The sequence below is a fragment of the Sminthopsis crassicaudata genome, chromosome 2 (genome assembly GCF_048593235.1).
Source record: "Sminthopsis crassicaudata isolate SCR6 chromosome 2, ASM4859323v1, whole genome shotgun sequence".
Taxonomy (NCBI): Eukaryota; Metazoa; Chordata; class Mammalia; order Dasyuromorphia; family Dasyuridae; genus Sminthopsis; species Sminthopsis crassicaudata.
In genome coordinates this window covers 433,922,121-433,994,209 of record NC_133618.1, presented here as the reverse complement: position 1 = coordinate 433,994,209, position 72,089 = coordinate 433,922,121, and positions in this window count along the sequence as shown.

Here is a 72,089-nt window from a genome sequence, read left to right as displayed (position 1 = left end):
CTGGGTAAGCACCAAGGGATACCTGGTATCCTGAGATTAGCCAGAAAGAATGATGAGCTTCTCAGACTCTGTGGACCCTTCCTTTCTCCCCTGGCACTGGCCCATGTCCCTGAATGGCTAAACTACTGAAGGGGTGTGGAAAGGGAGAAAGAGGGACCACAGAAAAAGAAGCATCTTCTCCCTTCACCCAGGCTTAAAGGAAGGAGAGGAAGGGATCAGCAGAAGAGGCCTCAGACATTCTGGCATGAGGACTGGTGCCAGGGCAGCTCTTCCTAATTCAAGGATATGAAGTGCTGGAAGCAGGGATGGGTGGGGAGGAGGTAAGGGCCATCTAGAGTTCTCCTTTGGATACCAATTAATTTCTTTCATCCCAGGACTTCTCTCCCTTCCCAAGTATAGAAGAAAAACTCACATTTCTATTGCACTTTAAAAGAATAAACCTTTTTTAAAAAAAATATCATCTTAAAACTCGCATTTCTATTGCACTTTAAGAGAATAAACCTTTTTTTATATATCTTCTTCATTTCCTAATATATCCTTCTCCACTCCCCCCACCCCCAGAGAGCTATCCTTTATAATAAAGCACAAAAAAGAAAGGGGGGGGAATGGTTTAGCAAAACTAGCCCACACATCAATCAAGTCTGCCAGCATAGGCAGGGCTCTTAATCCATTGTCCCTTACCTCTGCAAAGAAGGGGGGTGTGCATTCTCATATGTTGGGGACATGCTCAGTCATTATCATTACACAGTGTTTACTTTCACTTTTTCTGACCTTGCTCTTTCTGTTTGCATTGTGTGTTCACAGAATATATTGTTTACTTCACTTTAGGTCAATTTTTGATGTCTTCTTGACATTTTAAGGTTTATAAAATACTTCTCAATAACCTTGAGATAGGCAGTATCACTATCTCCAGTCTCCAGAGAAGGGACTAAAATACAAATAAAATCATCATATAAGGCACTGTCCCCTTGTAGTAGTTATACTACTATTAATAATATAGTCATAATTATAATAATAGTAATAACATGTACTGATATGTGAGGCATCCAAATTATATCCCAGGTGTGGGGACTCTGGTAGTGCAGATCACTGTCTTTACCTCCTTCACCTTCCTCACTCTAGCTGCAGCCCTTCCATCTCTTAGGAGATGCTGTCACAAGTTGCTGTGGTCAACAGACTCCATCTTTTGGGATGAGCTTCTCTGCTCCTCAGCTGGGCTGATCTTTGGATCACAGGCTAGAGTTGTGTGGAAACTCTTCCAACCTGGCTTGTACTCTGCTGGCAGGAAGCCCAGGGTCATCTCTATGCTACAAGGAGGCATTGGAAGAGGACTTTTAATAGAGGATTATGAATTATGAATTATAAATAATAATAAATGAAAAGCTTTCAAAATATAGAAAGCAGAAGAGATGAAACTCATGTGGGAGCATGATGAAGCACATACCATCCCCAACATCCTGTCTGCTATTGGACTTGTCCCAGAGATGCTTGCAGTGAGCCTACAGAAGATGGATGAGCTTACATCTTGATACTTTTATTCAATTACAGAAAGCAGTTGTTTTATCCATCTGTGTGATAGTTCCCTAAACATTAAATGTAAAAAAAAATAATAGTAGAACAGTAACTTGACCTTAACTCATTTCTAGCTGAGCGCTATAGAGACTGTGTGATAAAAGCCCATGGTTTTGAGTGAGAGGACGTGAGTTCAAATCCCAGCTCTGATATATATTATATGCATGACTTTAAAAGAGACAGGTTAGTCTCTCTAGGTCTCAGCTTCCCCACCTGTTGTCTTCCAGCTCTAAATCTGTGATCCCATGAATTATTAGATAATAACGACAATAATAAGATTATTGCCATCAGAGAATGAAGAACATTTTTTAATCACAATAACTCAACTCAAGGAGTTGTGATCTTCCTATGTGAGTCAATCACAGATCCTTAAAATATTAATAATAGCCAACTTTTCTATAAAGCTTTATCCTTTGCAAAACCCTTTCCACATAAGTTAGATGGAATCATTTTGTCCTTTTTTGGTTGCCATTTGGTCATTTTCAGTCATATCTGACTCCTCATGATCCCATTTGGGGTTTTCTGGGCAGAGATGCTGCAGTGGTTGGTCATTTTCTTCTCTAGCTCATTTTACAGATGAGAAAACTGAGGCAAATAAGGTTAAGTGACTCAGCCAGAGTCACAAACAACTAGTAAGTATCAGAGGCTAGATTTGAACCCAGGAAGATAAATCTTCCCAATTCCAGACCCAATATTCTATCCATTATGTTACATATGTCTATTTTACAGATGTAATTTCTTCAGGATGACCTGGCTTTGAATCTGGTTCCAGATATTACCTAGGTTACCAGGAAGACGTTACTTAGCCTTTTTCAGCCTCAATTTCCTGATCTGCAAAATGGGATTAATAATAGTATATTCTGCAAACACTGAAGAACTATAAAAACGAGTTATTTATGGTCCAGACTCCCTTGTTCAAGGCTGCCCTTCCTGTTCACTTTAACCATATTTCACTTGGATAAAAATGTTGGATGGGAGGAAAAATACCACACAGCATGATTTGTCTGGGCTTCATTCCCTCTCCCCTCCCTCCTTCTCCCCTCCCTCCTGCTGGGATGGCCCTGGACCTACCGGCTGGCATCCTTTAGATTTATGTGAGATGCAGCTTGGCAAGAACAGTTTCATTTTTTGTCTTTGTATGTACAGCATCCAGCACTGTGCCTGGAAAATAGTAGGCACTTAATAAATGCTTGTTAATTGATTGACACCATGAAAAGGACATCGGTGTTTGGGTCAGAAGACTTTGGTTGAAATTCTGGATCCACTATTTATAGGATTTAGATGCAGAAGGGAACTTTGAAGCCATCTAGTTCAATGCCTTATTTTACAGATAAGAAAATGCAAAACTGGAGTGATGACTCGCTTACTAAAATCTCTAGCATTCTGGGAAGTTCCTTGAACTTTATGGGTTTGGGTTTCCATCACACATTTGTAAAATGGGGACAATAATACTTTAACTATCTCATAAGTGGGACTTCGGACACCTAAGTTCAAGTACCTATGGGACACTTCACAAATCCCTCCAGCTCCCAGAGCCTCAATTTTTTATTTGTAAAATGGGGCTTGAGACCCCCTGTAGTAGTCCCTAATCATTGGTCTCCCTGCCTCAAGTTCCTCCCCATCAAACTCATCCTCCAATCCGCCAGTTTGCCAAATTGATGTTCTTAAAGCTTGACTCTCACCATGTTACTCCCTTACTCGTGTCTTCCAATTGCTTCTAGGACAAAATACAAGCTCTTGTGTCTGGCATTTAAAGCCTTCTCAATCTGGTCCCAGCCTGCTTTTCAAGGCTTACCACATGTTATTCCCCTTCACCCACTCTATTGTTCAGCCAATTTGGCTTTCTTGATGTTTCCCATTTACAACATTCCATTTCCCATCTCCATGCTTGGGGTTGTGGGGCTGTCCCCCACACTGGTAATGTCCTGCCTTCTCACCCCTACCTATTCTATTCTCTAGCTTCCTTTAAAACTCAGTTCACTCCCTTCTGATTCCCAGCATCTGATGCTAGTATCCCTCATTCAAGTTACTTTATGTTTACTATGTATGTATGTATGTATATGTAGTCAGTATGTATATTTGTAAACTACAAATGAAATATATTTGTATATTGATAGAGCTAGATGAACTAGCAAATAAAGCAAGGGACTTGGAGTCAGAAAAGACCTGAGTTTGAATTCTACCTCAGACTTTTATGGATTATGTGATCCTGAGCAAGTCAATTCATTTCTCTCTATCTCAGTTTCCTCATCTGTCAAATGGGAAGGACAATAATACCTACCATGGAGTCACGAAGAGCCAGACATGACTGACCAAGTGAACAAAAACTAAATTTACAGAGCTGTTGTAAGGATAAAATATGCAAATCTTAAAGTGCTATGTAAATCCTAGTTATGATGATGATGATGGTCTTGTTTTGAATATCCATCACAAGAATCTAAGTTTTTGAGAGCCGATATTGTTCCCTTTTATGTCTTTTTATTTGCAGTGCCTACCTGAGTTCCTGCCACCTAGTAGGCACTTAATACATATTTGCTGGTTTTAATACATATTTTAAAAATGAATGAAGCTAATTGCCTAATTGAGGCAACCAATAAGAACTTGCAGCTAGCTCATACTTATAAGATATAACATCATAGAACACAGGACAAGGTCCCATCAGCCACCAATCTTTTCATTTATAGGTGAGGCATCTGAAATCAGTGCATAATGATCTGCCCAAGAACACAGATAAAGCTGATCCTTTGCCTCCCACCTGCTGTCTCCCTCCCCCCACCTGACCCCACCCCCACCACTCTCTTCCCTAGCTCTATGAATTTAACTTCCAACCACTCAAGGAAGCCTCATCTCCTGTTGTCATGTCATTCCATGAACTGGGGTTTTATGGAAAGAAGTAGGTGCCCACTCCACCCTCCCAGCTTTAAGGGGTTGGCAGTAAATGCACGGAGCAGATGACTCTGGGGGATTGCCTACATGGTCAACCAAGCCTCCCTGGGGTTTTGTAGAGTAGGAATGGGGCTGGCATGGCAACCATTTCTCCAAAAATCCATTCTGAGGGAAGGACAACAGAATCATAGCCCATTAGAGGGAGAATTAATTCAGAGATTATTTAATCTAATTCCCTCATTTTTTTAGAAGAATAAAGAAATTAAGTCATGAAAGTGACTTGCCCATTCTCATGCAACTAATAAATGGAAAAGTCAAGAGTCAACTCTTAAATTTCAAATCTAATTCTATGAAGCTGCCTTTGAAAAAAAGAAAATCTCAATTTGAAGGAATCTTAGATATTATCCAAGAAAGACAATAAGAATCAGGAGAATTCTGGGTTGCAATCTTGCCTCCAATTAGCTATGTGATAATGGGAAAGTTACTTATGCTAGTGAGGATCAGTTTCTTTACTTGTAAAATGGGGATCATATAAACTAATATTTGTAAAATACTTTGTCATTCTTGAAATGCTCTATATATGTCAGCTATTATTATTTAGTCCAACTTGATAATGTAAGTTTCTTGAGAGAAGGGAATATTTCATTTCTGCCTTTGTGTTTCTGGAACACCATAGGTGCTTAATTTATGTTTGTTGAGTTGAGTCACTGAATTCCCACAGAAGGAATGGTTTTCTAGGTTACCCATATGATAGAGAGATGAAGACCAGGCATACCAGGCTAAGAGACCTCTCTGAAAGCCCTTTATGTGTCCATGATAAGTAAAAAGCAAAGAAGTCACTGGTCCACTTAAAGGGTTTGTTTTTATTCCCAGGAGAAAGGTGAGGTTAGCTTGTGGAACAATCCGTTTAGTAATGGGGCCTGTGATTTCATTGGCATAGAGAAATCTCATGCTAAGAAACTCTTTTTCCCCAGGGCAGACTGGCCCTTTTCCTATTATATATAGTCTCAGAGTTGTCTAGAGCATTGATTAATGAAGCAATTTCTCCAGAATCACACAGCCAGTTTATGTCAGAGATAGGACTTGAATCCAGAACCTCCTGGCCTCAAGGCCAGCTCACTCTTCATTATACTACACTACCTCTCTTAGTTCTCAGGATTGTGGTGAGGAAAATCTCCTGAGAACCTAAAGCACCACAGTAGTGTGAGTTATTTTCATTTGAGTCAGCTATTAGAATTGTCTAAAAGTGGGATGGGTTTCCTTGTAGGGTGATGAGCTCTCTGTCACTAGAGGAATTGGAGGAATGGGTGCTGAATGTGGATTTTTGGGAATCCTAAATGAAGTTTCTGAAGCTAAGTTAGGGGGTTTTGTCTAGGAGATAGAGAAATTTCCTGAGGGTTCTCTGGATCATGCAAAGAGGAATAATATTATTCTATGTTTAAATTTGGGCTGGTAGGTCTACAAACATTACATAGTTCTAATCAGACTCAATTTAACCATAGTGAGAACAAATTTAATGATGGTTATTTGGTGCAGTGCATTCTAGACCCTTTAAATTAACTTCATACTTTGTGCTCTTAGAAACTTTGTAGACTTTTTTTTAGCTCAAAACTGTGTGTCATTTATTCTTCTCTTGACAATATATTGAGTATGTAAAACATTGTTTGCACTAATACAGTTTATATAATTGCTGACTATCCCCATTGAAAACATAAAGTAATTCCAAAAAAGTCAGAGATATAGAGGAAATTCCTCTCATGTAGAAAAGTTAAATTAAATGTTCTCTGATGTCCTCTCCAACTCAGATTAAGGAGTTTGGGTTTTTATTTTTGGCACGCGCCTAGCCATGTGGTTATGTGTCTATGTCATGATGGGGATTGTGTCTATATGTTTATGTGCAGGCATATATGTATGATGGATTAGCTGAGAAACCAGTGAGGTGGGGAAGGAGCGAAGACTTTCTTTGGTCCACAGAAAGGGCCTGGTGGCCACAGAAAGGATGCAGTCCTGTAGGATCAGAGTTGCTCCCATTGGCCTGTCGGTTCCCATTAGAAACTTCATCCATCTTTGCAGCTCTGTGAGCTGTGTTTATCTGTCTGTCTGTCTCTGTCTCATTCCATCTTTGGATATGTCTGTCTTTTAGCCTCCTGATCAATTCTTATCTCTCTCACCCTAGGATTTTAGAATTTCTGAGGAATGAAAGAAAAATGTTGGTCTGATTCTTCGTCCCTCGAGACATGACCAAGCTCCTGGCATGAGATATCCCACATCAGGAGTTCCTGGTGCCCTCCGCCTTCTTTAGAGACCTGTTCCCAGGAAGGACCTCTGATGCCAACTAGAAATATCATCAATAATTACTCACATGTGTATATCACTGGTACAAAACACCCTTCCATCTGTTATCTCATTTGATTCTCAAAACAGCCCAGTGAGAGAGGTAGGGGAAGAGATAATTAGCCCTATTTCATAGAGGTGAAATGACACATGGCTGGTAGGCAGCAGGCAGCTGGTTGGTGCAGTGGACAGAGCATAGGGCCTAGAACCAGGAAGATTTTATTTCCATTACGACCTCACACACTTACTAACAGTGTGACTCCGAGGCAAGTTACTTTCCTCAGTTTCTTCATATATAAAATGAGCTAGAGAAGGAAATAACTGACCACTCCAAAATTTTTGCCAAGAAAATACCAAATGAAGAGTAGAATATCTGAAAAACAACCACAGTAGTTAGCAAGGATGGAACTTAAACTCAAGTTTTGACTCATTATCCATTGCTTTTTCCCCTATATTGTGCTGGAAATGTCTTCCATGTTCTTACCTCCTCTCTCACTCCAGAAGCTGAGCCCTAAATTGCTAGAAGAGAAACCCTTAAGTGTAAAGTCCTATAATTGGGTTCAAAAAAATCAATTGTAGAAGTAAAGCATGTGTGACTACATGACCTCCATGTGGATATGGATATGTGAGATGGTCTTAGTTTAGACCATTAGTGCAAGCCAATATGAGTCATAAGATAACCTGGTGGCTCAAAGAGTCATGTGATCTTAGGTAGGGATGAGAAAGGGAAAGTTTCCCTGAACACCCTCCTCCCCAAGTCTTTCCATACAACATTCCTTCCTTTAAGAAGGACATAGCAAGAGGCAAGCCACCCAAAGGACAACCAGGGGGATTGGAGACCCTTCCACATGAGGATCTAGAAGAAGAGAGAACTTGTTTTTGGGGGGGGGGAGATCATGGTGAAGGGAGATTACATTTGAATATCTTAGCCCCAAAGGGCTAGGGCAGTACTCGAAGTCATAATAGAAGTTGCCTAGAAGATTTTGGCTTAATGTAAAGAGAAACTTTCTGACAATCAGAGTTGTTCCAAGGAGAAATTGTGTGCCTCAAGATGTCACAGGAGCAAGAAGTCTAGATTTAGAGCTGGAAGGGATGTTGGAAATCATCCAGTCCAATTTCCTCATTTTGTAGATTAGAAACCTTGGATACAGAGAGGTTGAGCACGTTGTCCAAGCACACAGCAAGTAAGAGGCAAATCTGGGTTTCAATTCCAGGCTTCTGAATTTAAATCCAATGCTCATTGGACTGTACCATACTGCCAGAATCTGGATTTGAACCCAGGTTTTTTGGTTCTAAATCAGTGCTGTTCCTAAAGAGGTCTAACAGTTGAAGTTTTTTAAGCAAGGGTTGGAAAAATACATCAGGAGTACTATGAAATAGGATTCCTACTCAGGTATGGGCTGGACTTCACGATTCCTGAGGTACCTGCCAGCTCTGAGATGGAGTCATTTTGTGGCTCAGGGCGTGAAGTTAGCAGCCAACTTTGATTTCTGAGAGCCACCTCCCAAGCAAGCAAGAGTTCTGGGTGATCCACAGGGAGCCCTGGGGGCGGTTTCAGGGGAAACGCTTGAGCTGGGTGAGGTGGGAGGGATGGGTGGGCAATGTCAAAAAGGCCAAAAGTAGGTGCCCAAGTGAGGGTGAGGCTCTCCTTCCAAGATGCATCCTCAGAGATCCAAGGATGCGGAGGCCAGAGGGAGGGAGGAGGAGAAGGAGAGCACAGCCCACAGAAGTCAGAGAGAAAAGGAGGGGCTGCTTGGGCTGCTGAAAAGATGTCTGTGGACAGCAGCAGCAGCCGAGGAAGGGAGAGGACGGGGAGGGCTGGGGAGGATGCGGGCGAGGCTTGGCAGCCGCTCTCCCAGCTGCTTTGGGTTTGAAGCTGAGCCACTTTTCTGGCTCCTGCACAGTGCGAACAGGTGGCAGCAAGATTGGCGCAGCCAGGAAAATCCATCTTGTGCAGGCCAGTGTGCAGCCGAGTGAGCGAGGAATCGAGGGAGGGAGCCAGACCTAGGGAGGGAGGAGAGGATGGACAGAAGGTGAGGAGTGCCAGCAGCTCCCTGTCTCCACCTCCTTCGGTGTGCTGGGTTCACTGCTTCTCCTGCTTTGTCCATCTCATCCTCCTTGGGACTCTCAGGGCTTCCTCCCCAGCCACATGAATGTCTCTAGACATCATTGCACCAAGGCTTTTGGGAACTCGTGGAGGCTCATGGATGTTGGAGGAAGGCCAGGATTATCCCGCCTCCATAGTGCCCTGCCTTTCAGTCTATGCTAGCCCTGTCTTGATGGCTGCCTCTGAGAGCCAGGATTGTGGGCCCAGCCAGCTAAGGCAGACTCCATGCCCAGTAGGGCCCTGGGTGACACTGAATCTTCTGGGAGTGATTCCATACCTCTGCAAAGGAATTAAGGGACGCTTGGCTTTCTGATGAAACTCTGTTCTGCATCCTTTGGGAAAATCTCCCTTTGTAAATCCTCTTCTCTCTGGATCTCAGATTCCTGATGTGCACAATAAGGGAATGGGACTAGATGGCCATTAAGGTTCTTTCCAGCTCTAAAACCTTTAATCTTATGTTGGCGCTCTCTCTCTCTCTCTCTCTCTCTCTCTCTCTCTCTCTCTCTCTCTCTCTCTCTCTCTCTCTCTCTCCTATCTAGGGATATGCTCTGGGCCTGCTCACATATAATGAAAAAGCAGCTAATTGCTATGAAGCCCTGCCTGATGGTAGGGGCACCCCAGCATTTGACTCGAACAAAGGAGAGGCCATGTATGAACATGGACGAAAGCTCTGTCCATGAGTGAGAGATTAGGAGAAATCTCATTTACCACAATCATGAGTGAGATGCTCAGCAATGCCCAAAGAAATCTGATAGGTGCCAGGGAGAAGAGAAGGGTTAAAAAGACTTGCTAGGAGCAGACTGGTGTAGTGGCAAGAGTTTGGGATTTGGAATCAAAGAATCTGGCTTTAAATATTGAGTCTGCTGTGTGACTTTGAGCAAAAAACTTTGACTCTCTGAGCCTCAGTTTCTCATCTTTAAAATGAAGGGCTTGGGATAAATGATTTTAAAGATCCCTTCTAGCTCTGGCAAAGACCTCCTGGCATAAAGGGGAGAGAATTAGACTTGGAATCAGGAAAGCCAGTATTTTAATTTTTAATTTAATCAGGTATTTACCTGCTGGGTCACCCTGGGCAAATCAAATCTCTGAGCCTCAGTTTTCTCATCTGTAAAATGGGGATAATATTAGTACCATTCTAATTAGATTGTTGTTTGGATGGAAGAGATGATGTATAAAAAGCACTTTGCAAATCTTAAAAGTGCTTTATAAATGTGAGTCATTATTCTCCAGGCAAGGGCTCTTTTAAATCTGGCATTTTAAATGTTCCCAGATCCTTTCTAGCTTTAAATATTGTTATCTTTCATCTCTTTTAAGAATATTCACACACTTGGGAATCCACATCTCTTGGACACAAACAAGTCAAGAATCTCATTCTTTGGCCACAAGCCAAAGAATAGCATATAGCTGCTTTCTTATATGTGCATCAACGTGAATGGACATAGTGAAAGAATCAGCAATGGGCATATATATTGACAGGCACATAAGCAACCAGACCCCAATTCTCCAAATCACATTGAATAAGTTGTGTTCCCTTCCTGAAGATGGACGGCCCTTTACAAACTCCATATGCTCAGTTTTCTTTTATTATTTTAATTTCTAAATACTTGGGAAGGTTTCCAGCCTTGGCTTCTGCTGCTATTCTGGTGCCAGCAAACACACAGCTCTCTTCCTCTCCTCCTCCCACTGTCACTCCTATCCAAACCATAAAGAGCCCTTCCAGCTATAAGAGGAGGCCAAGGCCAGGGAGAAAAGCCCAGGAAAAGAGGCTGTTTGCCCTGTGCCCTGCCTGGCAGGCTCAGGATTGATGGCCAAGCACACATTTGGAGGCAGTGTGATGTAATGGAAAGATGTCAGAACACTTGGGTCCTGATCTTAGCTCTACCCTGGCTATTAATGGTATGACCTTCGAGTTATTTTCTGTCTCTGAACCTCAGTTTCCCCATATATTAAATGAGAATATTGAACTAGAGGACTCCAAGGACACTTTTGACTCTAATAGCTCATGCAGTGTTTGGTAACAGCCTTGGACATGGAGGTGGAAGATCTGGGCTGGAATCTTGGCTGTGGCACTAGCTGGGTGACTTTGTACCTCCCCAACTTTCTAAGTTTCATTTTTTCATCTATAAAAGGGGGATAATAATACTAATACTATCAACTGCACAGGGTTGTTGGGAAGAGAATGTTCTTTAAATATTAATGTGCCATAGAAATGGAAATTGCTATTTTGTTGTGATTCTGTGCAGGAATAGTTCCATTTTGGGTCTTTATCTTCAGCACCTGGGACAGTGCCTGCCACATAGCCCTATCAGAGGTCTGTGTAGATTAAGAGCTTTTAAGAACTTTACTGGTCAACAATTGTAACCAAGTCATTTTACAGACAAAGCTATCAAGCCTCAGAGGGGATAAGTTAAGTTAAAGTCACATATAGCTGTTAACTGTTAAGCATCTACTCAGGATTTGAACCCAGGTCTTCCTGATTCCTAAGACTAGTTGTTGTTTAAGAAATGCATGCCAACGTATACATATATTGTATTTAATTTATACTTTAACATATTTAACATGTATTGGTCAACCTGCCATCTGGGTCGGGGGGAAGGAGGGGAAAAATTAGAACAAAAGGTTTTGCAATTGTCAATGCTGTAAAATTACCCATGCATATATCTGGTAAATAAAAACTATATTAAAAAAAAAAAAAAACGAAATGCATGTCAATCAATCAATAGTTTGATATGTGGGGAAAGGGCAAAAACAGAATGGGAGACATGGTATTTCTTAAACTGTCCAGCCTTCCCCAGAGGTCTACAGTTTTTGGAATACACAGGAGCCACCTGACAGTGGCTGCTGGAGATCTAACCCAGACCTGCAGAATGGATCTTTTCTTGTGAGAGGATGATACAAGGAGACTAAAAGGCAGTTGCTGTTCTCTGACCTCTCTGACTGAGAATCTGTTGCATTGTTTGACCTCTCTCCTCTTCCCTCTGCTTCTAATTTATTTTATTCCCAGTCTGCAATATACAATAAACAATTTCTGTAGAATCACAGTATGTTGGAGCTAGAATGAGCAATCTGAATCCAGATCCTTCTTTATTTTGCAAAAGAGACCCTGAGAAAGGAAGAAGCTTGCTCAAGGTAACACAGATAGAATGAGAATTCAAATCCAGCAGTTCAGATATTAAATCCAGCACTCATATGATTATGGAAAATGTGATGAGGAAGATAAATTGGATGAAGGAAAGCTAGATGAGCTAGAGAAGGAAAAGGAATTGTCAAAGATATCTGGAGAGTTTGGGGGAGACTTAGAGAATTGTTGGAATAGTAAAAAAAATGCCACATGTTAACACTTAGGGAAGAAAAATTTAGAGTTATTAGGAGGATAAGGGGAAGGAAGTTGACTGTGCTTCTCAATGTCTTAAGGAGCAGAGAAGGTTCTAATGAGAAGAGGAGGAAAGCATCTCTGCAGTTGAAGACTATCATAGGCAAATCACCTCCATTAGCTCTTGGGGGTGGGGGAGATGGAGAAATGGCCACAAGAGCTACTAACAAGAATAAATAAGAATTGAAGATCTTGCTTCCAGGAGTGATGGAAAATGGAACTAATTTTTCCATGACTTACATAAAGTAAATGATGCTTTTCTTTCTGCTGCAGCCCAGAGTTGTTAACCTATTCTCAAAGGTCAGGCTGATTTCCCTCCTAGAAGAGAAGGTAAAAATATAAAGATTCTCCCTCCATCTTTCAGTTTATCAGAGGGAATTAATACAATCCAACAAATATCAAATATCTACTATGTACAAAACACTCTACTGCAAAGTGCTAGAGACACAAAGATAAAACAATTCAACAACAAACCAATAATTTCTGTCCTCACGGACCTTACATTCTACTTATATTTGTAGAGAATGGATGACTGGAAGGAATTAGGAAAGATATTTTTGTATGAAGTGGTATGTGAAAGAGAATAAGCATTTATTAAGCACTTGCTATGTGCCAGGCACTGTGATAAGCACTTTATAAATGTTATCTCATTAGATCATGACGTAGAGCCCTGAAAAACATCAAGGATTCTAAGAGGTGATGTTAAAGAAGAAGGGCATTCCAAGTATGTAAGCCAGCCTATTTGAAAGTACAAGGCAAGAATTCAGTGGAATGCTGAATTTAGGGACTAGTAAAAAGGTCATTTTGGCTAAAGCACAGTGTATGTGCAAAGGGGAATAATTGTAAATGAGCCTGGAAAGGTTGGCTTGAGCTAGATTGTAAAGGGCTCTAAATGCAAAACTGAGGCATTAGTATTTTCTCCCAGAGGCAATAGGGAGCCACTGGAAGTTCCTTAGCAAGGAATTGACTCCGTCAGATTTTTGCCTTAGGAAAACTTTTTTTTGGCAGCTCTATGGAAGATGTATTGGAAAATGGGGAGACTGAATTGCAGGAGTCTAATTAGGAGTCTGCTGAAATAGTCCAGGTGAGAAGTGATGATAGCTAGAATGTGACGCAGGTGGAGAAAAGGGGACAGATGTGAGACAGAATTGTGAAAGGAGAAGACACAAGACTTGATATTGAATTATTCTTTTTAAAATGGAAGAAAGGATTTAAAATAAAAACAAGGAAAAGGAAGCTCAGATGAAGCAGTGGAGAATCCTGATCTATAGTAAGAGGTTAAAGGCTTGGACAATATAAAAGATAAATGCACTTCAAATGTTATCTTACTTGATACAACAAGAAGAGGGAAAGAGGAAGAATCTGCTTGTCCTTTAACAAATAATAACATGTCTCCACAGGTGAGGGAAAGAAGTAAGGATCAGAAGAAAATAGATAAATAATTGTAGTTGGTGAATCCCTCCCTATTGAGGCTACCATTTGTGTCACCCATGAGAACCCAGGTATAATCTACTGGAAAGAGTCAGAGGACAGCAGTTCAAGTATGTATCATCTTGGATAAGTCACTTCCTCTTGATCTTTAAGATCCATTCTAGCTCCAAATCTCTGATCCTAAGTATATTGTAGACCGCTTGGATAGAAGGAAATAGAGGAGGAATTCAGAAAATGGATTACAATCTTGGTGCAAAGAAATCAGACAGTAGAGAAGGGGAACTTCAGTTATCTGGACATCTTTTAGACCTCTCTGCCAAAAAAAATGGAGCAACAAATAATACATTGACTTGCCTTAATGATCAATTCAGCTGTAAGAAGATGGAAGAACCAATTAATTGATCAACAAGCATTTATTAAGTACCTATTATATCTCAGACACTATTTTAGGCATTTGGGGATATAAAGACAAAAAAAACAATCCCTGGTTCAAGGAATTTATGTTCTATATGGGGAAAAAACATGTACCTATAAATATATGTAAAATAAGTACAGAGAAAATAAATTCAAAGTCATTTGGGAGGTCCTAGCAACTGGGGGATCGGAAAAGACCTCATGTGGGAAGTGATATTTGAGCTGAGTTGAGATAGGAAACTGGAGATTGTAGGAGGCAATGGTAAAGGAGGGAAGTAAGGAGCTATGGCAAGAGAAGGAGATCTCTTTGCCAAGCATGTGAAGCAGCCAGTGAAAAGTCATGGAGGTGGGAAGCAGACTATCCTGAAAACAGATAGACCACTTTGGCTAGATTGTATAATGCATAAAGTAATGTATATAATAGTTAGAAAGACAGATTGGAACCAGGTTGTGACGAATATTAAATGGTACACAGGAAATTTGTATTTTATCTTTTAAGGCAATAGGGAGCCACTGAAGTTTCTTCAGCAGGGGACCGACATGAACAGATCTGGATTTCTGGTATATCTTGTTAGTGACTTTGTGAAGAATGAACTGGGGAGGACCTGGATATAGAGAGAAGAGTTAAGAAGCTATTATAATAAAACGGGGAAGAGATCAAAAGGAGATAATGATTCATCTACATAAAGCTATTTTTAGCAGCAGATCTTTTTGTGGTGGCAAAGAATTTGAAACTGAGGGGGTGCCCACTAACTGGGGGGTGGCTGAATAAATGATGGGATAGTGACATAAAGTAATACTCTTGTGCCATATGAAATGATGAAAGAGGCAGTTTCAGGAAAAAAACTGGAAAGACTTGTATGAACTGATGCAGAATCAAGTGAGCATACAGGATAATGATTTATCCAACTTTGTAACAACAGCAACAACATTGTAAAGACAAATGACGTTTGATGCAATGACTAACTATGATTCTAAAGGACCATTGAAGAAAAATGAGATCTCCTGATAGCAAGGTGAAGGACTAAATGTCAGAATGAGGCAATGTTTTGGGATGTAGGCATTTATGGGAATTTATTTTGCTTGAATATGCATATTTATTACAAGATGTTTCTTTTTCAGTAGCAGGAGGGGGAGAAAATAAATGCTTGTTCATTGAAAAAAATTAAATTCAATAATACAATTAAAAAATTTGTACAGCTGAGAAATAATAGGGGTCTGAAGATGAGTGTCATGTGAGTAGAGAGAAGGGGACAGATTCCAGAGCTGTTGCAAGAGCGGAAGCAGCAAGACTTGTCAACAAATTGGATATGGAGTAGGGAGAGTAAAGAATTGTGTCTGACTTCTAAACTTCAAACCTTAGTGACTGGAAAAATGGTAGTACTCCAAAAGAAATAGAGAAATTAGGAGGATGGTTGGATTTATAGAGAAAGATAATGAGCTCTTCATATAGTAATCGTAAGGACAGGAACGGTGAGGATTTACTCAGTGTCCACCTCCAGGTAGGTGGGTGGAGAACTGAGACATTGATGACCTTTCTACACCACCTGGACTCTGTGTGGCAGGTGTTCCCAACGGTTTTGCTGACATCTGCCCAACAACTATCTGCTCCAACCACAATGGGACTCTACACCTGCTGGCAGTTGGAGGCTTTTGGCCAGGGTGGTGTTGGAATAGGGGTGGGGATTAGAGAACTTCAGGTCCTAATTTGGCTAGACAGGCCTGTTCCCAGCAGATCCAAGATTTCAAGTATTAGAAGGAGAATTTGAAATCCTATTTTTTTCTTATTTTGAGTCCAACATTCTATCCATCTCTGTGTTATGAAAAGGAGAGTCCAGAAGATATTGAAGGACCTTGGGATCATGTCACATGTTTAAGAAACAAGGGTTTAAGAGGCAGAGCTGGGAGTGGGAATTTCAGATTGGAGAAGGAAAGACTCAAAGAAGGACATGAGATCTATTTTCAAGTATTTGTTCTACTTGTTCTACTTGGCTATAGATGAATGAACTAAGAGCAATAGATAAAAGTTGCAGAAGGAAAATTAGACCTGATGCAAGGAAAAAAACTTGCTGAATATTAGAGAAATAATTGAAGAATGAGGTGGGCCCCCTCCTAGAGTCTGGTTTCTTCCTTACTAATCATTTTCAAGTCAGGATTGGACGACCATTTTGAATATGAGTTGAACTAGATCACCTCGGAGGGATCATCCAATTGAGAGACTGTGATTTTTCTGAATTTTTTATTCTGAACTTAGGAAATGAAAAAAAAAAGATTTCTATAACAAAGTAGAATAGAAAAAAAGAGGATTGTATGTGAAACTGCAAATCTGTTATGTACAACTTGCTTTTCTTTTTAAAGTCCTCCCCTCCCCCAAGTACTGTCACCAATTGCAAAACTTGAAGTGAGATTATAAGATCTTCATTAACACCTATGTTGGGGACGGGGAAGGGGAATTTAGCCATTCTTTATGGCTCTGACAATAAAAAAAAAAGGAACAAATATTTAGATGAAAGATACAAAAAGTTTTTTTTAAGGATTACATAATTTACATGTAAAGCAGTACTAGTAACTCCTTCCCTTCCCCCGCTCTGGATTTTTGTTACATTTGCTTTTCTTTTTAAATATATAATGAAGTTATCATGCAACTTTCCCCCCTCCTTTCCTTCCCCTGTCCTAGAGATGATATCCATTAGATACAAATATTTGTGTGTGTATATATATATATATATATATGTATACACACATATAATATATGTAAAATGAGCTTCTGTGATTTTGTGACAATCCTGAAGATTAATGCAATTGGAATATTATTCAGGCAAATGTATGAAAGGTGGATTGGAAGTGATATGTATTAGAAACAAATACAATAGACATAATGTGTTGTATTAGTACATTGTGAGTTTGGGTTTGACATCAGTAAAAGTCTGAATGCATATCCTTGAACAGTTACACAAATATGTGAGGTTTACTTATACAAGCCTCATCCATAAAATGGGATAATAATTCTCGCATTTTCCCTATAGAAAAATTTGTCCTTTCTCTTGTTAGAAAACTGATACTAGAATTCAGGAGAAAGATATAAGCTAGATAGGTAATGATGCACCTAGGTGGCACAGTAGATAGGATACGGAGTCAAGAAGACCTAAATTCAAATGCAGCTCTACATACTTAATAGTTATGAGACCCTGGGAAAATCACCCAATGTCTGTCTATTTCATTTCCTTCATCTGTAAAACAGGGACCATGATAAAACCTACTTTCTGGAATCATTGTGAGATAAAATGAGACATTTGTAAAGCATTTCATAAATCTTAAATACTACATAAATGCTAGCTATTGTTATTATATAACCTTGGGAGTCATTTACATAGAGATGATCAGTGGATTTATAGGAGCTTATGAAACCAGTGGGAGACAGTGGAGAGAGAGAGAAGAAAAGATGGTCTAGGGCAGAGCCCCCATTGGGAAAAACTCATAGTTAGGGGCTGAGACATGGATGATCCAGCAAAGAAGACTGAAGAATAGAAGACAGACAAAAAGGTAGAGAATCCATAAAGAGAAGTGCCTTAAAAGTCGTAAGAGGAGAATATTTTCCTTCCAAGGTAATTGGGATTGAGTTGTCCAGTGGCACACATTTATTATATGTTAACTTCTGAGGCCAGATTTTAACTCAGGTCCTCCTGACTTCAGGGATAGTACTCTATCCCCTGTGCTTTTCTGTAGAAGAATATTCTGAACGATGGGGTGGTCAACAGTATCGAAGGCAGCAGAGTATTCAAAGATGAGAACTTACAACTTATATGACTTTGGACAAGTCCTTTCTGGAACTCAGTTTCCTCCTCTGTAAAAATGAAACATTTGTATTAGATGGTTTGTGAAGTTCTTTCCAACTCTCAGTTTATGATCATATGATCATTGATCATGATCATGAGGCATTTTCTAGATGAAGAAACTGAAGTTCAAAGAAATGAAGGGACTTGCTAAAAGCCACATAGTCAATTCCACAGCCAGAATTCAAATACAAGTCCTGTGACTCCAATTTTAACACTTTTCCCTGTGCCATGCTTCATAAGAATGATTGTTTAACTAATACAACAGAACTTCTCTACTCAAATAAGCGTGGTTCCTTCCACCCCCTTCCCCAAGATCATTACCCTAAAATAGCTCCCATAAGAGTAGAGAGCAGGAACAAAAATTACACTCATTTAAGCTTCCCAGTAGTTCGAATTCTGGATAAAAAGGAGTTTCCCCAACTCAACTCAAAAGTTCCCTTGGGTACTACTAGTAAAGAATGGGGTTGCCTTGGGAATTTTGGAGATGATCTGTGTGTGGGGCTGAATGATTGTAATTGTTAGTTGATGGGGACTGTCAGTGCATACTTGTTAGCATTTCCTCCTTCTTCTTGGAGAGGTTTAGATGAGTCTCTTCCTTCACTGTGCCTTGATTTCCTTCTCTGCAAAATGAGAGCCATGAATACTTTCCCCCTTTTAATCAAAGGGCTGGAAGATTACTAGGGCAGAGGAGGGCAGATACTGTTCAAAAGACATCACAAAATTGAGATTATTTTTGCCTGCTTTTTTTGTTATGAGGGAGGATTCAATCATCATGTAGATGTTTATTACAGGATGGGAAGATTATATCCAGAAATAATGTCAGAGAAAGAATCAATAAAACTTTTTTGTGAGGTGATGGGGTTGGACTAAATGATTTCTCAGGGTCTTCCCACCCATATATACTATGAGCTCTCCTTAGATAGGCTAAGAAATTAAGGACTTGCTGAGCATTGTAGATGGTATTCCACGAGCCTACCATATTGCCAGGAAGATTTTTGATTGGTTAAGAACATGCTTGGTGTTGGAATGAGAGGTATAGTGGTACAATAGAAAGAGCACTGGTTTGGGAGTCAGAGAACCTGGGTTCAAATCAAGCCTCAAATATTTATTAGCTATGCAGTTCTGGCCAAGTCACTTAATCCTATTTGATTCAGTTTCCTCATATGGAAAAGGAAATAGAAAAACAATCCATCATCTTTGTTATGAAAACCCCAAATAGGATCACAAAGAGTTGGACCCAATTGAACAACATAGCAGTTTGACTTACAAAATCCTTCAGAATGGCCTGAGAAGAATATTTTTATTTTATAGAGGAGGAAACAAAAGCTAAAAGAAGTAAGGGAGTCACATAACCCTGAAAGCCATGTCTACTGACTCCAAATTCAGAATTCCTTCTATTGCACCAGAATAACTTAGGAAGTTTAAGGCTCCCTAGTCTAGAATTAGGCATAGGATATTTATTTACATTCCTAATGATCTTCCCTTGGTGTATTGTATCTGAATTTGTAGCCTCTTTTCCCTCTTTAATAAACCTTAGAAATTCAATTTTATGGTATAGAGTTTGTGGAGGCAGAGGATATGAGAGAAAGAAGGACATGGGTATTCAAAGATGCAGACAAAGAAAAGGACTAAAGGTTCAGGCCCCTGACCTAGGAAGGTAAGCCCCAAAAGACCCAGAAGGTTCACGCCTTGAGTTGGAGTTGAGGGAAGTTAGAATAAGGAAAAAAACCCCAAACTTCTGGTAATGAAGACCTGCTCCTCTGAGCCTATATAGCTGGGAAGCTGACTAGGGTCACTGAAACCCAAAGTCAAGGCTGGTTTTCTCTACGATATTACTGCATGCTGGTAGTACATCACCATCTGTGTTTGGCCTATGGATGGGGGTGCATCTGGAGTTCTCAGGGCTCCACTTGGTGACTGATTATTGGATCTTAGAATTTCAGAGTTAGAAGGGAGCTCAAAAGGCATCCAGTCTATGGGAGTCATAGGGACAAAGAGGTTACAGCTGAAAGTAAATTTAAGGATCATACTACTTCATTTTACAGATGGGAAAACTGAGGTCCAGAGAAGGGGCCTAATCTTTCTAAAGTTACATAGATAATAAACAGCAAGGGTAGCATTCAAGCCCAGGTCTTCTCAATTCAAATCAATGATCTCTTTACTCTAACACCCTCACTTGAGCAATAATCACCTTTGTGACATCTCTCTCAAAAAAGGTTAATTCAGTCTCCACTTGAAGACCTATAAATGACAGAAAATCAGGGATATGCAGGAATATTTGCACCTCAGAAACTAGCAAACCATACACATCACAGCTTCATTTTTGTTTGTTGCTCCCTAGTCTCAAGAAAGTAATGGAAAACAATGTTATTGGTGCAAATGAAACTTAAAAGTGTACTCTGGAGGGGTGGGCAGCTAGATGTGCAGTGGATAGTGCACTGGTCTTGCAGTCAGTAGGATCTGAGTTCAAATCTAGTCTCAGACACTTAACATTTACTAGCTGTGTGATCCTGAGCAAGTCACTTAACCCCAATTGCCTCGCCAAATAAAGTATATTGTGTGTGTTTTTTTGTGGAGAGATGGTCATTCAACATTTATCCTATACATACCTGGTTGCTGTGTGGTAAAGAATGCACTAAATTTTTGAATCAAGGAGACTCACAACAGATTTAAACAAGGTGTTAGCCATAATTTGCTTTAGACTCATTCATACAAGACCACAGAATTCTAGAATCATGGAATATTAGTACTAGAAGGGACTTTGGAACAAATGTCCAAAATGGATGGTTCCTGAGAGCACAGAGTATCAGATCAGAAGAAACTTGAGAACATAGAACAAAAATAGTTAGAGATTGGAGAGATCTTGGAGGCAATTTGGTGTAGTGGATAGAGTGCTGGGTAGGATATGAAGTCAAGAATCTCACGTCTGGCACTTATTGTGTGATCCTGGAAAAGTTAAATATAATCTCTCTCAGTTCCAGTTTTCTCATCTGTAAAATGGGAATAATATTAGCTGCTAATATTAACTGTATTTTATAAAATTTATAAAATATACATTATATAGAGAGAAATAGAGAGACAGAGACCAGCAGAAAGACAGAAAAATGAGAGAGAAACAGAAAAATAGATACACAAACACTGAGAGAGACAGAGATAGAGAAAGCCCACTATCTACAAGATAGATAGGAAATAATTAAAATAGGGAAAGCACTGGGATTGAGGGGGATTGAGGAAGGCTTCTGGTAGAAGTTGGGATTTTAGTTAAGACTTAAAAAAAAAGTCAGGGAGACCATTAGTCAGAGCAGAGGAGGGAGAATGTTCCAAGTATGAGGGACAACCAATGAGAATGTCTAGAGCTAAGAAATAGAGTGTCTTGTCTATCAAACAGCCAAGAGACTAGTGTCTCTGGTGTCAGTCAGCCAGGTATAAAATTAGAAGCAGGACCTAGAATACAGATCCTCCAGCTCTTTTTCCTACACCAACACAAAGTGAAATCTTAGAAAGAAAATTATGACTTGAACAACTCAGCCTTTACCTTTTCAGCCTGATCTTCTCCTCTAACTCCACAGACAAGGAATCCTTTCAGGCCCATTGGCCAAGGAGAAGAGAGAAAGTAGTTATCCAGGTGGGATCTCTCTCCTGGCCCCCCTTCCAGTCTATTGTGCAGCCGACACCATTGAATGTTGTTCCAAAAGCCATAAAACAGTTGAGAAAAAATGATGGCAGGACAAGGAAATGAGCCACCAAGGAAATTAAGTCTCACCCAGGGAGCTGCGAGTGCTTTCTGCTGACAGAGAGGGCTGTCTGCCTCGTAAAACTAAACACTTAAACTCTACCATTTACAATAATTACTGCTCCCTTTAATGCTGCCTCCCCCCTGCTATCACCCATGTAACCTTCTTGACAACAGCAGCCCTCTTGGGGCAACCCTATCCCCAGGAGTGGAGAGAAATACTCCATGTAAGAAAAATCCTCGAAAGGGATAAGAGGAGCACCATGGCTTCCCAAGGGTGCATCCCAAAATAACTTGGCTTAGATTTTGCCTATATGACTATGGGTCCAGGTTGTTTTTTCCTACAGGCTGTAAGCATCTTGAAGGTAAGAGCTGTTTCATTTTTGTCTTTGAACAAAATCATTTTTACTATCCCCAGTGCCTAGCATGGCCTATCCCAAAATTCAGTCAATCAGTCAATGGTACCTATGTGATGCAATGGATAAAATATTGGGTTTAGAACCAGAAGACTCAAGTTTAAATCCTGTCTCAGACACTTGATACCCATGGGACCCTGGCAAGTCAGTTTCCTCATCTGTAAAATGGGAATAATAATAATAATAGTAATAATAGCACCTATCTCACAGCATTGTAGTGAGCATCACATGAGACAATACATGTAAAGAATTTTATATAGCCCCAAGAGGGCTGCTGTTGTCAAATATAAGTAGTGACTATCATTATTAAATGCTTACTGACTGGTTAAGGAGAGAAGGTTTATAGAGTCACAGAATGTCAAAATTAAGAGGAAACTTAGAACATGCTGAACAAGAAGGGACTTTAGATCCTTAGAACACAGAACATGAAATGTGAGAGGTTGAAGGGATCTTAGAAACTAGAACATAAAATATAAGAATTGAAATGTGCCCTAAAGATCTTGTCTCCCATCTTCACTTTCCTCCCCATTTGCACCATCTTATAGATGGGGAAACTGAATTCCATAGAGCTGGAGGACAATAACCAGGAGAACAAGTGCTCCTTTGTTTCTTCTCAAACATTACTAACCTCCTATAAAGGGACAGACCATCCAGAGGGAAAGTCCCACTGTAATGAGAGGTTACTGAGTTACCAAAAAAAATCAGTTCATCCTAATATGGTGATATTATAGGGACAGATTTATTAGGGAAGTTTACTCACAAGACCTTCTCAGGAAAAAACAGGACAAAATGATGGATCCACACAACATACTTAGGCCAGGTCACATAATAAGAAAGAAAACAAAGAAGGCTTAGTGGCCCATGGTCATGTTACACTGTAAATTTTCCCATGGGAGCTGTTATTATTATTTGCAATAACTGGAATGCCATAGGTCATATTCTCAGGCTCTTGTTCCCTAGCACTTCCACTTCCTTAGCACTGACCTTCCTAAGTAAACTTCAGTGTTCAGATACCTTGAGATTCCAGCAATGTATCCTGAAGCAGTTTAGTGATGGTTGACTGACAGAAGCTGGGTGAGCTGAGTCTCTTGAGTCTCAGTCATCCTATAACAATTAAACATCAGAAATGTAGTGCAGGGTCCCAGAATGAGTAAAAGAGAAAAAGAGAGAGGACACATACACACACATACAGAAAGAGACAGAGAGAGACAGACAGGGATAGAGACAGAGGGACAGAAACAGAGTCACACACACAAAGATAAAGAGAGATAGAGACAAAGGGGGAGAAAGGAGGGAGGAAAACAAAGGAGAGACAGAGAAAGACAGAGAGAGACAGAAGGAGAGAGAGAGAGACAGACAGAAGGAGAGAGAGAGAGAGAGAGAGAGAGAGAGAGAGAGAGAGAGAGAGAGAGAGAGAGAGAGAGAGAGAGAGAGAGAGAGAAAGAGAGAGATACAGAGAGAAACAGAGAGACAGAGTCAGAGAAAGACAGAGAGGGAGAAATTTTAGAAAATACATGGATCTATACAGCTCTCATAGTCTAATGGAGGATTAATAATAATTTAAAAAATAATAGTATCTAGCATTTATATTGTATTTCAAGGTTTGCAATTTCTCATTTGGTAAAAAAACTATATATACATATATGTGTGTGTATGTATGTGTATATATATATATATATACATATATATATATGAAACTATGATATTTAATATTACATGAAAAGTGGGTAAGAGAGACCAAAAGCTTGATCTGGAAGCGTCAGTAAAGGCTCCTGGAGGGGGTGGCATTTGGCTCAGGTAGGGTTCAGGTTGGTGCCTAGTATATCAGTACTGGACCAAGGACAAAGAGGAAATTTTATTCATTCTCTTGCTTCTTTCTTTGGAGATAGAGCATATGACAGAGGAATTTTCTCCTTCTCCTAGATTCAAGGATGTAAAGTAAAAAAGGAAGGAGGTAACTATAATCCTTTTCCCACCAGATTATCCCGTCTCATGAGAAACTAGTTTCACTCTGACTACTGATTTTGAGGGTGAGGTGAATGACTCATAGGGCAGAAAGGAGGAGGGAGAGATGAGAATTGTGTTTTAGGCCTCAGGCACTGTTGGGCTGGGCAAAGGAGACATTCTAGAGTAAGTAGTTAAGTACACAGGTGCTAGTAAGCAGAGTGGTGCTGGCAGTACTTAATACACAAGTTTTCTTCAATTCAACCCAACAAATTTTTATTGACTTCTTTCAGGCCTGTTAACAGGAGCCGAGTGATATAGGTTTTTTTCCCTGTAGACGCCTCCTTCTCCATTGAAAGTGTTCCTCTAAAGGAAAAAAAAAAGCCTCCACTGAAGTACTTATTCTTTTGCTTGTCTATCTTCCCTTCTCCTCCCCTTTCTATTCTCCTATTCCTTCTTTCCCTCCTGCTTCTTCTCTCTCCCCTCCTTCTTCATCTTGTTTCTTTCTCTTTCTTTTCCTTCTCCTTTTCTTCTTCTTTTACAGCTGTCTTCTCTCTGTGTCTCTCTCTCTCATCTTCTCTCTCCCCCTTTGTCTGCCCCCCTTTGTCTCTCTGTCTCTTTATCTCTCTGTGTCTGTCTCTCTGTGTTTCTGTCTCTCTTTTATTTTTACTTGGTTTTCATCTAAGCAGAAATTCTCGACTAGCTCCTAAAGCTGATTCACCTCGATGATATAAATATTTTTCCTCTTCAACAAGATAATAGTTTTCATTGTAAGTACAATCAGAAACACCTTGGGCTCATAGTTTTTAAATAAACCAAAGTCTTTTAATACTCCAGGTCCAAATAGAATCATTGAAAATACATTTCAAAATAATTGAAGAGGGAGGGCCCAAGTTGTATTCTAGAAGCTGGAGTGATCCATTGTGGCTGGAGTGTAGATGGGAAGATGGTGATAATGAAACAAGATAGGAAAAATATTGTGGTGTTACATTATGGAGCACCTTAAATGTCAGGCAAGAAACTTTGACCTTTACTCACTAGGTAGTAGGAAACCACGGATAGTATTTGTTTAAACAATAGAATAATGGTATGATGAGATCTTTGCATAAAGTCTAGACCATAGTAAGTGTTTCATTACTATTCAGTAACAGTAATGTTACAAAATTGTTACAAAAACGTTATAAAATTTGGATAATTTTGGCCGTTGACTGTACCTCAGTTGGGGGCTGGGGAATAGGAGAAAAAGGAAAGATCTATAAGGAGAGCATTGCAATAGTCTGGGTGAATGGTAATAGGAGCCTGTCTTAGGATGGTGGCCATTAGGATAGGAGGAGGGCATGGGAAGAAGGTAGAACCATTAGGATCCAGTACCTGATCAGAAAAGAAAGACAAAGATGTTTCAGAGAAGATAACAGAGTAAATATTTCCTTCAAAGCTTCCAGGACCCTCTTTCTGGTATAAATGAACTTTCTCCCTAGTTCTCTGACTGTATCTCACCTACCACCTTAAAACTTTTCCTATTCCAGGCCTCAGACCTGGCTTCAAGGCATCAGCCAGCATCAGCTGAAGCCCCCTATTAGTCAAATCAGTCAAACCCCCATCTCTTTCTTACCATTCTCAACTCCATCCCTCCTCCTATTGGCTAGCCTTAGAATGGTTCCTACAATTGGGAAGACAAGACCGTTGATCTGAGCGGCCGAAGGGTAGCAGCTGCCACTGCCAGGAGCCCGAATGAGGGCATCAGCCTCTCTCCCACTCAGAGGATGTCTGTAGGCAGAAGATAAAATTAGAGAGAGCTCAGCCCTCTGTGCTGGCGTTCCTGAAATAGGCCCTATCCTATGGCTATAGAGCTGACTGTGTTTGGAGGAGGCCCCGTGAGGGCAGCTCTGGGGAAATCTGATTACCTGGGTCTCTGGTTTGTGTTTCTCTATGATGTGTGTGTGTGTGTGTGTGTGTGTGTGTCTAACTAGGGAAAGTGTTGGGCTATAGAGAGGCTGGGCAAAGACAATGTTAGTGACTCTTTGTACATGCCCCCTGGGATCCTGAAAACGGAGGCCCTGAAGGGGTCCTCAGAGGTTTACCTGGTCTGAGACCTAGAGAGCTGAGAGCAGGGGCCTTCCGCTGTCCAGCTAACCACGTCCTGTTCTCCAGAGCCCTGCCGCCTGGAACTCCAGATCTGGCCATGGCACAGCTCTCTCCAAATAGGAAACAATGTTCACCTGAAAGTTCACCTGACCCACAAAAAACAGCTTTTACTGTTAACCATGCCCCAGCACCTGTTAGGATTACTAAGTGAGAACTCGGGTTGTCTGGATAGTGACAAGGTGAGAATTCAGGTTGGACAATTACAAGGTGAGAACTCAGGTTGACTTGATGGAAGGAGCAGGCTCATTGGCTGAGGTGGTTCTTCCCAGAAGCCCTTGCATTATCCCACGCCCATTCTCTGGGAGAATAAAAGAGAGGACTCCCAGAGATTAAAAAAAAAGACTCTGCATTGCATCAGGCTTGACGGGGCTCTCTGCAGGAAGGGAAGTCACTTCTAAGGACAAGAGTTAACAGCAACTGCCTAGAGACAACGGTTCACTACAGGAAGAAGAATCTGTCTGAAAGATTTGAGTAGACACAGCAGATCTCTTCCCAGAGAGCGATCCGGCAGCTTCTGGAGACAACAGCACGCTACAAGCACCAAAGAAGGTAATATTCTTGACTCCATTATCAGATAAGCTCCGTCTAGATAAAGCTCAGGGCTGTAGGTCAGACCAGAGGAGGAGGAGGAGGAAAATAAGGAGGAGAAGGAAAAAGAGGAGGAAGAAGAGGAAGAGGAGGAAGAGGAGGAGGAGGAAGGAGGAGGAAGAGGAGAAAGGAGGAGGAAAAAAGAGGAGGAGGAGGAAAGAGAAAGAGGAGGAGGAGGAGGAAGAGGAGTGGTGTTAGTAGTAGTAGTAGTAGTAGTACTGTCTCTGACACCTGCCTCCTGTGTGGCCTTATACACGTCTTAATAAAAATGGAGGAGGAAGAGGAGAAAAGAAGGAAGAGGAGTAATATTAGTAGTAATAGTGACAATAGTAGTGTCGGTGGTAGTAATAGTTGATTTTTATAAAGTCTTTTTTCCCCCTTTGGTTCTTTTTTTAATTTTTTTTTTATTTTTACAAAAAATTTATGCATAGGTAATTTTCCAGCATTGACAATTGCAAAACCTTTTGTTCCAATTTTTCCCCTCCTTCCCCCCACCCCCTCCCCCAGATGGCAGGTTAACCAATACATGTTAAATATGTTAAAGTATAAGTTAAATACAATATATGTATATGTGTCCAAACAGTTATTATAAAGTCTTTAAGACCTGGAAACTTTTATGTATCTCAAAGCAGTGGGTCAGTGGATAGAGTGCTGGGCCAGCAGTCAGGAAGACTTGAGTTCATAAATGGCCTCAGATACTCACCAGCTATGTGACCCTGGACAAGTTGAATGAATTAGTGATTTTCATGGATTGCTATAACCTCTCTAAGCCTCTATTTTCTCATCTGAGATGAGGATAAAAATGGAAATGATAAGACCAGTCTTTCATGGTTATTAACGAGAACAAAGAATGAGCTTCTTGAGAGCTTACTAACCAATTGACTGATCTCAGGTCCTCAGTTTACAAATCTGTAGAATGGATCAGACTAAACAGTCTTTAAAGCTCTTTTTCAGCTTTCAGATGAACAGATTTTCACTCTGAAGAGGACAAAATGCCTTAGGATGCTGTAAAGTCTGTTTTGTAGAAATAGCCCATGATGCAGAGTCAGAAGAACCAGTTTTGAGTCAGGGCTTGTCACTAACACTAATGATCCATGTATTCTCAGATAAGTCACTTCTCCTCAGGAGCCTCACTTTGCTCCTTTATAAATGCTCTGTCTTCTGCATAGTCTTGTTGCAACTGCCCAATGAGATGAAGGATCACAGACTTGGAGAAGGGCTGAAAGGAACCTTGGTGTTCATCAAATCAAACCTCCTCCCTTTTCAGATGAGAAAATAAAGCCAAATGACTTGGCCAGTGTCTCCCAGATAATGGCAGAGTGAGGATAATGGGCCCTTTCAAGTGAAGTATTTCAATTCTCTGTGGCATCAATGATCCAGAATGGCTTTGATATGGGTCCTCTCTCCACTGATACAGATTGCAAGCCTTCTGTGAATTAGTAATTTTCATGAGTTGCTATGATCAATATAATTCATTCCTTAGTTTCCAAACCTTTGGTGGTGGTCAAACCCAACTAGTTGTTGCAACACACACACAATTACTGGACCCCACACTTGGGTTAAGAGAGAAATTAGATTAGCTACCTTCCAGTTATATCCAACTAACTTTAATCTGTCTCAGAAAAACTAAGGATAATAATATTTTGCAGACATATATCTATATTTATATATTCTTCCATAGTATCTGTGGAGAGAGAACAACAACAAAAACAAAAACCATCACAAGAACAAGAACAAGGAGGAGGAGGAGGAGGAGGAGGAGGAGTTGGAGAAGAAAAAGAAGAGAGAAAGAGGGAGGAAGGGAGGGAAGAGACAGAAGGAGAGAGAGACAGAGGGAAAGAGAAAGAGAGAGAAACAGAGAGAGAGAGAGAAACAGAGAGAGAGAGAGAGTGATAGAGAGAGAGAGTGATAGAGAGAGAGAGTGATAGAGAGAGAGAGTGATAGAGAGAGAGAGTGATAGAGAGAGAGAGTGATAGAGAGAGAGTGAGAGAGAGAGTGATAGAGAGAGAGAGTGAAAGAGAGAGAGAGAGAAAGAGAGAGAGAGACAGAGAGAGAGAGAGAGAGAGAGAGACAGAGAGAGAGACACACACACACACACAGAGAGAGAGAGAGAGAGAGAGAGAGAGAGAGAGAGAGAGAGAGAAGAGAGAAGAGAAGAGAGAGTTAGTTCCTTTGTATCCGAGGCTCTATTTGAACTCTCAGGTCAGAAGACCTGAGCGTTCCACTGAATGTTCTGAGGTCAGCATTTCTGTGCATTGCACCACCTTATTAAATAGAGAAAACATTAATTAAGCTTTTACTTTGTAGCAGGCACTTTGTTAAGCACTGAGAATTCAAACACAAATAAAATGAAGGACAGTCCTTATTCTACCCTTGAGAAGCTTATATTCTAATGAGAGAAAACCACACTTCAGGAAGCTGAATGAGTTATGGCATATGAATGTTATGGGTTGTTCTGTAAGAAACTATCAGCAGGATGATTTCAGAAAGGCCTGGAGAAACTTACATGAACTGATACTGAGTGAAGAGAATAGAGAACATTGTACACAGCAAGAACAGGATTATATGATGGCCAATTCTAACAGATGTGGCTCTTTTCAACAATGAGGTGATTCAGGCCAGTTCTAATGGTCTTGTGATAGAGAGAGCATCTGCCCCCAGAGAGAGGACTGTGGGGACTGAGTGTGGATCACAACGTACTATTTTCATTTTTGTTGTTGTTTGCTTGCATTTTGTTTTCTTTCTCATTTTTTCCCCTTTTTGGGCTGATTTTTTTTTGTGCAGCATGATACTTGTGGAAATATATATATACTAGAACTGGATATGTTTAACATATATTAGGTTACTTGTCATTTAGGGGAGGGGGTGGGGAAAGAAAGGAAGGAAAATTTGGAACATAAGGTTTTGCAAGAGCAAATGTTGAAAACTATCTATGCATATGTTTTGAAAATAAAAAAGGTTTATTTTATTTTTTTTAAAAGGATCCCTTGACGTTATTTGAAAAAGCTTACTCTCAAAAAAGAGATGACAAAATTCACCTCCCTGACTTCTTTGCAGAAATGGGGGTTATGGGTGTGGAACATTATATATACAACGTACTCAGCAGAGGTATTGATTAATTTTGCTGACTTTTTTCCTTTTCTATTTCTTTGCAGCCAGGATTCACTCTCTAGATAGAAGAGAGGAAGGGATATGTTGAGAAATGAAAGTAATTTTATAATAAAAGATATCGATAAATCTCTTTTGAAAGTATAATAACATTGATAATAATTGTTTATGACTTTATGATACTGGGCACTCCTAGTGAGGAAATTCCCTCTATCATTACAGGTCAACACCTACTCTGCTGCTTACAATCTTAGAGCATTTCAGGGAGCATTGAAAGATTGAGACATGCTCACATTCTGATATGTCAGAGGAGAAATTTGAACAGGATCTGCTGACTCCAAAGTCAGCTCTCTATTCACTATACCACACTGCTTCTCCATTGTTAATGATAAGAGCTTTATTAAGGACTAGTATACACTTTGGCTTCAGATCATATTTTTGTTAAAGTTTAGAAAGAAAAATGGATTCTCCAAACTAACGAGGAAGACATGGGATATAGTATTATCTGATTTTCAATTGTGATTTTTATATTCCAATATATTCTCATCCTAAGACGAGTTGGGCAAAATTTTCAAACAACCAACATTTACAACAAAAGATGCACCATCCAAAAGCATTTCTAAATTAGTGCCTTTAAAACACAAATAATGAAGAAAATAACATTGGTCAAATTCTCATACAGATACATTGATTATTATAGACAGGATGAATAACATGCTTTATTGAATCAAATGAAAAGTACTTCTAGTCAAGTGCCCGAGCCAGTCAGTTTTAGGAAACCCCCTTTGGCAGTTCCAACTAAGCTGGAATTACTTTGAGTGCTGGATTGGGTATGGACAGTTCATCAGTTGTTCAGTGACTAGCTGGTTATTTTAATTGAAGAATTCAAGAGCTCAATACCATCAAGAGATTGCTGAAAGCTGTAGGGGATGTGATATGTAATGGTGAGGGCCAATGCCCCAGCTACTGAAATCATAAGTACTTGAAGTATATAAGTGGATTCTGTTTGAAGTACAATCTGTTTGAAAGTCTGTGGCTGCTTCCTCTAAGTCTCAGTTTCCCTACATGTAAATTGAGCTGATTGCTGTAGCTGATCTCTAAGGTCTTTTTCCACTCTGATATTTATGTTCCAAGATCCTTCTTAGCTCTGAAATTCTGTGTCCTAATTATGTTCTAAGGCTCCTCCCAGTTTTGACATTTTATGTTCTAAGATCCCTTCCAGCTCTGTCATTTTGTATTCCAATATGTTCTAAGGATTCTCCCAGCTTTGCCATTCTTTGTTTTGAGGTCCCTTTCTGCACTAACGTTTTATGTTCTAAGATCCCTCTCAGTTCTGATATTCTGTACTCTAAGATCCGTTCCAGCTCTGACATTCTTTGTTCTGAGGTCCTTTCCAGCTCTAATAAATTGTGTTCTTATTCTAAGGTCTCTCCTGGCTCTAATGTTCTCTGTACTAACAAACCCTTCAACTCTATCTTTTCATGGTCCTTGTACTAAAAAGCAACTTCCGTTCTAACTTTCTACAACCCAAGAATCTACGTCTCTTCTTTCTGGCTGCTGGCACAGTTCAGTGGCAATGGGAGTTGAGAAGCCTGTGATTTTGCTCTTATGTGCTGAGAAGCTTCAAGCCTGGAAATAAGAGCCCACAAGAATCTCTTTTCTTTCCCTGGGGGGCACTGACTGAGACAAAGGGAAGTCAAGACTTTGCAGTTTAGGGAAAGACTCCTAAATGAATTCATTCATACAGACAGAAAACAGAGCAATCGAGAGAAAAAAAAGAAGAAGAAATGGGCTTGGAGAAGTGGGGACAGAGTCCTGGAGCACTCTGTCACTAACTCACTCTGTGACCTTGGACGAGGAACTTCTTCCTTCTGAGCCTCAGCTTTCCTAAGTGTAAAAAGGTGGGATTAGGTGAGAACTCTTAAGGTCCTTTTCAGCTTGAAGATTTTATGAATTTCACAAATACTAACAATTAATGGAATGCACTCTCTCACATATAGTGAGACCCCTATTACTGGATGCCTGCAAATGGGTTTGGATGTACAATTCTCAGAGATATTATAAAGAGTATTACTGCTTGGGGGAATAGCTTGGACTTCTATGTCCCATCCCACTAAAGATTCTTGATTCTATGAAACTTTTATTCTATCAATATTCATCCATTAATTCTTTCATTCAAAAGGCATTTACAATTTGTAAATTCAAAAAGTTCTATATAAATGTAATCTACTATTGCAATGACATGATGTTATTTATGCATCATAACATGTATCATATATCATTTCATATCATACTGGCATTATGACCAGGGAAATCCAAGGTGATATCTAAAGTCTATTAGCTAGAAGAGAAAAAGAAGTAGCTAATTAGATTTAATTAGATAAAGCTTTGCTGATAATTGTATTTCTGCTTGAGACCTTAGCTCAGAGGACAGCTGAAGGCAGATCCCATTTGCAATAGAACTTGGCAAGAATTTGCTAATTGCCAATCAAAGACAATTAGGTAAGGTAGTACGATATCAGAGCAGCTAGAATAGAGTGGTGGGGCTGGAGTCAAGAAGATCTCAATTCAAATCCTGCCTCAGAAACTTACTAGCTATGTGACCCGTTGCAAGTCAGTTAACCCTGTTTGCCTCAGTTTCCTCATCTGTAAAATGAGCTGGAGATGAAATTATCAAATCACTCTAGTAATTTTGTCAAGAAAGCCCCAAACAGGGCCACAAATATTTAGATACATCTGAAAATAACTAAACAACAAAGTGCAATATCCCAAGAAAAGGCAGGAAGTACAGGAAACATAAATGAAATTTCACTTAGAAGTTTAAAAGTTAGAAGTCTAGTCACTGAGTCCTTCATGGATTTGGCCAGGCATGGAAAAGGCAGTTTTCCAAAAAAAAAAAAAATAGCCAACAAGAATGACAGAGGATTTAAGATCTTAGTTTCAGGAAGCATGAAGGTCAAGGGGAGTTTTATAGCAAAAAACCAATTTGTATTTCTGTTTCTGCCAGTGTGGAGTAGAGATACATGGGCATGGAATGCAGACTGGTCTCTCCCATAGAAAAAAAGGGGGAGTGAGAAAATAGCTGTATGAAAGTCTCTATATCCCTCCCGACTATCAGAGAGGAAGGAAAAAGGGAAGGAGAAGGAAGAAGAAAAGAAAAAAACTCTAGGAATAAAGCAAGATACCATTGGTTAACACCAAGTGCACCGTGTTTTGACCTCAAGCCTGAGTTTGAATTATGCCTCAGATATTCATTATCTATAGTTACTAATCTCCCTCAGACTCAATTTTTCATAAGTGACTGGATTCTATGTTCTCTAAAGTCCCTTCCTGCTTCAAATCTGCAATCATATGACTTTATTCACAGGGATCCTGCATTAGGCTAAAGGATGGAAAATGGTGACTCAAGAAGGGAAATGGAAGAAGAACTACACAACATTTGGAGACATGAGACAATATGAGAAATTTCCTATAGAGAGGAGGGTTAGTGCCCTTTTGGGAGGAAACATCTTTGTATGTTCCTATTACTGATGATGTGGCTCCATTAGGAAAGAGGTAGAAATCAATAATATTCAGCAGCAGAAGAGAGAACTCTTGCCATTTTAATAGGATTATTGATGTATAGAGGCATCTAGGGGATACAATGGACAGAACACAAGGTCTGAAGTCAGGAAAACCTGAATTCAAATCTGGCATTACTCACTAGCTGTGTGACTCTGGGTAAGTCATTTAACCCTGTTTGCCTCAGTTTCCTCATCTTTAAAATGAATTGAAAAAGGAAATGGCAAACCACTCCAGTATCTTTGCCATAAAAGCCTCAAATGGGGTCTCAGAATCAGATATAACTAAAAAAAACAACATAACATTTATGTAGAGCTGGAAAAAAATTTAGCCATAATCTGCTCCAAAATCATTTTATAGAGGAAAAAAATAGAAGCCTAGAGATGTTAAGTGATGTAGTTAAGGTCATATAGCTAGCAAGAAACAGAGCTGGGATTTAAACCCATGTCCTGTGAATCCAAATCCAGTGTTCTTTCCACTGGTGAAGCAGTCATCAGTCTACCTGACCCAAACAAGGCAAACACCTCCAGTAATTCCAACGCATCTGTCCAGACGGTGGACAGATCCTTCCAAAACTGGTGAAACTTGATGACCATTATCTATACCCTCATGGTGATTAACATAAGGACAAATGACAGGGCTAGAAGTAACGTTCTGTCAGGGATAGTTAATTCCTGCACAAGAGATTAAGGATCCTGAGAGCACACAATTCACACCTTAGAATCACATATTTATAGTAGAAGGACCCTTAGAGGAAGGAATGTCATTTAGCCCAATTCCCCCATTTACAGATTGGAAAACATTTACAGATTCAGAGAAATTAAATGACTTGTCTATGATTGTAAGTAAGTATAGAAAGCCACAAAAACGGAACTTGAACTCAAGGGTCCCCTGACTGAATATGTTGCACTACGTGCCTCCAATGTGTTTCTCAATGGTCTTCTCATTCTTGGGGTTAATTGAAGGTAGGGGCTTCAAAAGAAGGATTTAGAGAATTAATAGAAGGCACTGATGCTGGAAATGAATTTTAATGCCAAAAAAAAGAATATTTTTAGCTACAAAGGGATAAGAGGAAGATCAAAGAAGAAATAGTTCCATTGCTTGAAGTAGATGAGACAGTGATAAAACATGATAGAGAGGAGGACTAACTACTCAACTCTTAATTTGCTTCTGTTTAGTCTGTCAAGGAAAATGATCTCCAGATTTGGAAGAAGTGAATAAAATAACTAACAAGAGTTGAAACCCAAGATTAGTAAGGAGATTGTAAGAAAGCACCTAGTTGCTTTCCATGAGTTCAAGTCTCCTGTCCCAATTACATTCAAAGGTACTTCTTTCAGGTCTAAGAGATGTAATATTGAACTGTGTTTTTTGAAACACTGGAGAATACAAGAAGTGCCATGTAGGGGAGAAGGACAAATGTCCTTATTTGCAAAAAAGGTAAGAGAGCATGTATGATATGTTTGACTTTGGCACCTACAAAATTCCAGAATTGGTCATTAGAGCAATGGTTGCCTAACAACTAGAAAGGGAAGTGGTGATCACTAACACTCAACATGGCTACATCAAGAATGATAGGTCATTTGCCCAAGAAGTTATGTCATATTAATATCATTTCTTTCTTTCTTTTTTGGACAGGTTTACTACATCAGGGGAATGATATATTCCTCAGAGTATTTGGCAAAATTTCTCATGTTTATCTTGTAGACAAGATGGAGGAGCATAAGATGTGTGGATACTGAACTGGTTTAACAGTGATATGAAGAGCAGTCAGTTACTAATTGGTCTATGTCAGCTTAGAGAAAGATGTCTAATGGAGGCATCTGTCCTTTGTCTTGGGCTTTTGGGGGGGGTATTTTTTATCAGTTGCCTAAACCAAGACCTGAATGACATGCTTATCATATTTGTAGATGACACAAAAGATGGCAGCAAAGTGACACAAAGAATAGAGCACATGGCTTGGAATCAGTAAGAACTGGATTCAAATTCTGTCTCAGACACTCCCTAATTGTGTGATCCCAGGCAGCTCACTTAACCCTTCTGTGTCTCAGTTTCCTCATTTGCAAAATGGGGATAACACCTACTTCGCAGGGTTATAAGGAGTTAAAAGAGTTGCCCTTTGCACATCAAAGAGCTACATAAACGGCAGCTATTATCATGATGGAAGGATAGCTAACACATCAGATGATGATTCAGGGTCCCAAAAAGATGACAAGTTAGAATGATGGAACAAATCTAATAAGCTGAAATTTCATAGTGACAGATGAAAAGCTCTATGCTTTGGTTGAAAAAAATCAACTTCACAAGTACAAACTGGAGGTGGTAGAGTTAGAAAGCAGTTTGTATGAAAATGATCTTGGGGTTTTAATGGATTACAAGCTCAGGATGAGTTAATGGTGTGACACATCAGCCAAAAAAAGCAATATGATCTCAGGCTGCATAAAGAGAGAGAGAAATAGCATTCAGGACAAGGGAGGAAACGGTTCCACTTTACTCTGCACTGGTAGGAAAGCATCTGGAATATCTTGATCAGTTCAAGGTATTATATTTAAAGAAAGACATTGGCTATATTCCAGAGGAGGATAAAGAAGATGGTGAGTGGACTAGAGACCTTACAAGGATAGATTGAAAGAACAGTAAGAGCTGACATTCATAAAGCAATGTATTTTCCATCGGTCATTTCATTTGAACCCTACAACAATCCTATAAGGTAAGTGGTATTATTATTCCACTTTCACAGATGTAAAAACCTGAACTCAGGGATGTGAAGTCACTTGACTGTGATCATGTGAAAAGGAAAGTTATAGCAGGGATTTGAACTCCAGTCTTGATGACTCCCAGCTCGACATTCTACCCCCAACACACACCACTTCAGTTACTTCATGGAATTACGATGGGGAGTTTACCTTGGAGAGACTTAAAAGTAACAAAACGGCTGTCTCCGAGGACTTGAAAGACTTTGATATGGAAAAGTTGCTCTGCTGGCGTCTTAGAGTCAGCCTAGGAGGGATGGCTGTGCATTGCACAGGCAGATCTGGGCTCAGTGTAAAGAAAAAACTCATAGCCTTCCTGACCATCAGTCCCAAAGTAGATGAGTTCCTTTGGTTCTGGGCTCCACTGTGAGAGGACTTCCCATGAAGTAGATAGCCATTCTAGAGAATAGACTTGTTTTACCCAGACACCCAGACATCCTTTGAGGTCCTTTCCAGATACGATTGTGATTTTTTGGTTCGATAAATCCCTAAAGTTTTTGAATTCCATTCAGCAAGGGAGGCCTATGGACTGGACTGTACCCTCCTGGACATATTTGCTCCCATCCCCCAACCTTCAGTTATCTAAGGAGAAGGTGCATCAGGTGATAGCAGTTGCAGCAGCAGAATGGGGGGAAGGGGAGGAGGGAGAGACATCCCAGAGCCAGGCTATGCCAATAGATTATTGCTCCAAGTAATTAAGATGGAATTAAAAATTAATTCTTTCCCTCAGCCTGATTGCATTTCAAGGGAGAAACGTAATGTTACAGCTCTCCTGTATTTCCCCCCCTAAATTAAATTGGATCCTGTTTTCAGGGAGAGGGGTGAGAAGAAGAAGAGAAATGGAATTAATAGGACAGCTTAAACTCTCTCTAGGGAGGGAACTAAGGGACCCTGCTTGCTCTGGCCTTGTTCTTCTTCTTCGAGGTCTGGTTGCTCTAGTCTTCTCACTGGTTATAACAGGATTTAGAACTCTTCTAATTCAACCCTCCCATTTTACAAAAGAGGAATCTGAGCCCCAGAGATAAGATACGTAATAATAATAGTGAGCATTTATCTATCACTTGAAGATTTGCAAAACACTTATAAATATCATATCATCTGATTCTTACAACCTTGGAAGGTAGGTGTACTTATTAACCCCATTTTACAGATGAGGAAATTCAGGCTCTGAGAGGTTGTGGCATTTGCCTACATCACACAGCTAATAAATGCCAGAGGCAAGATTCCAACTTGTTTCCAGACCAAGTCCAGTACTATTTGCTACAGTCCGGCGGTGTCAAACTCAAATAGAAACAGAATCTAGGACGACCTAAGTTTGAATAGCTCTTTCTGCACTTACTGCTGTGTGATCCTGGACAAGTCATTTAGCATCCTTCATTCAGCCTCAGTGCCTTCATTTGTAAAATGGGGATAATTGCTATCCCTACAGTGTGATGAAGGTCAAATGAGAAAACAATGTATATGAAGTGCTTTACAAACCTTAAACTGATATTTAAATGGTAGCTGTTAAGAAAAACCAAATTTGGGATTCTATCCTAATTCTACCTAGATCCTAGTTCTGCCTTTAATTCTTCACATAACCTTTGACAAGTTCCTTAATGTAATTTCCTTAATGAGGTATACTAGATTAAAGTTATCAAATGGACCCAGATAAAAAAAAAAGAACTAGATTAAAATTTTTGGAAATTTTTAAATTTGGAAAATTTTGAAATAGTCAACAAAATTAATAAAAATATATTAAAACATAGATAATGTTAATATGTGGTTTTCTAAGTTAATGCGAGTCCAAAGGGATTCTTTTTTCCTTAGTTTCTATTTCCTCTGTTTCTATTTGAGTTTTATATCTTTCTTCTTGATACCATTCCCAGATCTGCTACTTTATCATAGGTCTGACCTTGGATAAATTATTCAATCATTCTGAACTTCAGTTCTTTATCTGTAAAATTCTGGTGACCATGGCAAAACTACATTTTCTTGTGTTTGTAACAAGGGTTTCATTTTCCTTTATTCTTCATGAGGAAGAGATGAGGAGAAAAGCTAGATTTTCATAGTTTGGGGAGGGATTAATTTACAAGAAGAATTGATAAAGAGAATAAAATTAAGAGGATCTACTTGACCTCCCCTCTGGCTTTGGCATTCTGTCTGGCAGCACTGGGTAGTGGTGGGAAGAGTGTGGGATTTGTAAATGGAAGACCTGGATTCAAATCTAGTTCCATGAGTTACTTTACTAAAGTTCTTTTTTGATGCCTCTGTGTGACCTGGAAATGACTCTGGAGGTCACCATGAGTTCTCAAAGACTAGAGTACTAGAAGATAAAGTGCTTATCAGGTCCTCCCAATCAGAGATGGCTTTAACTATGAGCTGGTGGTGACTTGGACTCCATATATATTTTCCCAAGACAACCTAGGATTGAGTTGAAAAGGTTGACCACAGCAACTGATTAATATGATCTCCTAAGTGATAAGGAGATTTTTTTTTCTCATTGTGATGGAGAAGAACTCACAGTTCTAAAATGATTGATAAAATACCCAAGAGAACTTGTCCACATATAGCTATTTTGAATTTCAGACTCCTCACCTGTAAAATGGCAATAATTATGCTTGCAATACCTACATCATAGTTAGTGTGAGGACAGTGCTTTGTGAATCTTAAAATATTAAATAAAAAATTATTTACTTCTGTTATTGGCCCATTACTTGTTCTGAGTACCCTTCTTATTCTAATAATCTATATCCCTTCCCCAACTCACCACCTCAGCTTAATTTCCTTGATTCTAAGACAAAGAAGTCCTGCTTCTTCACCCTTTTGTCCATTATTATTCTCTGGGTTAAACACAGACATTTCACAGCTTTCCTGTAAAAATATCTATACGATATTCTGGCTCCCACCCATGACAGGAAGTAATACCTCTGGAAGTCAAAAAGGTGTTGAAGTTGCTTCCTGGAAGACTCTGGAAGAGAATTGACTCCAAACTCCTCAGAGTGGACAATCTGAGTGTTTAAAGATGGAAGATGTGCTGACCCACATTTGGTACCTGTACTACCTGTACCACCGTGGTACAGGTGAGGGAAGAGTAATGGTAACTGGTCAGTTGGGGAGTTTAATGGATCCAGACAGTCAGCTACATGGTACCTTCCCCATGGAATCCATGAGCCTTGTTTTTCCCTATTGCCCCTGGCCTGCTATAGTCGTTAGGGCAATCTTCTCAAGCTGAGGCTGGAGTGAGGGTGGGCAGGGTAATCCCTGCATGCAGCCTCTGGAGTGAGAGGTGGGAGGTGTACAGTTCTGAATAGGAAGTCATGGTAGATGACACTGGGGTATTTATAGAGTGCCAAGAATTAAGGGCTTAGATGAGTGGGAAAACTAGTTGTCAGAGCAGAGATTTATACCAGGGGATCAATACTGGATCAGAAGGCAAAATGTAGGGATTACCAGAAAGCTGACCACATCACCCCCAAAGCCGAGCACACCTGCAATCAGATCATAATATTGATAACGGCTCCTCTGTCTCTAAAGTCCTTCTTCGATGCTTTGCTTTGGACCTGGGCTCTTGAAGGTTATACCAACAGACCACAAGCTCTTGCAGGCACTGCCAAACTGAAGGCTGAGATAGAGAGACCCATAAAAGCTGTTATTTGCTTCCATAGGGATAATAAGCAGCAGAGCCAGGATTCAAACCTATGACTTCTGACTATAAGCCCATGGTTCTATCACTATACTACATTTCCTCTCAGTGCGCTTCATCATTTTCTTCCTTATAGATTCTTTCAAATGTTCAGACTGCTCATTTTTTTATTTACATCTCTAGGGCTTAGCACAGTGCAAAGCATCGAGTAAGCTTTTATTAAATGTTTCCTCCCTCCTTCCCTCTTTCCTTACTTTCCTCTCTTTTCTTCTCTCTTTCCTTCCCTTCCTCCCCCTTCTGTCCTCCCTTCTTTCCTTCCTTGCTTTCTTTCCTCCTCCCTTCCTTCCTTTCTTCCTCCCTCCCTCTCTTCCTCTTTCCTCTCTCCTTCCCTCTCTTCCTTCCTCCCTCTTTCCCTTCCTTCTTTCCTCCCTTTCTTCTATCTTCCCTTCCTTTTCCACTTCCCCCTCTTCCTTCCTTCCTTTTTTCCTCTCTCTCCTCTCCTCTTCTTATCTCTTCCTTCCTTTTCTTTTTTCCTTTAAAAAACAAACAAACAAAAAGAGTCTTCCAAGCATGAGCATCTGGAGCTTCTAACCTCTTGCCCTGGGCCATACACACATATACCTCAATTTTTAAGATCATCCCCTTTCACATACACACCTCACACTCCCCAGACCCTCCCCAAATACACAAGCACACCCCAGGGAGCTTTTTATCTGGGCTCCATGTCTTGGGCATTGTCTTTTCTCAGATAAACATTAGCATATAACATTAGCACATAGATTCATAGATTCACAGAATGTTAGATCTATAACCCAATTACACTTTGATTGCATCCATTGCCCACAGCCAGATTGAGGCTTCCTAATCAGTATCTCCTACTGAGAAGCAGCTGGGGCACAGCACGAAGAACGCTCCTTCAGCTCTGAGTCAGAGGAGCCAGATTCAGGTCCTGCTTCCAGTGCTTCCCAATTGTGTGATCTGAGGCTAGTCACTTCTCTCTGTGCCTCAGTGTCACCATCTGTCAAAAGTTGGTCTAAGGAAAGTCTATGAGATGCTATAGACTCCTGAGTTCTCAAGCGGAGGTCTCTCTCCTTTAGATAGAGACATTCTACTGGGCCTCCCTTATTTGGGCCAGCATAATGGAGAGAGCTTCAGACTTGGAATCATGAAAACCTGTTTGAATCCTCACTAGCTGGTGACCCTGTGCAAATTAGTTAACTTTCCTTAGCCTTAGTAGCCTCATCTGTAAAATAGGCATAATAAGAATATTTACCTGAGTGTCCAGTGAGTTAATTTGTATAAAGTACTTTGCAAATCTTAGAGAGATATAATAAGTGTAAGCTTTTAATATTGAAGACTCCTTAAAATGTCTCTCAAGTTTCTGTCCTTTGTGCCTTTCTGCTTTCTTGGTACTCTCATTCACTCCTATACTATCGAATTTATATTATTAGCCTTTTCCCCTCTATTTCCCCTCAAATACATAGGTAATAGTGCAAAAAACATTCTCTGATTTGGAAGCCTGAGCCTTTTGTGTCAGGCTACCTCTGTTTCATGTCTTACCCCTTCCCAATTTGCCCATCATCATCTTGCTGTTTCCTGTATAACTGCTGGAATCGTCCATACTGGAAACTTATATGCACCATGCCTTCACAGCCAGCATCCTGAAGGGTCTCCCTCTGATGTCAGAAATGAGAAATGAATCAGGTGCATCTGAAAAACCCTCTGACCCTTCAAACTTGTGTCTCTAGGGTATTTCTGATGCCATGTTATTTTGATTTTTTTTCTTAGGTCCCAGATTACCTGATCATGCTTCTATCTGTCCACCCGGTATTGTTCCTGCTCAAATCTAACCCTCCCTACTCCCCTTTTACTCCAGCTCTCACACTCACCTCTTGTTCTGGGAACTATATTCAAATTAACATTACTGTTGCTTCTGGAAAAGACTTGTCAAGAAATGGCCTTTTGGAATCACTCACCATCCCGCTGACTTCTAAGGCTGAAAAGTCCTTCTCTGGCCACTACTTCCATATTTTTTCTCTCCCTGTTAGAGTGTAAGTTCCTTGGAGCGCAGGCACTTGGTACTTTTGTATTTGTATTCAGTGATCACAGTGGTTGATAGTAAAAAGTCAGTACTTAATAAGTGCCTTTTCATTCATTCATTCATTCATTCATTCATTCAGGGATGAGTGTCTTAGGTTACTGCCCCAGTTGGGATGTGTCAGAGATCACTTCCCTTCTATGTGAGTTATCCTGATTTCAAGATTTTGGCTTCTTTGTTCCCTTAGAAAGGGAATGTTGCAAACTGGCCTGGCCTGGAAGAAATGGGACCCTGGTCATTTCCCACACTGAGTGTGGTGCAATGGAGCTGACAGAGCTGGATGGGCCAAGGAACAATCTCTCTTCAGTACCTTTCTCTTCCAATTATGATCTGCAGCCCATTGCTCCCAACATCCACCTACTAGTCTGGCTCTCTCCTCTCTGGGACCTGGCCTTCCTTGTGCCCACTCCAGGTACCTCCTGTTTAACTTCATGACTGGCTATAACTATGGTACAATTAACAATTTCAATATGTAACTAGGATAGTCCAGGTAATCACTACATCACACTGCAATCACACTTTCTTTATTCTTCAGTGATATAGTGAGTCCCAGAGCCCTTTGAAAGCCTTGGGAGACTAGAAGGGCTTCTCAGGCTTTATAGAAGCCCATTTCATCATGGACAGCCTCCACTAGGGAGCCTTAAGTGTGTCTTTGCGAAGGGCAAAGAAAATTGCAGCAAGATGGATTCAACATATAGCCCTGAGCTACCACTTGCTGTATCCTTTAAGTAAATTGTGTGTTAGGCTAATCTTGGTGCATAAGTGATCATTTCGCCAGGTTTCTTAGCCTACAGTAGGCCTTAAAGCCTTCTCTCTGTGTGAGTGCCTTCTCTCTGTGTGAGTTAAAATGCACCAAATAAAGTCTACTGTTTTCCACATTCACTGGTTAGTGTGATTCTTTTGTGAACCCTTCAGCCAGGGCAGTTAGGTGATGCAGTGAATAGAATGCTGGACTGGGAGTAAGAAACGCCTAAATTCAAAGCCTGCCTCAGACACTTGGCTAGCAGTATAACCGTGAGAGGTCTCTCAGACAGTTTCCTTATCAGTAAAATGTTGGGTCTAACAGAAACTATCTTTAAAGCTGGGATGGAGGGAAGAAATAAAATAAAAATTTAAAACTTTACATGATAACTTTATTATATATGTAAAAACCTAGCAAGTTGTACATAATAGATTTGCAATTTCTTGTATAATCGTCTTTTTTAAATTTTCATTAATTTTCCCTTTTTAATGGTATATTATTTTTCAAATACATGTAAAGGTAATTTTCAACATTCATTTTTGCAAGACTTTGTGTTCTAAATTTTTCTCCTTCCCTCCCTTCCGTCCCCCCTTCCCAAGATGACATCATCTTTTTTATTATACTATGTTATGGAAATGCTTATTTTATTCCATAAATTTAAAAATATAAAAATTAAATAATAAGCAATTACAATAGGAAAAAGGTAATTATGACAATACCTCTCTCACTGGATTGTTGTAAGATCAGCTGAGATTAATATATGTCAATATATATTATTAACATATGTCAATCAGTATATAAATGTGAACTATCACTTCCCTCAAGTCCCTCAAAGTCACTGATCTGCAGATAAATGTCTATCCTTCAAATTGAATACAACACATCCAAAATTAAGCTTCCTATCTTCTCCCTAAACCTGCTCTTCTTCCAATATTTTTATGCTTGCCTTCTTTAATTCTATTGAGCATCATTTAATGAGACTCCTGCCAAGTCAATTCTGCAAAATATCTTACATATGTCCCCTGTTCCCATGGTCACCAACTTTTTCCAGGCTCTCATTATCACTTGGACTGTTACAGTGGCCTCCTGATAAGTCTTCCCACTTCTATTCAATTTTCCCTCCAATCCATCCTTCACATCAATGCCTCCTTTGTTGTTCTTATGAATAAATCTGATCTTATCCCCCCTCCATTCGAGAATCTTCAATAACTCCCTATTGCCTACTGATGCAGCCTTGCTAATCTGGATCCTTCCCCAATAGGAGGAGAAAGAATCCATAGACAGAAGCAGCTGCAATGACTGAAAAGTCCATTAAAGACAGTTCCTGACATTAAAGGCATTTTCCTTGCCCCTGATGTTTGTCCATTTCTGATCTCTGTGTGTACCCAGAAGAGGATGATGTCTACTTAACCCAAATTGGGACATTTGTAAAGGGCTCCAGCCTCCTTTGCCTCGCCCACTAGACATTCGTCTCCTGGGATGCTCGGCATTGGCTTGCAAAGTTCTGGGCAAGGCTAGTTCCCTAGAACTATCTATCTGTCACTTGTACTATTTCAGCCCTTGGACTCAGCAATATTAAAAAAAAAAACTGTCACAAGAAAGCGACTTGCCCAAAGTGATACAGCTACTATGTATCAGAGACTTCCTGACTCCAAATCCTATACTGTCTCTTCTATGCTGTGTAAGTGTTTAATATAGACATATTGGAGTGAATTTTTTAACATGATGCTTGGGGAGTTTATGGGTTTTCATAATGATTCATTTGCATATCCCTCTCTGGACACACATCTCTACATGCCTCCCTTCTCTCCCCAAACATCCATAAATATTCACCAAGTTACATACAAAATACCAGTGCCTGCTGGTAGGTATTTGAACCTACATGGCTCTCTTCTAGGACACATTATACATATGCAATATTCTTTATTCCTTCATCTGTCCCTGCAGACACATACCTATTCCTCTAGCAAGAAACCTCAACCTCTTGCTTTATAGCAACCCTAAAATCTCAAAGCTGGAGATGCTTTAAAGCTCCATCTCTTCTCACTCTAACCTGAGCTGGAATTCCCTCTCCAACATCCCCAACTAGTGGTCATCTGGCCTCCCTCTGAAGATTTCCAGGGTAGAACTTTCTGACTTTAGATACTATTTCTTGAATTTACAGATAAATAAATGAAGAGTTTGATCCTGTTTACAATTCCCCCACAATGGAAGGATCGGATAATATTCTCATTTTACACATGAGGAAACTGAGCTTAGAGATATTCCAGATGTCCTGAACTCATTCATCTCATCCTCCACAATTCAACACCCCCCTTTCTTTCTGTGAACCCACTTTCAGGCTTCCTTCTCATTGCTACCCTGGTCTCCTTCCCCTTTTGGGGGTTAATGAAATGGAGCCAAGCATTTGAAAACCAAAATTTACTCCCACACAGATGAGGGGGCAAAAAAAAAAAAAAGATTATGAAAATGAAAAGCAAATAAATATGGATGTTGAGGACCTAATTCTGATAAGCGGATTTTCAAAATTAGCCATTTGCAAGAGTAGATTAAATACATTTAAGGCTGTGGGTGGAAGGGACTCTATTAAGATGCACAACAAACCCTGTTCGAGCAGATTCTCCAGGAAAGGCATGGCCACCCGGCCCTCTCCAGCTCAGCCTTGTTTGTAGGGGATCAACGCTGAATGCCTTTTAAGAAGACTCATTTGCTGTTGGCGTGCTGGTAAACAGGCCTCCTGGAAGGCGGCCACTAGCTGTCTCCTGTGTATGAGGCAGCCTGGCAGAGAGGAGAATGGATGGGCAAAGAGAGTTAAGATAGAGCTGGGTTGGGCCTGGGGGGGAGGGGAGGTGAAGAGGGTGGGCCTTGACTCTGGATCATGGATTGCCTACTGACCTTGGCAGATGATGAGGGAAATCCCTGAGGGTCAGGGAGGAGCCAGACTTCCCTTCCCCTGCCCATTTTCCAGCCTACTTTCAGAAAACCTTGCAATGCCTTCCATGGCAACGCTCCTGCAAGATTTTTTCATCTGCTCTGCATCTCTCTCCAGCCCACTCTAGTCTCCTTTACCCCAATCCTTTTCTTTTTCTGGACCTCAGTTTCCCCATCTGTAAAATGAGGGATTTGAACTGGGTGACATCAAAGGTCTCCTTACTCTAAAGTCCTATGATTCCTAATAGTTCTTCTCTCCTTCACAATCAGAAAACAAGTAATTGGGAAAATAGGATGAAGAGCTGGAAGGCATTTTTGAGAATCTCTAATCCTGATTCCTCACTTTTAAAAGGAACTGACATCCAGGGAGAAGGAACTGACCCAACATCCTATAAACTGTTAGTGGTAAAGACAGCATTTGAGTTTGAGGCAGGATTTGAATCCAGATCTTTCTGACTTCAAGTTAACCCCCCATTTCACTAAAAGCTTATGAAATTTGTAAAGCACTTTCCTTACAACTCTGAAAATTAGATAAAGTAGTAGGGAGTGAAAGTTCTACATAAATAAATTATTATTACTATTATTTGTTCAGTCATGTCTGATTCTTTGGAGTTTTCTTGATAAAGATATTGGAGGGGTTTGCTGTTTCCTTCTTCAGCTCATTTTACAGATGAGGAAATTGAGGCAAACAGGGTAAAGGAACTTAACTAGGATCATACAACTAGTAAGGGTCTGAAGCCAGATTTGAACTCAGAAAGAGGTACTATAGTTTCAGTACGGTATCCTCTGTATCATCTAGCTGCCTATTGTTACTGTAATGATATTTTATTGTGATATAATTGTGATTATTATTTTATTTTCATTATTCCCATTTTACACAAGAAAGAACTGAAGTTTCTCCCATTTCTATAGTGCTTTAAGGTTTACAAAATGCTTTCTCAGAAATGTTTGGGGCATAAATTAAACAAGTATCTTTATTTTCTTTTTTTTAGAAATGAGGACTTGAGAGGGGAAGTGATTTGTGTAAGGTTTCATAACAGATGTCAGATTCAATATTTGAACCCAGAGATCCTGATTCTGGATCCAGTGCCTCCTCCTCTAAACCTGCTCTATCTCTTTTCCTGAGAAGAGCTAGATTTTTTCCAGGGGAAAACAGATGTATGTGGGGTATGTTAGAAGGTCTGGGTGTGAATGGACCTTCGAGAGTTTTTAACCCACACATTTTCCTTTTCAAAAAGAGGAAATGGGAGTCAGAGAGGAGAGACTTGCCGAGACAGTCTGAGAAAGAGCTGTTTGAGCGTCCTGACTGCCAATCCCTGTGCCGCCTCCCAAGGTCGGGGTGTGGACTGGACTTCAGGAATAAGGAGGCTTTGTCATTCTTTAGGGTCTATCATCTAAAGATGTTAAACATTTAAGAGAGTATAGGGCAGATCACAAAACTTTACAGCTGGAAGGAAATCGATTCTGAAAGCATCTATTACAGTCCACATACAACCAGGAATTGCCCCTACAACATCTCCAGCAGACAGTCATTCAGACTCTACTTGAAGACCTCTAGTAATGGGGAACTCACTAATTTTTGAAGTCATCTATTTTATTTCAGGACTGTTCTCATTCTTCTTGTATCTTCAAAAACTAACATGGCAAAAACTGCCTGGCACATAGTAGGTGCTTAATAATGCTTGAAGTATATAATAGAATTATAGGATTAAGAGATTTCCCCTGATATTGAGCAAAAATCTGCAATTGGGCAACTCCCACCCATTTCTCCTAATTTTTGTTCGCTGGAACAAAACAGAACAAACAAAGAAGTTGGCTCCAAATTCTATGATCCTATGAGATCTAATCCCTCTTCCTTATGACATGTCTTGGGATATCTGAACATAGTAATCCCCCTGCAAACTCTCCCCTTCTTCAAAGCATGGCTTCTAATCCCTTCTTCATTTTGGTTGTTCACTGCTGTTAGGTTTGCAGCTTGTTCATGTCCCTCCTAAAAGATGGCATCTGGAACTTTATATCATAACAGAAGTTGGGTTCAATCAAAGCTGGGGACTTTAGGACCATCAAGGTTCATTTTCTGAGCACTAGAGCTCTCCTGATTCCCTAAGATAGCAAAATGAAAAGTAGGAATGTGAATGTGAAGTGTGGACAAGTGGGGAGGATTGTGTGCATATACTTAAGAGCTGCAATAGTTTTTACTCATCTGTGGCTATTATTGGACTGGGAACTCTGAATGCTCGCTGTAGGGAGCTTAGAAAATTGTGTGTGTGTGCACCAATATAATATATATGGGTATGTGGATATTACTTTAAAGTATATTATGTCATATATTACAATACTGTGTTATATTATGTTATGTTATAATATAATAATATATATAAATATAAATGTATATATAATAAATATATAATAATATAATATATGATATAATATGACATTATATTACATAGCATAATATAATATTATGTTATGTTATACTATACTATCATATCACATATTCTATTATGGTTATATAATATTAAAACAAAGCATAACATGATGTTTTAATATGGTCTATACTATATAACATGTATATTGATAAGAGAATGTCATTATAGTCTAGAGTTGCATGATTAAGATACAAAGCCTTCTGGAGGCATAGTTAAGTTCCCAGCTCTGCAGTATGGTGTCCCTGACAGAGAATTAGACTTAGAATCAGAAATCCATGTTCTGAGCCAACTCTAACACTTCCTACCCAGTGTGACTGTGGACAATTCACTCACCAGCCCAGGCCTCAGTTCCCTAAGGTAGGTGAATTACTCCAGTCAGACTTACTCTTAAATACACACACCATCTCCATTCTCCATGCCTTTAACTCCTTTGTCTCTGATGTCTGGATGCCTTCCCTCCTTACTTTTGCCTCTTGAAACTCTTGCCTCTTTTTGCAAAGTCCAGATTAAGTACTACTTCCTTCATGAAGCCTTTTCCTGATCCTTCCTAGTTATTAATCATCCTTCCCTCTCCATCCCACTCCATCCATTCATCACTACATATTTATATCTGTGCATCTCCTACTTTTATTTATAAATGAGTATGTTATGTCCCCAGAATAAAATGTAAGCTTCTTGAGGGCAGGAATTGCCATACCCTAGCCTAGCATCTGGATGTAGTAGGCATTTAACAAATGCTTATTGATTTAAATTTCTTTCCAGCTCTAATATCCTATATTCTATATTCTAATATCCTATATTCTAGATACTGGCATTCCCCCTTTCCTCTCTCTTCTGTTAGAATTAGGGAGGAAATAAGGTGGGTTTGCCTGAAGGGAGCCATAGTGTGATGGTTAGGGCTGGTAATTGGGAGAGACAAGAAGAGAGAGAGGGTAAAGACTGACAAATTTTGTCCTCATCTTACAAAAAGGAAACAGCACAGAAAGATGAGAACCATCTTATCTGAGAAACTATTGTACCAGCTGACTGTGCTTACTATGGGGATGGCAGCACCAAGATTTGAGTTTGAATATTGGCTCTGACTCTTACCACTTTGGGATGTGTGGGGTGTTCAGGGAGGACCCCAGCAGCAAAGGGGTTTTTGGTGTGAGAGAGAAGGCTGAGCCAGAGTATCCAGGGGGATACTGGAGAAAGGGCTTAGTACCCTGGTTTCTATCTGTCACCAGCTCTCAATTGTAGCATGCACTGAAGCCACCTTGGCAGATGAGCTTAAACCAGGCAACTGTAGCATGTGAAGACATCTTCCAGCAGGATGGGCAGATGAGAACATGTTTCAGTGGCCATGAAGACAATTGAAGCTGTGGGGAACTTAGAGCTTGATCAGACATTGAAGGCACCAAGGTTATCCACTGCACCCTGGGCCAGCACCATCCTGACTTTTGTCCTATCACTGGACTTCAACAGTTCTGGAAAAAAGTGATACTGATAACTTTGTGCAAATCCAATTGGACTTAAACCAATTCACACACAAATCAAGACTTCACCCTCCATACAACTGGTCTTCTTTGAGGACAAATGACAAATAATAACAACTTTGAGTAAGTCACCTCCCTTCTATTAAAAAGAAGATTGAACTAGATGAGTTTGAAGGTTTCTTCAAGCATGGTTGTGGGAAGAAGCTTTGGCCAAAAGAGCTTTTCTTCTGAGAACCATAAATTACTCTGGACACTTACGTGCATCTTTGGAGCTGGTAGGGGCTCATTCAAGGGTCCCTTCTACCCTCCTTCTTTTACTAAATATATTACATATGTTTGTGTTATATTACATATGTTTTTATACACACACATCACACATTACTTGTGTTTTTATATGTACATATCATTTCCATATATGCAGATATTAAATATATTCACATATACATGTGTATTTACACATAGATGTAGACTTGACTTGTTATTTCACTGAGATAGGAAACTCCTAGGTGAGGAAACTCCCAACTCCCTTTACAAATGCAGGTTGGTATTTATACTTCTATAGTATTAGAGAGTTGTCTACCATACTGAGAAGTTAAATTACTTTCCCAGGGTCCCATGGCTAATATAAATTAGGTTGATACTTGAATCTAGGTCCTTCCAGATTCCAGACCAGATCTCTAATCACTATACTATGCTATACTATACTATACTATACTATACTATACTATACTATAATCACTATATATATATATATATATATATTATATAGACATATATTATGAATTTATGTACACCATAGCTCTATCTCTATATTTATCTCTTTATAATAAATTGTATACTTGCAAGTAGGGAAACTATTTCAGTGACCCGAGGGATATCATACATTCATTTTGCTGGGTTGGGGATGAAAATCAAGGCAGAAAAGAAAATCATCCCCCCCCTCCAAAAAAAATATACATATATATATATCTGGGCATTTGGTATCAGGACAGAGTCTCTGTTACAAGGGCTATTTAAGTTCTAAGATTCCTTCCTGCTCTGATACCCTATGCTCTACATTTATTCATTCAATCAATCATGCACATTCATTTATTAAGTATCTACTGTGTACCAAGAACTGTGCTATTAGCTAAGGAAAGAAAGACAAAATGAAACAACAATCCCTACCCATAGGGGCTTCCATCCTAATGGGGGAAGCAAAGCGTACACACACAAGTATACGTAAACTAAGTCCCTTCTAAATACAGCATTTTATATCCTGTGTTCTAAGGTCCCTTTCATAGGTCCAGGTATCTAAGCTACCTTCTTGTTTCAACATTCTATGTACCATGATCCAAGGTCCCTTACAGATGTAATGTTCTGTGTTTTATCATCTATGTTCTTTTTCCAGTTCTGACATTCTACTTTAAATGCCAAGCTGTACTAAGCCCTTTCTCCAGTATCCCCCTGGATACTCTGGCTCAGCCTTCTCTCTCACCAAAAACCCCTTTCCTGCTGACCAATATTTTAAAATTATTCAATAGCTTTGAACAAGAGCAAAAAAAAATCATTAGAATTTCCATCAGGGACTTGTTTTCATCTGTATTTGCTGAACTCCAGCCTGGGGTCTCTCTAGTCCATTATTTGCGTTTTCTTTGTTACTGACAAGCATTTGCGGGATTAAATTGCCCATGTTTGCAGAGAGCTTGGGACCTCCCACACATTCCTCCAACTGGCCTTCTCTTGTTCACATGTGGTGAAGAGAGGGGGATTATGGGCCCAATTCCAGGTGGCTCTGGAAGCCTAGGAGGGATGTAGAAGACAGAGGGAGAGACTGGAGGGAGAGAGAGATGGTGAGTGCTGAGGTAAACAAATTCAGAGCCAATTATCCGTGGCAACCTTGCTCCCCAAAGGAGGGGAGGTAGCTGGGAAAATACAAAAAAGAATATTGAACAAATCCAATGGAGACAAAGAGCAGCTACCTGGCTAGATAGAGATGCAGCCATGTGCCTCCCTCTTCTCCCTCCCCTCTCTCTTCCCTAAGGAAAGCTATAAGAGTCAAAAAAGGTCTCACTAGTTTTCAGCATAACAATTATTCTCCCTTACATTTATGCAAGGCTTTCATATCCATTATCTCATGTAATCCCCACAACAGTGCTGGGAAGGAAAAAAGACAAATGTCATTATCTGCAACTTTGTATCTCTGTAATCTTTCCTTTATCAGCCTCAGTTTACTCAATGAGGGGGTTGAATGAGATACTGTTTAAGATCCCTTTTGGCTTTCAGTCCTACGATGTTTCTTATTACCTATGTATCCTTGGATAAGTCACTTGCTTTATAAATCTTAGTGTACTAAAGAAATGGGAACAATTGTGACTATATCAACAAAGTATTTCCTTGAACTCCTCCATGTTGCTCTCTTTTCAGTGCTCTAGGAAAATCCACCCTCCAGCCTTCAGTGTGTTAATTTAGCTCTTCACATTCATATTGTAATGAAAACTCTTACTTTCTGGGAAAGACTAGCTGGTAGGGATCGCTGGGTCTGTGGTTGGAAACCTGCAGCATCCATGAAGCTTATTGGTGGAGGCTGGGACGAGGTGGGGATTAATTGTGGAAATAATATGCCAACAGGAAACTGCCCATGAACCTTGGCTTTCTTGTTAACTGCTCTAATTAGAACAGAACAGTTAACAAAAAAGCTAAGATTTTAGAGTTGAATGTTAATTCTACCATTTACTAGCCATGTGATTAATAGTCTTTGCTCTATATTGTACGATCCTTTCCAGCCCTCATATTCAAAGGTTCCTTCCAGTTCTGACATTTTATGTTCTAAAGCCCTTCCATCTCTATGTCCTATATCCTATATTTTAGAGACCATCTCAGCTCTGAAGTTTTATATTCTCTAATGGAAAAATTAAGTTCTTCTAGTTGCAGTAGTGGCAGTAGTATGGTCTTGGTGTAATAGGAGGTAGAAAACTTAGTGGAGGAGGGATGCAAGTGTAGACTTTAGTAAATTAGGAGGTTTACACATCCAACTAAAAGGGCCTTACTTGGGAGGCTCCCTAACAAAAGAGCTTGAAATGTAAATTAGTCAAGAAGCTCATTGCCCCTGTTGATTTCTTTATAAGAGCTATGACATTTTTCTCATGAAGAAGAAGCTGATAGAAGGGTGTGTCATAGTAAACAAGACAAAAGAGATGAAATCTCTGTGGAAGAAAAGAGAATGGATTTTATATATTTAGAGAGACAATTGTGGAGGATAGGAAGGGAGAGAAAAAAAGAGATACAGACAGAAATAACACAGAGAGGGATAAAGAGAGAGACAGAGAAAGAGTTAGAGAAAACAAAGGAAAGAGAGCAGGAGGGAAGGAAATGGAGAGAGAGAGAGAAGGTAAGAGAAAATTTGAATGAGGACAGAGATGGAAAGGAGAGAAAGGACGAGAAATAAAGGAGAGAGATAAGAGAGTAAGAAGAAGGGACAGGGAGTAATGTTAAAACCTATAGAACAGTGAAGGAATTCCTGGTTTAAGCAAGACATGCTAGGGAGCTGAGGAGTTTCAACCCAAAAGAAGAGTTAAACTGGAATGTGAAAGTTTGGGGATGGGGTCAAGTAGCAAGTGGCCTTGAGTTTTTTCTCCATTTAGAGTGTGACAACCCCAGAGAGGTATTCTAAGTCTGGGCTACTGTATAAGACACAGAAACAAGTGAGGCTCATCTGAGGAGATAGTTTGACTCCCTAATAACTTTTGAGTTCTTTCCCTACATGGGGGCATCCTCAGTCCCAGAGAATTTTATAAATTGGGAGTTATTGTATGTATCCTTGGAAGATAGTGGGTCCTGCTGGAAGGGAATGCTTTCTTGAATATCACTGGGTTTTTATGAATCCTTTCTGAAATCTTTTTCTGCGCATTTTTTCTGTATTTCATGCCTTGGTGCAAGGGAACTGAGAATACTTAGCCAAATGCAGATTGTCCTAGGGGTTATCCTGAGACAGGGCCCAAGTCAAAGAGTATTAATTGTTGAGAAGACTATGAGATTGAATTTGTGCTCAAATATAAGTTCAAAGTTACTTTCCTGGAGTTCTTGAGCATGGATTGTGATTCTTTTTCCTGTAGTCCCTTCAAGTTTTCATATTCTATGAAAGATTCTTCTTATATCTGATACTCTATGTTCTGTGTCCTAAAGTCCTTTCAAACTTTGGCATTCTGTGTTCTAGACTCTATGTTGATTTTAAACTTTATTGTTCTCTATTATATATTGAAAGGTCCCTTCCACCACTGACATTCTATAATCCTATGATGGTTCCATAAAAGCTTATAGCTGTAGAACAGAGACCAGAATTCAATTTAAATGCAACTGTATTGCAGAGTTTGGAAGATTAACAAAAAAAGGTTCTCTGCCCTCCAAGGCATGGAGTTCATGCCTTGGAGGGCTTCACTCCTTCACTTAGAACTTCACTTAGAGATCAGATTTGCAACCAAGAAACAATTTGAGTCTGAACACTAGACAATGAAGTGCTAAAACGAATAAAATCAAGCCTCAAAAGACAAATTATAAATTCAGACAATGAAGGAGTATAATAAGAAGCACCTCTGAGCTCTATAATTAAACCACTATATGACTTTTAAGTCACATATCATTAAAATGACTCAACAACAACAACAATGACCTTGATCAAGTGTCTTTCCTTATGAACCTCATTTTCCCTATCAGTGAAGCAAGGAGGTTGGACATGATGATTATTTTTAAGGGCCCTTCCAGTTCTAACAGTCTATGATGACATACTCAAAATGTCAGAGTTCAAAGGGACCTTGAAATGTAGACTATAAGAGTTGAGAAAGTCCTCGGGGACCATTAAGTCCAAACTATTTTACAGAAAGGAAAACAAGATGCAGAGAAGGAAAACAATTTCTATGATTCTAAATGCTAAGGATGTTGGAGAGGAGTAACTTAAATGCTAAACAAATTTTTAAGGCTATTTTGAGTGGTATGGGGGATAGAGAAAGAAAGAGAAAGGGGGGAAAAGAGAAAGAGAGAGAGAGAGGGAGAGAGTCTTCAATGTTAGGTGTGGTTAGCAGAGGAATTAATAAAAATTAATCCCTATGGCAGGCTGGGAGAAGAAACAGATAAAGATTAGTTTAGCAACTTGGTCCCACCTTTTGGGTAGGTGGTCCAGTCTGAAATCCAAGTTATGTCAAACTCCTGAGACCCACCCTCTGTAGAAGTTTTGAGCAGTCTCACCTTGCCATGCCCTGTCAGAAATCCCCAGTCATGTCCTTAAAGTTAAATTTTCCCTATAAAATCTACTTATCCAATAGCTACTGCCTTCCTTTGGGTCCTTGGGCCATGGCAGGTACTCTGCCTCATGGGTCTTTCCCTTTCCCTTTCCTCCATGCCAGAGAGGTATTTCCCCTAACTCCACTTATACTTCTCAACCCTACTTTTCCTCCTTACAACTAACTCTTTTAGGGTACTAAGTCTCTTTCAGGATTTAGCCTGCCAGCTAAGGGCATATCCCAACCTTAGGGGTATTCCCTTTCTACTGGATAATTGTGAGTTCCACTGAGGAACTTGTCTTTCATATAGTCTCCCACTTTTATTTCATATTTACAATTCCCAGTGTCTATTGTATCCATTCAATTTGTCTGTAATCCCTTCCCTAAATAAATCTGCCTTTTGCCAAAGAGAATGGCCATTGTAAATTCTTTACATGACCGAATTCCAACTTTTGGTGCTTACCATTATCTGGTATCTATATAACCTACAATTGTGTTTTTCCTTAAACCAAGAGGGAGAGAGGAAGAGGGAAAGGGAGAAAGAGAAGGAAAGAGAGAGGAGACACACACACACAGAGAGAGAGAGAGAGAGAGAGAGAGAGAGAGAGAGAGAGAGAGAGAGAGAGAGAGAGAGAGAGAGAGAGAGAGAAGGAGAGGGAGAGAGAAAACAGGGAGAGGGAAAGACAAAGAGAGAAAGGGACAGAGGGACAGAGGAGCAGAGACAGAGACAGAAAGCTATTCTGGAGAATAACCCTTATTGAAAGAGGTCATAAGGATGACTTTTAATTGGCATCAGTGGATCTGGGTTCAAATTTTCCTGTTGATAAATACTAGTTGGGTGGCCATGGACAAGTCATTTAACTTTTCAGTCCCCTCCCCCCATAGCTTTTAAGACACTTTTTACAGAGGAATTGTTAACCTGCATAGGTGAAAGGACTTTCCCACAAGATGAAATCATAGGTTTGAACAAAAAGTAAACTTTAAAAAGAATGGAATAGCCAAATGGAACTTCAACCATAAAGAATCCAGTTCATTTCCTTTGTCACTACTGTTTAAAAGTTCTCCCTCTCACCTACTCTAGAGTTTGAGTTCAAATATCAGTTCTGCCTATTTGCTTTGAGATCCCTCTTCTCTTCTCATTTCATCATCACTTGGCATCATATTCATTATTTCCTTTTTATTTTTAGAGATAATTTTTCTTCTCAACAAGGTCAATCTTTCTATATAAACCCTTGATCTTCTCGTGTCTTCCTCAGTAAACGCCACCATTATCATCCCACCTTCTCTAATCTCTTCTCTTTCCCTATCTACTGGTTCCTCTTCTGCTACTTACAAAAAATGTCAGTCTTTTTTTAATTCTCACAATCCCATTATCCCAATAAATCCCATTATTCCTGATAGCTATCTTACAATAGTTCTCTCTCAAATTCACTCAAAAAAGCAATCTACATCCAATGCCTCCATTTCTGTTCTTTCACACTCTTCTAAATTCTCTGCCACATGTCTTGTAACTTTATCATTCAACTGAAACTATTCTCTCCAAATTTACTAGTGATCTCTTTATTTAATTAAAATTTTCAATTGATGAAACTCCTTCTTTTCTCTACTTCTTCTCCCACTGAGAGAGAAAGAAAAACAAAATCCCTTTTACAAACAAGTGCAGTCAAGCAAAACAAATTCCTCTATTGACCATATCTGATAAAATGTCTCAATCTGTACTTTGAGTCCATCACCTCTCTGTCATAAGGTGCTTAAAATGTTTCATCAACAATCCTTTCTGGAGTCATGGCTGGCCAATGCATTGATCGAAATTCTCAAGTCTTTCAAAGTTATTTGTCTTTACAATAATGCTTATGTAGTATAAATTGTTCTGGTTCTGTTCACTTCTCTCTGATGTCATGATTGATTCCTAATTGCTGAATCTAATGATACTTTCTCAATCTTTATGCTTCTTGACTTCTCTGTAGCATTTGACAATATCAGCTTCTCTCTTTTCCTGGATATCTCACTTTTCTGAGCTTTTGAGAGACTTCTCTCCTTTTGTATTCCTTCTACCTCACTATTCCTTCTCACTTTCCTCCATCCTCCATGTTATAGCCACTAACTGTGAATATGCTACCAAGCCTCTATCCTGGGTCCTCTTTTAGTTCCCATTTATACTTCCATACTGATGATCTCATCAGTTTTCCATGGATTTAATTGTAATTTAATTATCATCTCTTTGCTGACAACTACCAGATTTTTTTTCCACCTCTAGTTTTTCCTCTTGAGCACTAGTCCCACATCACACCCCATTTATTCGCTATTTTTAACTAGGTGTCCCATAGGCTTCTCAAAACTAATATGTCCAAAACAGACTCTATTACACTTCACCCATAATGTATTTCTCTTCCCAACTTCCTAATTACTGTCAAGGACACCACCATTCTTCTGTTACCCAAATATCCAGGCTCCATCCTTCTCAACTCCACACTCTCACTCATTCCTCATTTCTAGTCAGTTTGTTCTTGCTAGTTCTGCCTCTCATACATATCTCCTACCCACTCACATATTTGCCATCCTTGTTGAGGTACTCCTCAGACCTTTCCTTACAGCAGCCTCTTATTTGGTGATCCTTTTCCCAGTCTCTCCCTTTGCATTCCACTTCCCACATAGTCAACAAAGCTATTTTCTTAGAGTTTCAGGTCTGACCATCGTATTCTTCTAATCAGTAAACTCCAGGGGTTTCCTATTGCCTCAAGCATCAAATATGAATTCCTCTTTGGTATTTAAACTCTTTATAATATGGCCCCTTTCCAGGCATCTCACATGTTAGTTCCCTTCATACACTCTTATGGTCCAGCTGTCCTGGCTAGCGCCCTTGCTGTTCTTCACACATAACATGCTGTCTCCTGTCTTCTTTGCCCTAGTGCTTTTTGTTCCCTGCATCTGAAAGGCACTCCCTCCTTGCTTTTCTTCTTAGAATCCTGAGTTTCTTGAAGGACTCAGTTAAGGAACCAGGAATTTTTTAAAAAATTTGTCTTTGTATCTTCAGGAAAAAGTGGTATGGATAATGGAAAGAACTATCTTATAGCAAGAAGGCTGGGCCTCAAGACTTTCCTCTGACACATACTAGCTGTATGACCCTAGGTAAGTCAGCATTCTAACTGTTTTAAGTAACTAGTAATATGAATTGAAAAGAAGATGTCAACTTGATTGGAAGACTGAGTTTCCTCATTCAGGAGTTTCCAATACCAATAAAACCATAGGTCAAATCTCAACCACAGTGTCTGGAACATTGCAGACACTTTGCTGTTGAGTTTTCAGTTATAGCTGGCTCTCTTTGATCCTACTTGGGATTTTCTTGGCAAGGAAACTGAAGGGGCTTGCTATTTCCTTCTCTGGCTCATTTTACAATTGAAGAAACTGAGTCAGACAGGATTAAATGACTTCACCAGGATCACATAGTTAATGTCAAATTTTAACTCATGGGAGCAGCTAGGTAGCGCAGTGGATAGAGCACCAGCCCTGAATTCAGGAGGACCTGAGTTCAAATCTGGTCTCAGACATTTAACACTTTCTAGCTGTGTGACCCTGGGCAAGTCACTTAACCCCAGCCTCAGGAAACAAAAAAAATTTTAACTCAGACCCTCCTGACTCCAGCACCCGTACTCTATCCACTGAATCACCTAGCTGCCCCATTAGGCACTTAATAAATGCTTGTTAATTGATTAGTTGTCATTTGAGTATTTGAATGATTTTGGACAATTCATTTATCCTCTCTAAATTCACTTTTCTCATCTGTAACATTAGGGAATTAATTGTATTAAGTAACTTTTAAGGTCCCTTCTAGCTCTAAGTTCTATGATTCCATGATTTTCCAAACTAATAAAGAGTAATATTTGTTCAAGTTGAGTGATGTCCTCTCCTTGATGGGGAGCTGCTCTTATAACAATAATAATGATCATAGAAGGAATAATGACAACAGTCCAATGGGCTTGCTGGTGGTAGAATATAGAGTGCTGGCTTTGGAGTATCCTACCTCTATTACATCTTACTTGTCACTTGAACAAGTCACTGGCCCTCAATTTTCTAATCTCAAATGATAGGATTAAATTAAATGACTTCTGAGGTCACTAGCATATATGATCTACTATGATGCCCATTTTATAGGTGAGGAAAATGAAGGTCAGGGAGAAGGGACTTACAACTAATAAGTAACAGAGCCAGGATTAAATCATAAGTTCTCTGACTCTAAATGTCATGTATCATGTATGCACATTCAGTTCTCCTGACTCACCACAGCCTCTTCCAAAGTTAAGATTTCCACCCCCAAGTGCTTGATCAAATCCCTGATCCTCTCACTCTCTGAGCCAGCCCACCCCAGCAGCTCAGGATGCTGGTGCTACCTGTTCACTTGAAGTCAGGAACTTGGAGCTACATTTAAACTCATAACCCTCCCCCCCAACTCTCCCACCAAAACAAAATTATAGCACTAAAGCTGTTCAGATGGCCACAAAAAGTAAGGTCATGGCAGAAGTTTTAAACAGATTGTCATCAAAGGCTATAGCTAGGAAATAGATTTTCCATCAGTCCTCACTTCCCCTGCTGACATAGCCTTCACTTCTCCCTGGCTTCTCCCCATTATCTTTTCAGTCTTTCCCCCCAACCAAACATATACTCCCTCCCTCTTCCATTCTCTTCCCTCATTCCCTCTTAAATCCTCTACTCTCTTCATTTTCTCCCTGTATCCATGTACCATTTCATTCTCTCTCTCTTCCTTCTCTCTCTGTCTCTGTCTCTCTCTTTCCCTCTCAACTTTTTTCTACCCTCTTTTTACTCCTTTAATTTCTCGGCCCCCCTCCTTTTTTATTCAGTTCAATACTTATTCCTTCTCCTATTCCCTTCATGCTAGAAGATCTCAAAGGCCCCTTCAAGCTTTAAATACTATAATACTATAAATTTCCTCCCCTTTTTTAGTACCCCCACCTCCTTCTCCTCCTTGTCCCTCCTTCTCTACTTTCATCCCTTTAACATATCCCACCCTTTCTGTTCTCTTCTCCCTCCCATATCTATACTCTTTATCTTCAGCTTTTTATACATTTTCTCCTTCCCCCCCCTTCCTCTCAATCAACTTGCACCTTTCCCTACACCCACCCCTTCCTCTTTTGTCACCTCTGCCCCCAGCTACCAACTCTACAGACTAATTCACACTGAGGTGTTAATGACTCAATGTGTGACTGGTCCCTGGAGTATTTGCATTTTTAACAGAGGACCAGGGAGAAAGCTTTAGGCAAGCAGAAGAAAGATAAAATTTTAACTAACAGTCACAGTGGGGGAACTGTCCATAGTACTTCACATCATTCCACAACAGGCGATGGCTTATTGTGCCTATCCCTAAGGCCAGCCCTGGATGTGGCCAGAATCCATCTCAGAAACAGATCTATATCCATTTCTTTCCCCCAGAGGGTGTACCTAAGAGTCCATTCCAATGGCCTAGAATTCCAGTTCAGGTTTGCGTTTCTCCTCATTCTTAGTGAATGAATCAGGGATGGAAGGAAGCAGCTGACTTAAATATCAGTTTCCCAACTGCCTTAAAAAATCCTAGTGTCCTAGAGTTAAAAAGGACCTTGGAGGATATTTGGGCCAATGACCTCTCTGAATAGAGACCCTCTCCTTTCTATAAGCCTTCTTCACAGGAGGGTCATTCAGCCTCCACTTACACTTTTCTAATGGCAGAAAGCTCACTACCTTTCCAGGCAGCCCATTCCATTTTTTAATATCACCGATTTAATTCCTTCAGGAGTTCCTCTTTTGAGATGGCATCCTGTCTCCTCACCATTCTGGGTACTCTGCTCTAGATGGATTCCAATTTGTCATTGTCTTTAACATGGGATATTCAGAATCAGCTATAAATGCCAGTTCACAGACTCCTCTGGTAAGCTGGGATTGGGGGAACTCTCACCATTGGACAAGAACACAGGGCAAAATCAATGTTTTGTTTCCTTTTGTTATGACTCTATCCCTTGTTTCAGTTATAAATGCTTGATTCTTGATCCAAGAACTCTAGTCATTTCTCTAAAAGATTTGGATTCAAGAACTACTACCACTGAGTCATATGGTTCCTCTCTCCATGGTCTTCTCAGGCTGAGAAATTTTGGTATTGCCTCTACGTCTTTGGGACTCTGAAACTTTTGACATTTTGCCAGTCTTTCAGATTGAGAGACTGCCACTGCCCCTCCATGACCATGGTATCAATAGGCTTGGACAAAGAGTAGTGTGAATGTTCTCCAGGAAAGTGTGATGTGCAGGTTTCACATCTGATTCTGGGTCTCTTTTCTGATTTCTTTTATAGGCCTTACACAAAGAGTGCTTCAAAGTCATATTAGCCAAAACCAAGCACATCAACCCCCAGTTCTTTGAATTAATTCTCAATCTAGATAAGGTGATAATAAGTTGATAAGTAATGAAGTCTAGATTAATCCCCAGGTCCCATCCATGAGCACCTTCAATCATCTAAAAGAGATGTCAGTGAGTATTTCTGGACCTCCCAATAGGGAGATATTATCAAAGTCCTTTCATTTACTCAATTACTCCAAGTAAAATGAGACTTTTAATCACTATATAGAAAATTATGAATCTATTTTTGCCCTTGCCATGGTACTTTTTTTCTAATTACATGTAAAGATAGTTTTCAACATTCACTTTTGTAAGACTTTGAATTCCGAATTTTTTCTCCCTCCCTCTCTTCCTCTTTCCCTCCTATCCAAGAAGGTAAGCAATCTCATATAAATTATACATGTGCAATTATATTAAACATATTTCCACTTTAGTCATGTTGTGAAAGAAAAATCAGAACATAAGAGAAAAACAATGAGAAAGAAAAATAAAAGCGAAAATAGTATGCTTTGATCTGTATTTGGATTCAATAGTTCTTTCTCTAGATGTGGATAGCATTTTCCATCATGAGTCTTTTGGAATTGAATTAGATCATTGTGTTGCTGAAAGAGAAAAGTCTATCAAAGTTGATCATTGCACATTGTTACTTACTGTGTACAATGTTCTCCTGGTTCTGCTTATGTCAGACAACATCTATTCATGTAAGTCTTTCCAAGTTTCTCTGAAATCTACCTGCTCATCATTTCTTATATCACAATAGTATTCCATTACATTCATATACCACAAGGAAATTATGACTATAACTTAGAAGCATAATTGGATCTTCTTCACATCAAAATCCCTTACAACAACTTTAAGTCACAGAGGTTTTTAATCTTTTGGGTGCCTTGGATCACTATCTGGTGAAGCCTATGGACTCCTTCTCAGAATAATTTTTAATGAGTAAAATAAAACTTATAGTATTATGAAATAAATCAACTATATTGAAATATAATTATGAAATTTTTTTTAAAAAACAAGTCCATTGATTCTGGGTCAGTGCTTTAAGAGTTTATTAAAATACTCTATTTTAATAGACTAGACTATGTAGAATGTAAATTCCATGAAGACAGAGCCTTCTCTGGAAAAAGGAAAAAAGAAAGGGGAAAAGAATCATATTTATATAGTGCCTACCATATATATGCTATGCTAAACACTTTTAAAAATATTATTCATTTGATATAACAGTACTGTAAGGTAGATGCTATTATTATCTTTATTTTACAGTTGAGAAACTGAGGCAAAAAGATTATTAATGCTATTATTATCTTTACTTTACAGTTGAGAAATTGAAGCAAAAAGATTATTAAGTGTTGCAGGTTAGATTTGAACTCAGATCTTTCTAACTCCTGGCTATATTCACTGTACCAGAAGCTGACAGCTTACTGCCTTACTGACACATAGTAAACACTCAAAAGCTTGCAGATTGACTGATTGATTCAACCCTCTGCAATTGTGTTATTTTTTTTTTAGTAGTAATAACACAGAATTAATTTATGTTAGGTTTGAAGTACATCAAGAACTCTGGATAATTTCACTGTAACTAACTGGTGCCTCCTGCCTCCTAGATTGTGCCACTGATTTTTTTGCATCCAGGTTCCAGATTAACATTAATCCCTGTTCAATTTCATTTCAAGTCCTTGTTTCACATTTTATAAACATGCCCAATATGAGGGATCTGTCTCTTAGCAGGACTTTGAGCTGAAGAGCATTGAAGAAAAGATTAATGATCTATTAGACCATAGCAAATTGATAGGTGCACAGGAAAGCTTTAGATCAAGCTTTATAGGAAACCAAGCCTTACCTATTTTTATATTAATAGGCCTATAGAGATAACAAGAATAAAATCCCTATTCCTTTGCATTGCTATAGAAAATAAGCTCCTTAAAGATGAGAACTGTTTAATTTTTGTTTTTTGTGTCCCCAGAACCTAGCAAGTTGCTCTATACTTAGTAGGTACTTAAGAAATATTTGAAATTAATAATAATAAATTTTAAACAGATGAATAAATTGAATGTATCTTTGTAGATCATGATCAGAAGCCTCCAGTGTCTTTCCATTCTCTAGCAAACAAAGTAGTAATTCCCAAATCTGGCTGTCAAAGCCCCTCATAGTCTGGTTCCAACTCATCTTTTCAGAACCATCTCACACTCCAGCCCTTTGTGTCCTCAGTTCTTGGCTTCCCCATAATCTTCCTATATTCTTTTGTCTTTCTGCTTTTGTTTGTCACTCATCCCTGAAATAGATTAACATCATTGTCTATTAAGATTTCTCCCTTCCTTTAAGGCCCAACTCATATGCCACTTCAATTCAAAATAAACATTTATTAAACTTATACTTTGTGTAAGTCACTATGGGATACAGCAATAAAAAAAAACAATACATTCCTCTATCTTCAAGGAGCTTACAATTTAATGAAGGGAGACAAATAAGTATAATAAATTATATATAACATAGATTATGATAGGAGCAAAAGAAAGGTCCAGACAAAATACTGTGGGAAGATGAGAGTGGATAGGATCAGTGAATGTTTTACAAAGGAGGTTACAATTGATCTGGGCTCTGAAAGAAGAAAAAGATTTCCTTTTTTAAACTTTTAATTTCAAAAACATATGCATAAATAATTTTCAGCATTCACTCTTGCAAAACCTTGTGTTCCAAATTTTTTTCTCTCCTTTCCCTCTACCCTCTCCTCTAGATTGCAAGTAATCCGATATATGTACAGTATGCGCAGTTTTTCTAAACATATTTACACAATTATTTTGCTGCACAAGAAAAATCAGATCAAAAAGGAAAAAGAATGAAAAAGAAAACAAAATGCAAGTAAACAACAACAAAAAAGTGAAATTCCTACGTTGTGATTCACATTCAGTCTCCACAGTCCTCTCTCTGGGTGCCCATGGCTCTCTTCATCACAGACTATTGGAACTGGCCTGAATCACCTCACTGTTGAAAAGAGACACGTCCATCAGAATTGATCATTGATTAATCTTGCTGTTGCTGTGTATAATGATCTCCTGGCTCTACTCACTTCAATTAGCATCAGTTCTCCAGGCCTTTCTGAAATCATTTTGCTGATTGTTTCTTATAGAACAATAATATTCCATAACATTCATATACCATAACTTAATTAGCTGTTCCCCAACTGATGGGCATCCACTCCTTGTCACTACAAAAAGGGCTGCTATAAAGATTTTTTGCACATGTGGGTCCTTTTCCCCTTTTTATGATCTTTTGGGATACATACTCAGTACAGACATTGCTGGATCAAAGGGTATGCACAGTTTGATAACTCTTTGAGCATAGTTCCAAAATGCTCTCCAGAATGGTGAGATCAGTTCACAACTCCACCAATAATATATTAGTGTCCCAGTTTTCCCACATCCCTTCTAACATTCCTCATTATCTTTTCCTGTCATTTTAGCCAATCTTAGAGGTATGTAATTGTACCTCAGAATTGTCTTAATTCTCAGAAGAGAAAGATTTCAAAAGCCAAAAATGAACTATAGAAAGTAAAGTCATGAGTAAATGCATGGAGGGAAAAGTTCATGGATTAAATATGAGAACCAAAATTGGCTGGAACATAGAGTGCTGGAAGGGAGCAATGTGAAATAAAGCTAGAGGACTTCAAATTTGTATTTTATTCTATAGGAAATAGGGAGCCATTGAGGGTCTTTGAGTAAGAGAATGACCCAGCACCTAAGAAAGATTATTTTGGCAATTGTATGAAGGATGTGTTAAAAATATAAAATACTAGAGGTAAGAAGACCAATGAGAAATCTGTTGTAATAGATATTACAATAACTATTATTATCTCCAAGGGAGAGATGAAGATGACCTAAACTGAGGTGGGGGGGTGAGGGAATTATTATATAAGAGATTTCATGATACCTTTTGTGAACCCTCTATAGTCTCTATCCCCAAATGATCTGGGTCTTTGTCACCTTCTATGTATCATATTAATTGGATATATGTCTTTCTTCTCATTAGACTGTAAGCTTCTTGAGGGTAACAACAGTGTCATATCTTTGCATTCCCCGAGTCCAGGAAACAGACTCATGTATATTTAACTTTAATTGATATTTGCTGAATGGAATAGACTTGAATTGAATGCTTACCTCCAAGAGCCCCCATGGAAGAGCAGAGATGAACTCTTTCATCCTCCTGCTTTAGGGAAAAACAAAGAATTACATATCATTTTCTAGGTGCTCTTATAAATATATAAAGCTAGAAATATTCTTTTAAGAGTTACATATAGAAAATCACGTGCCCTGGAAGAGCCAGGAAACTACAGATGCACATCTAACATTCTAATGGACAGACGGAACAAGTGACACGGCAGAGAAGCCAGATGTGGCCAGATGTGTAAAATAAACAATCCCCCTCCAAAGGGCAGAGGAGCAATACCAGGCCCTAACCTCATCTGATGCCAGCCAGAGAAAGTAGGCGTGGGCCCTGCCCAGAGCAAAGACAGACAGACGGAGGGAGAGGGATGGAGGTAGAGATGGATGAGCCCCATCAGGCTTATTCAGTGAGGAGAAGCAAACAGATGGTCTCGTTAAGGATGTCTAAAGAAACAAACTGGCAAGAGGAAAGCAGAGGCTCCAAGCTGGGGTGGGAAGTGATCCAAGACAGGATTTATTCCCAGCTGGGGTACCTTCTCTGGGTCTGGGTCTCTTCCCTCATTCCATTTTAGGCATCAGTTGTAGGATACCCAGGGAGAAATTATAGGACCGTGTGATTTATTGTTAGAACAATAGGACTATTCAGTTCGGTCCTCTCATTTTACAGATGAGGAAACTAAGGCCCAGAGATTAGAATTAGATTTGACTTCTCTAAGGCCATCTGGGTGGTAAATAGGATATCAAAGAAAAAAATACAGAAATATAGACTCATATGGCTTAAACTGGAGGGGACCTTTAAGATCATCTAATTCAATTTCCACTTTATTTATTTTTTTAATTTGAACAGATGAAGATACCTAAAGTTAAGAGGGATTAAGTGATTTGCCTAAAGTCACACTGTTTATAAATAGTAGAGCCAAGATTCAAACTCGAGTTTTTTGTTCCACTAATAGTGGAATAGAATAGTCTGTCTTATATGAAAGGAAGCAAAACAGTTGCTATGACTGTGGCCAAGATGAGCCCTGGAGCTCATTGGTAGTTTAGAAGAAATAATATCCGCATCCCATGGGATTTCCAGGGCATGATTGGCATGTGAGCCCCTCTGATGTCTTCATGTCTTAGGAAATCCAAACTCGACCTGAACATGGGCTCTTTCCTCTCACTCGGCAGAGCTGGGCTCCTTCCTTCTGGTTGCCTGGGAACCTCATTTAAAGCTTTGAACTAACCCCAGTGAAACATTTTTTTCTGCTGAAACAGGTAAAGCTTAACACTGTCTGGGTTCCATAGAGCTGAAATCCCTGAATCTGAAAGGGACTGTGGGTGAAAAAGAATACTATTCAATTGTAGAATTTCAAGACTGCTAAAGGTCTTGGAATATGGAGTATTCTGTCAAATGAGGGGATTAGATTTGGGCCCCAAGTAAAAAATGTCAGTGAAAATAAAGGGGGAAAAGGTGATTTCAACACTTCAGTGTCTCTGTAATTTCCCTATGTGCACTTTCACAGGTGGAGTTCCCATCCATCCGTGCTTTTACCTCCTATGAGATTCCTGTCTATGATATTCCAAAAATCTTCCCATCTATAGAGTCTCTAGAAATGATGAAGTTCTCTATACACAGGAGTTTGTAGGTTATATTGTGCTGAATTCATGAAGTCCTAAAACATTATAGGTTTTCTTTTATGAGACCCACAATTACTAAGAGATCAGGTCAACAATCTATAAAAAAATAAACTCAAGTAAATGAAAAAGACTATTATATAGATTATTCCATGTAGTGCATTCATATCAGTCCATTAGTATGTATATCTGGGACAAATGGATAATAGAGTTGCTCCCAGAATTAATCAGGAGGTCAAAACATGTTGGAGACAAAGGTAGCGTAGTAGATAGAGAACTGGACTTGTAGTCAGGAAACTCTGGATTCAAAGCCTGCCTTTGACATATCCTAACTTTTTATCCTTGTCAATTCATTTAATCTCTCAGTGTTTTGGACAATTCTGTAAGACTTTAAGTGGCAGAGAGACTATTGGTATATCTCGAGAACAGGAAAGCCGTTTCTGATTTCTGGCTAATTACTGGTGTCTTCCCTCCCAAACTATCTTTTATTGAACCATTTTGTACTTATTCACTTTATATTTATGCTATATGCATATGTAGATCATATACAAATTGTATACATGTGTGTATATATGCTTATATACACATATACATATATAATATACACATACCTGTTTGCTGATTGTGAGCTTAAGGGCAGGGATAGATAGATAGATAGATAGACAGACAGACAGATAGATAAATGATATATATAAACATATATGTATATCTTTACATATATGTATGTATGTATATTTGCTTTTTCATAAAACTTTTTATTTTCAAAAACACATGCACAGTTTTAAACGTTCACCTTTGCAAAACCTTGTGTTTCAATTTTTTTCTCCCTCCCTTCCCCTAGACAGAAAGTAATCCAATATATGTTAAATTATGTGCAATTCTTCTAAACATATTTCCACAATTATCATACTGTATAAAAATATCAGATCAAAAAGGAAAAAAATGAGAAAAAAATGCAAGCAAACAACAACAAAAGATGAAAATACTATGTTGTGGTCTACATTTAGTCCCCACAATCCTCTGAGTGCAGATGGCTCTCTCCATCTCAACATTAGTACTGGCCTGAATCATCTCGCTATTGAAAAGAGTCACATCCATCAGAATTGATCATCATATAATCTTATTGTTGTGTATAGTGTTCTCTTGGTTCTATTCACTTTACTTAACATCAATTCATGTGTGCCTTTGCAGGCTTTTCTGAAATCAGCCTGATCATCATTTCTAATAAAACAATAATATTCCATAACATACATATACCATAACTTATTCAGCCATTCTCCAACTCATGGGTATCCACTCAGTTTCCAGTTCCTTGCCACTACTAAAATGGCTGCCACGAATATTTTTTGCACATGTGGGTCCTTTTCCCTTTTTTATGATCCCTTTGGGATACAGACCCAGTAGAGACACTGCTGCATCAAAGGGTATGCACAGTTTGAAAGCACTTTGAGTTGAATGTGTATTTATATGTGAGTGTATTTTGTAGGTCTGTATGGCATACACACACCCTCCTCAATAAACTGCAGTGACTCCCTGTTATCTCTAGGTTCAAATACAAAATCCTTTGTTTAGCATTCATTCAAAATCTTTCACAACCTTGCTCTAACCCCCCCCTTTCCTGTTTTCTTACACCTTCCTCTTCTCTTTGTAGTCTTTGATCCAATGACACTGAGCTTTTTGCTGTTTCACAAACAAGACACTCCATTTCTCAGTTCTGGTCATATTCTCCAGCTGTAACTTCACCTGGAATGCTTTTCCTTCTTATTTCTGCCTTCCAACTTTCCTGACTTCCTTCAGGTCCCTACTAAATCTCACCTTCTATAGGAAGCCTTCCACAACTCCTAGTCCTAGTGCCTTTTCTCCATAATTTCATAATTTTTTCCTCCAGTATAAAGCTTGTTTGTACAATTTGTACACTTATTGAATCCTTCCATTAAATGGTGAGCTCCTCGAAGGCATGGACTCTCCATCCTTTTTTTGTATCTCCAGTTCTTAGCACAGTGCCTGACACATAGTGGGTATTTAATAAATGTTTATTGACTGACTGATACACACACACACACACACACACACACACACACACACACACACACACACATTTTTTGTCTCCCTTATGAGAACATAAACTCACCAGGAATGGGTATAGTTTTCATTTTTTGAAACCCCAATATCTTACATAGTAGTTGGTAGCTAGTAGTTGGCATGTATTTCAATTAATAATAGTTTGTTGATTGGTTGATAGGATGGAATTCTCTTACCAAGAGATGAAAGCCAATGAAATTACAAAGCTATCTCCTATCCTTATCCTGAAACTAAATGGTAGGAAGAAAATTTATGGAATCACCTTTGGGTAATCTTAATGTTTTTAATGATCCTGAGTTGTTTCCTAGAACCTAACCTTATTTTTTAAAACATAAATGTTGTCCCAGTGCATATGGTTACGAATCTTGAAACATAAGTTCTCCAAAGAATTCCAATGACAGTCAACTCAAAAGGCATTGGGAAGATATATGGCGGCCATGAGTAGGTTACAGTTTATTTCCAGTAATGACCTACACTCAAGCAAAAACACAAAGGCATACCATTGAAGAAATGTGTGGTTGGAATTAAAAGTGGGCTAGTCATGTAATGAGACCAAGAAATGACCAATGGGCAGCATGCAAATATGGTCAAAATGTAAAAAGTGCTATAGAAGTGGTACCTATTTCTTTATCAGTGATGATAATAACAACTACCAAAAAGCCCCTGATTTTTATCTTCTTTCTCTTCAGTGGCATCCAGACTTTCTAGTCCATATTCTGTAGTATCTCATTATGTCCTGATATGTCCTTGATTATGTCCCACTCTGTAAAAAAATTCAAATAATTCCTACTTCCCATGGTGAAATATGAAGTTTCAATTTCTGTTCACATGAATCTGCCTGTGCAAAATATAAGTACGAGGTAGTAAAATGAGCATTGGACCTAAATCTGAGCATTACATGGATCCAAAACCCAGCTTTGACTCTGACTAGCTGAGTGGATTTAGGGAGATCACTTCTTCTTGATGGTTTCTGATTCTTTCTCTGTAAATGAAGGCATTGGTATTGATGAGTCCAAAAGGTCCCTAACAGTTCTAAGACACTATGGTTTTATTTCCTATATGACTCCTGCTCCACTGGTTTCCAATATGTGAGGTCAGAAGGTCCAGAAATCCCACCAAGTAGAGAGGCCCAACTAAATGCCAAGAGAGGGTGATTTAGGGGGTGTGAGGAGAGGGGAAGAATGATTATCATCACCCTGTGACTGGAGCATAGCCCCTGTTCTACACTCACTCTCCCCTCCCTCTGTGTTTGAATTATAGTTGACAGGTTTTCAGCCTGTCTTGTCTTCACAAATTCAAATCAATGTTCGGCAAATGTTTGTTGAGCACATACTATATCCAGGACTGTGTATTCAATGCTAGGGATACAAAAATGAAAGCACACATAGAGGCTGGGTGTGGTGGCTATGTTTGTAATCTCACAACTGGTTCTGAACTTTGATAAGCTAACAGGGGATTCATGCCAAGTCTGGAACCAATATTGCAATATCTCCAAAGGAGACCCATTGGGCTACTAAGGAGGGGTGAGGAGGCTCAGGTCAGAAATAGAGCAGACCAACGCTTCTCTGTTGTTCTGAAATAGAAACATGGGTGGCTCTGGTACTTTCAGCCAGGATGAGACAAGGAAAAAAAAAAAGAAAGGAAGGAAGGAAGGAAGGAAGGAAGGAAGGAAGGAAGGAAGGAAGGAAGGAAGGAAGGAAGGAAGGAAGGAAGGAAGGAAGGAAGGAGGGAGGGAAGGATATGGTCCTCCTCTGTCTAAACAAGTTCCTTTTGTCTGATTCTCCCCCCCCCCCCCAATCTTAAGAGCTACTTCTTCTAAGGTTAGTGAGGAAATTGGAAACTTTGCCCTACCAGGATGAGCAAAAGGATCTGGAGTTGTTTAGCCTAAGGAAAGGAAGATTGAGGGTCTTGGGGTAGGGTGAAACAAAGGATCTTTTGTTTTTAAATTTTTATTATTGCCTTTTGTTTTTTATATCACAATCATTTTAAGATATGCCCTTCTCCCACCCTTACCTTGTGTTTCTTTATAACAAATAGTTAAGCCAAACTAACCAGCAAAGCCACTGTATATGGCAACATTTTATACCCTTTGTCCCCTTCCCTATCTTTTGAAGGAAAGGATGATAAATCTGGACCTGAAAGAGACTGTGGAGGCCAGAGCCAGAGCTAAAAGGGGCATGTGAGTTCATTGAATCCAACTCTGTTATTTCACAGATGAGGAAATTGTGGTCTACAGAGGTAAAGTGGCTTGCCTTCATCATAAAGGTAATGTTCAAGGTGGATTTTAAGCCAACGGTCATTCTGTTACACCCCCTGACTCCTTAAAGTCCGGTCTTGCTGGTGACTGGCAGTCAAAGGTCATTTCTACTGAGAACAACCATAAATGAGAAAATCCAGGGAGTTGGAAGAAGGCTCATTGTCAGGAATGCTTCATGTGTAAGAGACAGGGAGCAGGCTAGACAGAAAAATTGGGAATCCAGAGGCTGGGGCCATGAGTATACCCAAGTGGGACACATTGATTTAAAGCACTTTTCCAAACAATCCTTGTGCTCCTGGGTGACATTGTTACGCTTGTTAGCAGGGGTGGGGTGTGGTGAGCCAAAGGGGACAGGAATTGCTCCAATTGAGCAAAACCAAGAACTGACAGCTGAAGAGGAAGCCTTTCTTCAAACCCCCACACCCTGGGAGCCAGCAGGGACTAAAAGCTGGTGCTCTTCTGCCAGCCGTCCTCAGCGCTGGGCCCGGGGGAGACCCTTCTCTGTGCCAGCAGAAGGAAATCCATCCACTGGGATGTCACACAGTTGTAAGCCAATGCAGAATGGCTTAGGCAGCATGGATCCTCAGAAAATGACTCCCACTTCCCTGGTGCCTCATGGTTTAGACAGGTCCTTCCTTACAACAACCTAGTTATATGAAGAAGGCAAGAAAAAACTGACTCAAGAGATGTTTATAAAAGAAATGTGTGTATATTTATATAACTATATATGGAATGCATTATTGCATACACACACACACACACACACACTTGTGTATGTACTTGTGTATGTATATCTGGGGCAGATAGGTGGTATACTGGAGTCAGGGAGATCAGAGTTT